A 72089-nucleotide genomic window follows, 5' to 3' on the forward strand; every position below is an offset into this window, starting at 1 on the left:
ATGAAACCGCTTTGGCCATGTAGTGTATCCCATTTGCCTTAATTCTGAGTCTGAAACTTGTTTGTAAACACTTAGTTTAAGCCGTGGCACTGTAATCCAGTTTTTTGCTGTGTTTGAGCTTCTCTCGCTGAGATAAGGCTGTTTTTGAAACATTGTGTTTCCTGTTAAATTGTCCACACAAAGTGACATGAAACCACTTTGGCCATGTAGGTTATCCCATTTGCCATAATTCTGAGTCTGAAACTTGTTTGTAAACACTTAGTTTAAGCCGTGGTGCTGTGATGCAGTTTTATATTAGGCTGAGAAAAGAGACTTGAAATGCTGTTTTCTGTGAAATTGCAGACACAAAGTGACATGAAACCGCTTTGGCCATGTAGGTTATCCCATTTGCAAAAGTACTGATGAAAAAACTTGTTTGTAAACACTTAGTTTAAGCCGTGGCACTGTAATCCAGTTTTTTAAATTGTCCACACAAAGTGACATGAAACCACTTTGAAACATTGTGTTTCCTGTTAAATGTGTTGGCCATGAAATGTAAACACTTAGGTTATCCCATTTGTTAATAATCCACACTGAGTGACATGAAACTTGTTTGTAAACACTTAGTTTAAGCCGTCGTGCTGTGATGCAGTTTTATATTAGGCTGAGAAAAGAGACTTGAAATGCTGTTTTCTGTGAAATTGCAGACACAAAGTGACATGAAACCGCTTTGGCCATGTAGTGTATCCCATTTGGCCTAATTCTGAGTCTGAAACTTGTTTGTAAACACTTAGTTTAAGCCGTGGCACTGTAATCCAGTTTTTTGCTGTGTTTGAGCTTCTCTCGCTGAGATAAGGCTGTTTTTGAAACATTGTGTTTCCTGTTAAATTGTCCACACAAAGTGACATGAAACCACTTTGGCCATGTAGGTTATCCCATTTGCCATAATTCTGAGTCTGAAACTTGTTTGTAAACACTTAGTTTAAGCCGTGGTGCTGTGATGCAGTTTTATATTAGGCTGAGAAAAGAGACTTGAAATGCTGTTTTCTGTGAAATTGCAGACACAAAGTGACAAAGTGACATGAAACTTGTTTGTAAACACTTAGTTTAAGCCGTGGCACTGTAATGCAGTTTGAAATGTGTTAAATTGTCCACACCATTTTGAAACTTGTTTGTAAACACTTAGTTTAAGTGCTGTGATGCACTGCTGAGAAAAGAGACTTGAAATGCTGTTTTCTGTTAAATTGTCCACACAAAGTGACATGAAACAAAGTGACACTTGTTTGTAAACACTTAGTTTTGGCTGTGATGCAGTTTTATATTGCTGAGAAAAGAACTTGAAATGCTGTCTGTGAAACACAAAGTGACATGAAACCACTTTGCCCTAATTCTGAGTCTGAAACTTGTTTGTAAACACTTAGTTTAAGCCGTGGCACTGTAATCCAGTTTTTTGCTGTGTTTGAGCTTCTCTCGCTGAGATAAGGCTGTTTTTGAAACATTGTGTTTCCTGTTAAATTGTCCACACAAAGTGACATGAAACCACTTTGGCCATGTAGGTTATCCCATTTGCCATAATTCTGAGTCTGAAACTTGTTTGTAAACACTTAGTTTAAGCCGTGGTGCTGTGATGCAGTTTTATATTAGGCTGAGAAAAGAGACTTGAAATGCTGTTTTCTGTGAAATTGCTTTTCTTCAACCTTTTTCCCTCTTTCCTATTCTCCACGATTCCTACCACCCATTTCATAGGATGGCAGTAATTATTGTAGGGAAACGGCTAGTGCTAGGTGTTAATATCGGCAATAATTGTTTTATTGTGAGCATCAAACCCTTTTATTATCAGTTACAATTTGCTTGTAACTTGCTTATTACTAATAACATGATGATTTGTTACATAAAAGTTATGACTGTGTGGCAATGAGCTAGCATGCTCAGTGCTAGAATGCGGAAACTGAAGCATCTAATGGGAATTCAGCCATCATCCATTTGATCATGTTTTTGCTGTTAAATGTTTCCACTGTAAAACGTCAGATTTGTAACCTCCCCACATTTCCCTCTGAGTTCTGTTGGAATTTTAGTGACTCTGTATTTACTTGATTTAAATCTGTTTAAATGTTGTTGTTTTTTTAATTTAAAAAAATTCACTTATGGCCACAGATGTCCAATAGGTGAGAGAAGAAAGATCGGCCCTGAGGTATGACGCACATAGCAAAGTTTAGATGGCAAAGGAATGAGAGCAGCTGTTGTTTGGTGAATTTTTTTGCTGCGCAGAATGACTTACTAATGAGACTTTGTTAAAAATGCAGGGGCCACCCTGAATGTGAGACGTGAAATAATATTTGGAATCCCACCTGATGCCAAAGAGATTCTACTGCGAGAAGTGAATGGGGATGATTTTGAAAGCGTCTGCTTTAGAGAGCCAGGCTTCTTGACCTGCCAGTTTAATTAATTTAATGGCATTATTGACAGAAGCGTAATGAAGGGAGAACGGCACTGATTGAATGAGGCAATTAACGCTGAGGAAGGATCCGGAGCGAGGGGCAGAAGGGTCAAAAAGGATCTTTACATTTTCTGCACATTTCCTAGGGGCAACACCTATGTCTAGTGTGAAATATGGAAAAAAGAGAGGACTGAAATGGGGGCAATGATGTAACCCTTATTTAGCTCCTTTTCTAAGAGCTGGGACACTATTTCTGGATCTTTGACAGTGGATTCAGGGGCAGACTGACTGAGGGTGAGCCTCTTTGCAGTAGCTGCAGACATGGAGAAGTGGCAGTTTGGGTAGGTACAAATGCTTTCATTGAAGTTATTGCATATTGGTATTTTGTAAAAGAACTGCACCTGGCGGCCTGAATTGGGGGGTGGCAGGGAGCGCAGGAGTGGGGGATGATGGCTGGAAGTGCACTGCAGGGCAGAGGAAGGCAACATGACCCGGGTTTCTGCAGGAGTTATAGCAGACCATTTGACAGCCACTGGCGACCATCACCAAAACACCAAAACAGACCAATTCAGGCGAATATTGGACTGGGATATGTAGAGGGCTGGTTAACTGGAAAAGCTTGTATGGATTTGACCAGAGACTTGTCTGGTCGTCAGAAGAACCGTCGGGGTAGAGACATTAAGACGTTAGCTCGTGAAGCTGAGAAAGAGGGAGGACTGGAGCAAGAGTGATGCTGCAATCTTGTAGAATAGATAGCAGGAAATCAGGTTTGTCGGCAGGGGAGCCGCAGATTGCAGCGAGGCCAGCGCTCCTTTGCTGACCGCCTGAAGAATTAGATGCCAGGTCCTGCCGAATGGCATTGCAGGGATCAAACTCCTCCGGGAGAGGATCGAGATCGGAGTCTGACATAATGTTGAAAGCCATACGCAAGCGAGATGACATCAGACTTGGAAGAAGAGAACATATTTAAAGTTTGACAGTTATGGTATGAATGGGATCATCTGATTGGTTTACCAGACACGCCCACGGTCAGCTGATAAATGATCACGGGGCAGCGTGCAGTGAGAAAAGAGAATGCGAGAAAGTCTTCCTGATTGAACTTGCGCTGTGCTCCATTATCAAGATATTTTACCTTTCATGTTACACATCCACCAGACAAAGCACACAATGAAGGCAGACCTATGCATGTTGTAATTTTATATACATATGGTAAAAAAAAGACCATAAAAATATATATCTTGCTTTAACATATATACATTTAAATGTGTCAGTATTTGCTGTTTAGAACAGGACCAATCTCAATCACAGATGTGGCAACTGTGTTATAGTGGCTAACCTTTGAGATCTTAGATCCAAGGCTGAAGACCTCTGAACACTGCAAAGGACAAACTTATCACAGACTCAATTATAAAGCTCCACAGAAGCTTAATTCATCAGCAGTGGACTGGTTTCATGCCTGCAATTCATCAATCCCTATTTGGAATGACCAGTTAGATAGTTCTTCCCAGTATTAAGGCCACTGTTAGAAAATAAAGTCGGAGATTTCAAGAAAACAATCATCAAAAGAGTAAAAGTCGTAATTTTACAAGCATAAAGTCCTTGTCTATATATTATTGTTTCTTCCCCCTGAACCAAGTCAGTGATTTTAGGTTGTATAAATAAAATGGCCTTTAATAGAAAAAAAATCCTAATAGTTAAGTTGAAATTTCTAGAAAAAAATATTACAACAATAAAAATGTATGCATTATGGAAATAGACTTTTGAGAAAGTCAAAATTAAAAGAATGTCTTAATATTCAAAGTATTATGTAATAGTTTCAAGACAAAAACTCATCGTATCATGCTATAAAGTCTTACAATTATGAGGTTCAGAATTGTCTGTAAAGATTCTCAGTCATCCTGGTCATGGCAACAAAAACCGCAAGCAAGTCAAGTTGCCTTTGAATAACAGAGATACCAAAAGTCATGAACTTCAAGTCAAGGTAATAATATTATAACATAAAATTAAATACCGATTCTGAGAATGAAATTCATAGAATGAAAAATACAGAGTAATTTGGGGAAAAAATATTTTTTTTCAAGATGCCTTATGAGAATATAATTCACACTACTCCAAGGATAAAAGTGTTAATATTACAAGATTAAAAAGTCTTAATATTATGAGACAGTGATAATATTACATGCTTAAAAGTCAGAAAATTATGAGAATAAAAGTGGTAGTATTATGCATTAGAAACACCGAAAGTAAGTAAGATAGAATTTGTGACTTTACTAGGATTTCAAGTTGTAATATGATAACAAAAGTTGTAATGTTACGATAATATATCATATTATAGGATAAAAGTTGTTTTATTACCAGATACAATATTAATCCCCTGAAAATAAAAATCCTTCATTTAACAATGAGATTATAATTTCTAGTTCAATGTAATTTAAGTGTTCAAAAATATATAGATAAACCTGAGACTTTGGATCCTTTGTGCACTGTAAATTTTTTGACAGGCAAAAGCTGCAAATAATTAAAATAAAGGTTTAATGCAAGCGTCTCCAATCATTATGAATTTATTCTTTAAAAATTTAAACCATTTTTCTTTTACATTTATACAACCACATTTCTAAACAATTTGGGATGCTATGTAAAATGTAAATAAAAACAGATTTGCAATTCATGAAAATCCATATTTAATTGAAAATAGACCAACAACAATTTATCAAATGTTGAATCTGAGAAATGTGATGTTTTGTTTTTTGGATAATATATGCTCACTTTGAATTTGATACCAGCAACACGTCTCAGAAAAGTTGGAAAAGGGACACGTTTTCCACTGTGTTCTGGAGCGTAGATTTGCGTATGGACAGTAAGGACAACCTACCAATATTTTAAGGGGATTGCATTTATTTATGTTAAAAGAAAGTAAACTATCCCCATATGTTTTTAATTTCACTGCAAGATTATCCTGCAAACATTAAGCCTGTCTTTACTTTGTTTTACTGACACAGACGGACATGAAAAGACTGCATCAGTCAAAGCTTAGCCTTAGGGTGAGGAGAGATACAGGACAGGATGAGGAGACTGTGAGAAAGGGAGAATGTGATGGAGATGAGAGAAAAAGAGCTAGTAATGTCCCACAGGATAGGATGGGCATTATGTGTCTGTGCTGTTAAACACAATCAAAAACTGACTGACCTGATCCTATTAAAACTATCCCAAAGGTGTCTTCTGAGTTTTTTGGTAATTACAGTGGAACTTATTGGTCCCATTTACCAACAATACAAACATAGCATCAGTATTAAGTCATAATATAGTATTATTGTATAAACTGTATGCAATATTGATTGTATAAAACACATTTTGCAGTAGTGTTTGAGACACATTTTTGTAATTCAAATTTAAAATGAGGTAAACTCAAACCCGAAGATTGCTGTTTGTGTGATACAACCTATGCCCTTGGCTGTGCTGCATCACGTCTTCTTTTAACAACGCACTGTAATCGTCTGGGAACTGAGGAGACCAGTTGCTGTAGTTTTAAAAGTGAAATATCTCATTCATGTCTGATATAGGATTTCAGCTGCTCAATAGTTTGGGTTCTCCTTTGTCGTATTGCTTTTAAATTTCATCAAATGTTTTCAATTGGTGACAGGTCTGGACTGCAGGCAGGCCAGTTTAGCACCAATAATGTTCTACTACCGAGCCATGCTGTTGTTAGACATGCAGAGTACAGTTTGGGATTGTTTTGCTGAAATAAGCAGGGCCTTCTCTGAAAAAGATGTTGCTTCAAAAACTGTATATATCATTCAGCATTAATGGTGCCTTCCCATATGTGCAAGTTACCTATACCATGTGCACTAATGCACCCTCATACTGTCACAGATACTGGTTTTTAAACTGAGTGCTAATAAAAAAAGATGGATTGTTACTCTCCTTTTTAACCTGGAGGATGCAGCTTCTATAATTTCCAGAAACAATACAAAAATGTAGATTCTTCAGACCACACAACAGTTTTTCACCTCCCATCATTCCATCTTAAATGAGCTCAGGCTCATGTCATACAATCATGTATATGTATTGTATCTTATTTGCATAGTTGAGTTATAACCTGGATTTGTGGATGAAGTGACAAAATGTGTTCACAGACAACGGTTTTCAAAAGTGTTTCTGAGCTCGGGCAATGATTTCCGCAACAGAATTGTGTCTGATTTTAATGCTGCCACCTGAGGGCCCGAAGATCACAGCCATCCAATATTGTTTTTTGGCCTTGTCCCTTGATTTCTCAGAATCTTTTAATGATTTTAGGTACCGTAGATGACACAATCCCAAATTCGTAGCAATTTTCACATTATTATTAGATTGTTGCACTATTTGCTCACGCAGTCTTTCACAGAGTGGTGAATCCTCCCCATCTTCTGCCTCTCTGATGCTCTTTTTATACACAATTACATTACTGATCTGTTATGAATTAGTGAGATGTTCCACCAGGTGTTTGTTTTTTTTGTTTTTTTAGCATTACACAAAACAACAAAACTTTTCCAGTTGTTCAAACTGTTTTGTAAAAGTGTTGCTGGTATCAAATTCAAAATGAGCATATATTTTTCATTAAACAATAACATTTCTGTCCCAACTTTTGATATGTTGTCTTTGGTCTATTTTCAATTAAATATGGGTGTACATGATTTGGAAATCATCACATTTTTTTTTTAATTTCATGTTGCATTATTTTTGTTTACTCCTATTATATCAACATTTTTCTTTGATAACATTATGACTTAAAAAATATTTTACCTTTTTCTAGAAATCTCAAAACAATATTTTTTGAACAGTGGCCATCTTATTCTGAGACAACCCAGATCAGTGAGGGGTGAGGTGCATTCAGTTAGCCATGAACAACTGGTAATTTACTCTGTAGATGGAGGAACCCCCCCCCCCCCACTTGCTCATGATGTCAGCACTGTGTGTGCGAGCAGGAGGAATAGAGGTAAAGTAGGATGAAGCAGTCGATCAGAAGGATGGTGTAGAAACATCTCTGTGTGTGCAGGCTTCGACCTCTCTGAAAGGGAGTCAGGAGCACAGCCAGCAGTAAGAAAAAGGTGGCAGTGTTTAGGAGGAGGAACAGTCTTATGTAAGAAGCTGTGCTGGGTGGACCCTCACTCCCTGCCGTGGCCACCATGTGAACCTCCTTGAATTTGCGGCCCTTGACAAAGCCCCCTCTTCTGTTCTTGCGGCCGTCTGTATAATCCATGAAGGCCCGTGAGTCTGTGTCCCCCTCCTCTGGACTGTCCTCATAGGTACGCTTTGAAGTCCTCTGTCTCTCTTTCTTTTCATTGACCTCAATTTGTGCAAAAATATCAGGAAGACTCTCAGAAAGCTTTTCCCCAAGGTTCACTTTCTTCCCGCCTTTACCCTTGCCATGTTTCTTGGACATAGCAAACATCTTCTCAATGACCTCCTCTGTCTTCTTCTTGTCTGAGAACTGGAGGAGGCGCTCTGCAGTCTTACGGAAGCTGGCAGTGTTGAGGACCTGTCCCAGGATGTGCCTCTCCATTTGCTGGAAGACAGGCTTGACATGCTGGAGGTTGTCCTCCATCACATTGACGTATTCCTCTACTTCCTCTGGTGATCTGTCTAGCACAGCTGCCGCCTTCTCAAATACAATCTTCTTGTGGTCCAGCAGCACCATGGCAAACAGTGGTTTGCTCGTGACCTCTCCGGTCAGCAGGTAGATCGTGTAGGTGTGGTCTTTGGTTGCCAGGTAAATATCCACTCTCTGTTCGTCGCCACGCAGGCTGAAGCTCTGTACATCCACGCCTGGTCCAAAGAATATGTATGCCACCCTGGTGTGAGGGTACCTCAATGGCATTGTGATGTTAACATAGTTAGAGCCATTATATGGGTACCCTCGAGGATAATTCCAGTAACCTACCACCCCTTTGTTACTGTAGCTTGTATCATCCATCCAAAACATCTTATATATATCCTCCCCATGTGATACAAATGCTCCATGAACACCATCTACTTTTGTACTCTGGAATGGCAGCTCTGTGTTGTGAAAAAAGGCACTCATGGCCCTGGCAGGGCTGTCTGAATTCAGATGGATGTGGTCCACAAGGAGCAGGAGCTGTGGGTGAAGAAGGAGTAGGTTTCTCTGGAAGTTCCTTATCTTCAATTCTGGATTATAAGCAGAATGTCCCTCGCCTCGGATAAAGACCATTTCCTCTCTCACCATAGCAGCTTCTACTCTACCCTGGGCATCAGCTGCAAGGCCCATCTTGTACTTCAACCACTTGGAGTCACAGGCTTCCGTAACCTGTCCAGCCCATGGTTTAAAGCAACTCCCTGAGAGGGCTGAGCTAAACAATACTGCATTGTTCAACAAAGTGTACTTGGGTCCGTACAGTGCCTCAGTGATAAACGGTACACCATTGGGTGCAAAGGTGAAAGTGTTCTGATCAGGGTGCTCATGGCCAGCGTTAAAGTTCCTCCACCCTTTGATCCACTCTTTGTACTTGTTCCTGTGAACGATGTCAAAGATTGCGCGTCCCCCTAGCTTTCCCGATTTGAAAGAGAGAAAGGAGCAGTTGGTGTCTGCAGGTAAAGCACTGCCGTACGTGACCACGCCCCAGTCCTCAAAGTAGTGTAGTTGGGACGTTCCAAAATCTGATGGGGGTTTGGAGATCAGGCCTGGGTCATACCTGCAGAACATGAGAACACAGATACATGGAGATGATGTAAAAAAAAAAAAAAGATAATAATCAAACAAAAAAATACAACTTCCAAACCCAGCTATCTAATTCCCATTTCCTTTTTAACCTTACAAGACCACAAGGTTTGGACTACAAATGATCTTTTTCAGGTTCCTTTTACAAGCCCAAAACTGAAAGGATGTTTATCATGATTAAGTTAAATGGAGGACTTTTTTTTCCAACTTGGTTTATCTACATGTACACACAGTAACAATAGTTCCTTACTTTTTAATAGGAATGGATAAAAGAAAAAAAAGATTTTCTTACCATTTTCATTATCTATAGTGGCACATGGTAAATCTCTATGTTCTACACACCATTTTCACCATCTAACTGAGTTTAACAAACAAAACACTTACAAGCTGTTCATAACTTAAAAAAGGGTGGATGTTCAAGGGATCCCCAATTCATTTTCCAAATATCTTTTGACAGAGCCCAGGTGTGGATAAAGTGAAAATGTAAGCATCTCCAAAAATAAATTGTTAATTAGACTATTGGTAGTAAAACAACAATTTCAATATAAAAATAAATGCCAAACATCTTAGACTTATTATTATTCTGTTTTGAGTTGTAAATTTGATATCTTTGAGTCCTTAACAGTTAGTCTCAGAAAATAAATTGAATGACATTTGATGATGGGCATGTTTAATCATTTTGGAGGCCGTATCGCCCAGCCCTACTTTCACACTTGTTTAGTTTAGTTTAAGCAAACTTTGGTGCAATTGCCCATTTAGTTTGGTTTGTTTGGGATAGAAGGGCAGCACAGTGGTGCAATGTTTCGCATTGTTGCCGAAAAGGTTCTGGGTTCAAATCTGAGCCTGGGCCTTTCTTTATTACATTACATTTCATTTAGCTGACGCTTTTATCCAAAGCGACTTACAATAAGTGCATTTCAACCATGAGGGTACAAAACCCAGAACAACAAGAATCAAGAAAATACAATTTCTTCAAGAAAGCCAAACTACAAAGTGCTAAAAGTAAGTGCCATTTTAAGCGCTACTAAAGTGCTACCTATTCAAGGTAAAGTTGGAAGAGGTGTGTTTTTAGTTTGCAGCGGAAGATGTACAGAGTTTCTGCTGTCCTGATGTCGTTGGGGAGCTCATTCCCCCTTGTATGAAGTTTGCATGTTCTCCCTGTGCCCGTATGGATTCTGTCCAGGTACTCTAGCTTCCTCCCACTGTCCAAAAACATGCACCTCAGGTTAATTGGTGATTCAAATTGCCCTTAGGTATGAATGAGAGCATGAATGGTCTTTGTTTCCGTTTGTCTATAAGAGTTGGCCCTGTGATGGACTGGCGAGCTGTCCAGGGTGTACCCTGCCTTTGCCCAAAGTGACCTGGGATAGGCTCCAGCCCCCCCATCACCCTGTCCAGGATAAAGCAGGTATGGATGTTTGGGCTGGTGTGAGAGCTATCAATCAAACCTGTCCATACTGTGTACACAATTGTAAAAATGTGATTATGACTAAAATTTAGAAGCTAAAGAACAGCTAACTCTGGTAATTATGGGAATTGTCAAGGAGGTTTTCTGTATTAGTCAGCTGTATAGTTACTGTATGCAAGTATGAAAATTTGTCACATCCATATTTTTCTTTCATGGGTCCTTGTATTTCGGCTCTTAGAAGCTAACAGACAGGGGAATGAGTTCCCTGTGAGGTCAGCCTGAACATTAAATGTACTAAAACTAAAAGGCAACCATATATAATTAATTCTTCAACATCCGTAAAAGCGACCAAATAATTAACTGAAAACATTGTCGAACCATCTCCCGTGCAAGACCAAATATTGAAGAGTAGTAGACACCAAACAACAATACAGAGGTGCATTGTACGTTGTAAATAAAACAAATTACATAAATAAAAAGCAGCGGCCGGATTATTTCTTTCAATGATACCTAAATCTGATGCTTACCAAATGAACTCGGTGTGTAGAGTACACCATCTCTGACCTTTTCCAGCTTGCCCTGGGCCTTCCATCACCCTGTTTTGATGAATCAGATCTGCCAGCCAGTTTCCACTCCCATTACGCAACACATAGCGATCCAAGAAGACTAGCTGGCTCTCCGGCCCATAGAACCAATTATAATTAGAATCTGCAATGGCGACAGTCCGCTGAAATCCTGGTGAGACAATGAAAACAGAGGTTCAGAGGTGGCTGTTATGCAGAAATAACTCTTATATCATAAATATTGGGTAAAATGTTGATGTACAGAGTGGGATTTAAGTTTGTAGGGCCAAAAATGAGCATAAATATCTCTTTAAACAATTCAGGACCAAAACTGAGCGACAAAAGTGAGGATTGGGACCATATTTGACATTTATGACAGCTACTAAATTGGTAACATAACCTTGGGTGTCCATCTAGAAATTGCGGCCCAAGCACCAACGGTAACTTGGAAGAATATTGTTTCAATTTGGATTTCAATTTTTATTCCACAGCCATATCCTCCTATAATTTTGTTGCGAAACCCACTTCTCTGAACTGGTCTGTTTTTTGTTTTTTTTAAGTCAGAATGACATATAGAATGTTAAGCAATTCTCTGTAACCGCCTTGTGAAAAGTTTTGAAGCGCACTTTAGATATTTCTTATTATATGGAAGTGAAATTATCTCACATATTGATAGCTGATTGATATATTTGCAAGAAAAACTCCAAATTGCATGAGATTGGCAACACTCATAACATTTTGTTATATATATAGTTCAGTCCACTGAGGTCCGCTCTGAGATTGATTCAGTTGCCCCTTGTCTGTGCCGTAGCTCTCACAACTGATTAGCCAGCTGGCCCATGCACCACATCCTGGAAGAGCTCTACACCCATAGCATTCTAGTTCCATCAGGCCCCAACCACAAGGAGCTCTTCGATTACCTCCTGTCCCACAAAAAATGGTGATGCCCAGGGGTTGAACCCAAGCGCTGGCAATTCAAACAGCACCTCTGCCCAATGTAAAGGCAAAGCTCCAGAAAAGCATTGCCTCTCAGTCAACTTCTCCCAGACCTGCAGACAACATTCCCTCAAAAAGAACCAGGAAGACAGATCCCTGCCCCTCTACTGAAGCTTTCAACTTGGGATCACTTTTGGAGATAAAATCTGCACTTAATGTCATGAATGCTAGAATTAGCTCTAGAAGACAACGCGACTCCCTCTGCCTGCAATGTGAACAATCTGGGCCCAACCTGAGCCACCTTTGAGACGGTTTAGACGACTCCACTTCTTGCAGACATCACACCCCACAGGACTCTGGTAACTGCATTTCCAGCTCCATTCATGGGTTTGAGGTTCCTACCTCCCGCTGCTGCTATTCTTTACCAATGCAACCCCTTCAGTTGGTTTTGGGGGATTTTACAATGATTGTGGTTTGTAGATCTCTGGCCAACTGAAATTAATTCCCTTAAAAGGAACTCTAAATCTACTGTGCTTTATGAGCTCTGCCCAATTGTTGCTGCTTGCTTGCTATGGGGTAGTAGTTGGACCAGTAAACACATTATGGTGTTTTACGACAATGCTGCAACAGTAGAAATAATAAATAAAAGCCGCTCAAAAATTGCAGTAATTAACAGTCTCGTGTCGTTTAACCTGGTCCTAACCTCATTCTAAATAACTTCATTCCGCAAGCAATCTTCATCCCATCGTGTAGCTGATGCTCTCTTGCTTTAAATTTCAGGAGTTCAAAACTATGCGTCCCCTAGCCAAACCCTCCATTCAATCAGATGATCCTCAATTAACAATGTCCAACCCCTTCAGGATCTTTTGCACTTTACCTCCAATTACATGACACTTGGTTTAGCCAAAAGCACAATTAAAGCCTATGATTCAGCCTGGTTTTTTCGACTCTTCCTTGTGTGCCTGTTTCCTTCTGAGAACTCTTCCAGTTGACATCTCTGTAGTGTTTGATTTTGTTGTATTTTGTTTTGAATCAATGCAAAGTATCGAGGCCATGCTAGCAGGGATTCAGTTTCTCATGCGATGCCAAGATCTAACATCCCTGAGCCTCCTCGGAAATCCTTCCATCCAACTCCAACTCAATAGGCCTCAAAAAGCTGCATCCTCCAAGCAATGATAAAAGACTGCCTTTCTCTTTATCACTGGTGCATGTGTTGGTGACAAGGTTAGGGCAAGGTTGGTTTTTACCATATGTTAGAAGCAGTCCTAGTCATGACCTAATGTGCCTGCAGTGGGTCCGCATTCACGAGTTAGAATATTCCCCTAGTGACTGAAGTGTTCATGGAGAATGGCCACGGCGGCTAATGCAAAGGCCCACACTAGTTTCACTCGATAGTATGTTCCCTCTTGGCCGCGGTGCTCATTGGGCGGCTGGTGCCAAGGCCCACACATAAAAGATTCTCACACCAACATGTCAGGCTCCAAATGCATGTAGTTATGGTGAGTTTAAGATATTTGCTCATCACTACCCAAATATCTCAGTGTAATCCCATCTATGGGGAGTGATGAATCCGGAGTCTAATGCCAAACTATAATCTATTTTTGAAATAAACATTTCAAACATAAGTTGTCTGACTGAACTAAAGTAATCAAGTCTTTAGCAGGGAGCCTTCTAGTGGGCACTAGGCTGAATGTGGCAGCCATTCATAACTAAGTAAACACTTCCCTGCCGATTGCTGACTGTATTTGGCTGCCTAAATATATTTATTTCAGTAAAAAGTCTATCATAAATTTCACAGCTTTAAAAAGAAAACATGCTGACACCAGGAGATGTAACAGTTACCGGGCAAAATGGTCCTGTACAGGAATGCAAAGTGTTTCAGGAGCCAGGGGTGGTCAAAGTGGCTGATGGCAAAGTGGCGCTGCACCAGGAACATGTACTGGAACAGAGAGCGGGTGGTGTAAGTTCCGTAAGCCACTCCTTCATACAAGGAACCATCGGTAACATCCTGCAAAAGGACCATGGACTTTTCCATGATGGACAGGACCTGCTTGGTCCACAGGTAGGCCTCCTGAAGGTAACCTGCAACACAGGAAGTTAAAATGGTGTCATAGGTAAAATACTCCCTCCATTTCTCAATTTACTGCTTTCACAAAAAACATCATTTGATATTTTATACTAGTGTGTATCAAAACTTCAGTGTGATATAAGAAACTTTCGGAGAGTTGAACCACTCCTGAGACATAATCCATCTTAGTAGACATCATGACTGCTTTCATTTGGTGTCAGTTTGCTTGGTTATAATTTTCTTTTTGTGCAGATCCCTATTTATTTCTATTGCAATTTCAGTATGACAATGCACACAATGTAGTCTCGTGAAAGTCTCATGGAGGACGTAACATGCTACCCCTGGCTTTTAGTTGAATGTAAACAATAATGGGGATGATGCGGGAGAACTCCCTCGGTACATAATAAGGTCCATACCTAAGGTCTGCTCTGTGATTGTCGGCCCACGAACAGCTCATGTCTTGTATCGCTATGCTGTCCTTTTCTCTCTCTGCTCTCCCCTCAGGTCGAGGCAGATGCTCCACCCACCTCTGAGACTGGTTCTGTCGGAGGTTTCTTCCTGTTAAAGGGAGTTTTTCCTTCCCTCTGTTGGAGGTTTTTCTCCCTTAAAGAGGAGTTTTTCCCTCCTGGCTTATGTGAGAATTGTTGAATTGTTGGGTTTCTCTGTATAATGCTATAAAGTTCTGCTGTAAGGAATTTAAATGTGTTAAATGCCATGAAATAGCCTGTGTTTGATTTGGTGCTATATAAATAAAATTGAATACTACCTGCCAATGTTCAACGTTCTGGCAGGACATCATCTTCCATACCTTATTATGACCAGGATTACACCATTTCATGTTCATTAACAAAATCAGTCCTCCTCCTTTTTCCACTCGCTGACATATCTGTCCACTCGTACTGTGCTGAAGCTGGATAAATCCACACAGGAGTCAGGGATGTGGTCGTGAAACACATAAGGCTGCCCACCCAGCAAGCCCAACGACTTTTCACAAGTGCCTCCAGCTCGTTGCACTTGTTATTCAGGGACTTGACATTACCCTTGTGTCATGTGTCATCCTTTTTCGATGGCTAGACTCTGGTCACTTAGTCTTGTGTTTGGTCCAAATATGTTCCTGCTTAGTATCTCTGATAAAGATACTCTGCGAAGTTGTATTCATGGTTTAGGGCCATATAGCAATGAAGTTTGTTTTGAGTTTTACTTTGATTCGTCAAATGTTCCACATAGGTGTCTTTTGTGTGATATATGATCAGTAACCAGATAAGGTAAAGCTGATGGAAGGGATTCTTTTCAGGATTGATCTCTTGTGTTTGAAGTGTCTGAAATCTCAAATCGTACAAGCTCAATTCTAGTTGTTACCAAAATTTAAGTGTTGTTTTATTAGATTATTAATCGATTAATTTAGATATTTCATTATCATATAAGTATTATTGTTTTATTAATCAACATCAGGAGGGAGCTCAGATTAGAGCTGCTACTCCTTTGCGTCGAAAAAAGTCAGCTGAGGGGGCTCGTGCAGGATTCCTCCTAGGTGTCTCTTACTGGAAGTTTTACGGGCATGCCCAACTGGTAGGAGACCTCGGGGCAGACCCAGAACACACTGGAGGGATTATATATCGCAGCAGAATCCCCCAGAATGAGCTGGAAAATGTCGCTGGGGAGAGGGAAGTCTCGACCTGGTGCCACTGCGACCCGACCCCGGTTACAGTGGAAGAAAATGGATGGATGGATGGCTGGATCAATAGGTAATGGCCTAATTCTGGCCTTCATGCGTTGATCAGTGGTTTACTTTGGATGTTTAATATACACCATGGGCGAAGTAGGAAATGACGACGATAAACACAAATGGACACTTAACAACTTTTACCTATGCTAGAAGCACAAAAATCAAGGAAACATAACCAAATCAGAAAGCAGGCAGACAAATCGCTGCGCTGTTGAGTGGAATATGCACACACTTCTGTTGAGGTTACAGCCTACAGCCACGTGAATGGAGAACAAAAAAAAAAAAAGAGACCTACATGAAACACAAAAGCTTGACCACAAGAGACAGTGCCTACAGATCCTATCAGGTTGCTTTTCACACTTAAGTGTGAAACTGACTTGGCTGAGATCCCCCGAGGGTGGTTCCATTTAGATATTTCAATCCGGACATATCCGACCTGGCCGTGATTGGATCACAAGTGGCCAGCAAAAGTACAGGTGGAAACACACTCAGGACGCGTTAGATCCAATCTGCTGAGGCCGCATTCAGAGGTGGCCTGGCACATTCCTTTAGCAGTTAAACGCAACGCGTCCTGAAGATGCACTGCAAGACCGCCTCCTCAGCTGACGTCCTCTGAATATCAATAAAAACAAATGTCACTCCCCGTTCCTGTGTTCCGATCTGACCCAGTGCTCCGATGTGTTACCGTCATGTCGTTCACGACTGAATGGAGATCTCTGCCTGCTCTTTTATTTGTATTTAATGTGCTGTGATTTTGCTGAGTTGTAGCTGTACTGTAGCTGACTGACAGCAGGAGAAACTTACTGCAAATTTATATTATGAAGCAGCTGACTCGTGAATTAAAACACACATGACGCTGATTTCACCAAGGCCTCCTGAGTTTATTTTCCTTTTTAGTTAATATCGTGTCATTTCCGACACACATCAGACCCACAGCCGTGAGCGATCTGCAACACAAACCATGGATGCCACATGCTTGTGTATATTTCTTGTATATAGTTGTGTTTGATTAGATGCATTTATTGATTTAGAGTAATGTTGATTCGTTATTTGTATTTTCACACTTGGTAAATAACTGACTGATTAATATTGAAGCTACACTGATTGCCATTATCCATGACTTTATCCATTAAGAATAATATGGATCATTAATTAATTGTCGCTGCTGTTAATACATTCTGTTAAACGTTTGTGCACATTTATTGAGACAACAGCTGGATTGCGAAATCAGTGCTCAGATTCACAACTTTACTGTTCACTTAAAGGTGAACACAGCTTAATGTGACTTCATTTACAGTTTGGTTATTGATCTCTGTTACCTGTTTTTATAATTTAATGAACATTTCTGATAATTATAATGTATTTGCTAATAACCAAATCTACTTGCACACAACACAACGCAATAGCTACTTTGGAGCCGTCACTTCCCAAAAACTTCCAACAACCAATCAAGGTTATGTCTGTTCCCCGACCACCTACATTTAATAAATCTAAATTCCACAAATGAGTTATCAACAAATATCTAATTAAAATTAACACAAAAAATGTTACAGATCAAACAAATATGACAATTAGATTTGGACTATGAAATATTAGATCTCTCGTCTAAATCTTTGTTCGTAAATGATCTTATAACAGATCGTCAAATCGATTTATTCTGTTTTACAGAAACCTGACTCCAGCAGGAAGAGTATGTCAGTATTAATTCATCAACTTCTCTCAGTCATATTGATGATCACATTCCTTGAGGCCAAGGGAGAGGAGTGGCAGCAATCTCCCATTCAAGCTCATCAATTAACCCGAAACTTAGTTATAACTCATTTGAAAGTCTGACACTTAGACTCTCACACCCAAACTGGAAAACACAAAAAAACAATTATATTTTCAGAGTTTCTAACTGAATTGTCAGACTCTTTATCTGATTTAGGCTTCGTACAGATAAATTGAATTTAGTGGGGGACTTTAACATTTTGTCATTAACAAAGCACCCAAGCAGTTGCTGAACACTACTGCTGCACTGGAGACAATAAGAAATTAAACCTTAAAGTTGCATGGAGGACCTCATCTGGAGAACAATTACAAAGGTACATGCAGCTCAAACAGATAATCTCAGACCCACAGTGGGAATTCCAATCAGAGTTTATCTCAAAGGTCAAGTAAAGTTGTTGAGCCTAACAGTGTAAATAAATAGTCTGTCATTAGAAAAAAAATTCAATAAAAATGTGTGCATCATAACACAAAATAAAATGTATCAAACAAATCACTCAAGTGACCAGAATGACAAGAAGATCTCAACAGTTAAACAGTTATACTGCAAAGTGAAGACATTTAAATTATCCCAGTCTGTAGTAACATTCTCAAATGACAGCCCACAACAGAAAGTCATCCCGTTTACCATCATGTATGACAAAGAAAAGCATCAAATCTTCACAATTAAGAAATATGGAGGAGAAAAATTATTAGCAACTTTTAACAGCTAACTATATTTCTGTATTTAGTCATAGTATAAAAGCCGTACAAAGTATTTACATTAGAAAACTTCAGAGTTTAATAAAGTAATTAATAAAAAATGAATCAATTAATCAATTATCATCTCCATCTTCTCCATTGTCAAGGACTCTAATTTTTCTGTTTTTTGTGATTCTTAAATACTGAATGTTTGGATTTTAGAGTGTTCAAAACAAAACCATTGAATCAATTTGATTTATTTTTAAATCAATGTGAAAATAATGGTCAGATATGTTGTGAGCTAGTTGGAGCAGATGTGGATATTGGAGTATTATTAATAAGTATCAAAGTTATTTATTACTAATGACTAACAATTATCAGAGATATAAATTATCCATTATAAATTATCAATTATAATTGTCCAGCAAGGGTAAGGATTGTGGCCTAAACCTAGAAAAATAAAAACTTAAACATTTGTTGCACCTTTACTTGCAGCAATGTGAGTTGCACAGAAAAAAGAGGGATAGATCTGTGCTTCGGAATTTAAGCGGCACCTTACATCATGGCTGTATCACGCCATTCACGCCGGGCTAAATGGGTACCCCTCCAGTAAGATGACAGCGTTTTACACTTGCGTGTGAAACACAAAACCTGATTTGATTTGTTGGCAGTCTCTCATTGTATTCAGGCCTCATGTAAGCTTTGGCTGTCTCCCCAACAGATACAGCCCTGCTAACCATAACGGAGTTAAACTAGAAGTAGCTTTTTTATTCAGGCTGTTACCCATTTAAATTGACCTGTAATTTCACTACCATTTTATGTAGGCTGTGGATAAAGAGAAGTGAGATATTGTGTTCAGTAAATTTCACAGCAAAGTGCCCCTTATTTTTGACATCTCATCTGTATTTATCTAGATTTGAGCAAATACACCTATTTGCATTGCATCCATGAATGTACACATACCTATTACTGGATTACTGTGATACTGAAGTAAACTTAAATATGTGATGATTCTCGTACACGCTCTAAAAGTTGTAAGGCGTGTCTTTTTTCTACGATTTCTAGGTGGACATTCTCTGCCAAATGAGTCGCAATAAATACATGCATGTATGCTTTTGGTATGTTGGCACTGAATTGAATTATGACCATAGGCTGTATATACATATGGACATAGTTTCCGCGTCTGAAAAGTAAATCCAAATAAGTGCCTGAAGGTGGAATACCACTGAGAATTACTACTAGGGGTTGGCTCCAACTAAACCCCATTCAAAAAGCCCCAACCTCTCTCCTGAAATACCAACTCAATTAAGTTTCACAAGTCATTTTAGTGTCATTAGCTAAATGAACTCCTTCTGATCTGTGGAGTAAATGTGGATATCTGCTGGTCCTGACAATAATTCCATAATTAATCAGATATTAGGCTTCACAATAGCAGTTCACAAACCAAAACGGTGGGTTGCAACTTGGTTATGACTAACAGAAGGAATACAAACTGCTTTGCAGCAACTAGAAAGACATGAATCATACACATACCTTGGGTCATGTAAACTAGACTTCCGGTGAGCAGAGCCACACAGTTGGTGGGCTGATGGTTATGCAGGTACTGGAACCCCCAGCCTCGAATGTATGATTTCTCGTACATCAGGCGAGACGCGTTGCCGATCACCTGCAGGAAACGCTCCTGCTGACCCCTGTTCAAGTACTCGTACAGAAAGTCGTAAGCGGTGGCAAACCCAACCAAAGAGTGTGCCAAAGGAACTTCATCCCAGGGGGCATCTTTGACCAGCCTGCAAACCAGACATGACAAAGCTGAAAGTCAAGCATCAGACACATATAGATCACATGGGGGGAAAAACATTTCAGTCAGTGTAAAATTTTCTGTCTTTTCAATGAACTTCTCCTGAATGGGTTGCCATGAACAAGACACCATTCCTGCGCAAAGGTTTTAATTAAATAGAAAATGAATCACTTTTTAGATGGATATTCTGTCAGTCTTGATGGTAAATGTGGTCAATTGAAGCAATAAATTCTTCAGTAGCTTTGTGTTTTCAGAAAGCAGAGACACCGACATGAGAACGTAGGATGTTTTTATTGCATGCTCAAGGGATTTCCAAAAATGATACAATCTTGTTTAATACGTTAAATCATAATAGTATCTCTTTCTGTATATCTGTCAAAACTAGAATTACCACCAAGCGGTTGTATGCCTCTGCTTACCACTCAAGTTGTAGTTTACAAGCATATCTGTCCAAACCCACATAGATGTTGCTGCAAAGAAGCAATAAATTCTAAAATGTGGACGGTTCACACACAACTTCAATTCTGACAGCAGAGAAGGTCTATAAAATCATTACAATTTCGATAGATACCTCAGTAAGATGTCATCAATTTAGTATCCGTCATAAATGTAAAATATGGTCACAATCCCCCCTTCTATCCCCTCAGTTATGGTGTTGAATAATAGTCAGAAAAGAATAACAATCCTATAATCCTTTCAGATATTTAAATTAGTGAGTTATGGTCACAAAATGTTTTGTGAGGTCACAGTTACCTTTGACCACAAAATTGTAATCAGTTCATCTTTGAGTCCAAGTAATTCTTAGTGCCAAATTTTATGAAATTCCCTCAAGGCTTTTTTGAGATATGGCATTCACAAAAAAAAATAACTGACGAATAGGATGGATTTAAGGTCATGTTAACCTTAACCTCTGACTTTTGTTTACAAAAATGTACTTACTTCATCCTTATACCCAAGTGAATGTTTATGCCAAATTACTGTAATGCGTTCCTAAAAATGGGAGTCACAGAGAGGATGACCTCTGACTTTTGACTACCAAAATCAAATCATTTCATTGTTGAGGCAAAGTGAACATTTGTGCCAAATGTGAAGACATTCCTCTGATATTGTGCTCAAGAGCATGGGTCAACGTCAGGCGACAGTAACCTTGACCTTTGATCCTAAAAATCTTTATCACTGAGTCCAAGTGAATGTTTTTGCAAAATTTGAAGAGATTCCCTGAATGTGTTCCTGAGATATTGCATTCACAATGTGAAATGGATGTAAACTCACAGTGACCTTGACCTTTGAAACCAAAATCTTATCAGTTCATATTTGAGTCAACGTGAATGTTTGTGCCAAAGTTGAAGGGAATCTATCTAGATGTTCCTTAGAGATTGCATTCATGGGAATGGAATGGACGGATAAGGATAGATGTGAGGTCATATTGACCTTGACCTTTGATTACCAAAATCTATTCACGTGTTCCTTGTGTCCAAGTGAACACTTGTGCCAAATATTGAAAAGGACCCTCGAGGCGTTCCTCAGATATTGACAGTGACCTTTGACCTCCAAAATCTAATCAGTTTATTGCTAAGCCAAAGTGAAAATTTCTGACAAATTTGAAGACATTCCAACTCGGTGTTCTTTAAATATAGCATTCATGAATAAGGGTCAATGTGAGGTGACAGTGACCTAGATTTTGACAAGTTGACCAAAGTCTTAACAGTTTTATGGTTGGTACCAAGTTAATGTGTTTATCAAGCTTGAAGAAATTCCCTCGAGGTGTTCTTGAGATATCACGTTCACAAGAATGGGACGGGCGGACAGACGGACGGAAGGACAATCCGAAAACATAATACTTCAGGCTATGGCTGAAACATTAAAGCATTAAAGCTAAAACAGACCACAGACAATAAGTTTTGATTTTGGATGGAGACAAATGACTATATGATGAATTTGACTTGATCAACAAGGCTGTTTTTTCTTTGACATTCCTTGAACACATGCCATTTAAGTTGTCATTTCGTGCTGTTTGTTTAATCCAAAAGGCCCAAGTTCATAATACATAGCTGTGATAAATTAAGTTGTAGCAGGGATTTAGTTGAGAATCATCACTTCTTTATGTGGTAGTTTGCCCTTACGGCGCAAAGGAAAACTGTAAAACAAAATGAAGTCACTCTTGGACTGTATATTGAGTTATGCCAAAGCACACAAAACCTAAGTTCTGTATGTTTGCTAAGACTGTGTAAAAAGAAAAAAAAAGAAAGAAGCTGACACCAATCTGTCACAAAGTGGAGGCTTTCCATCTAAACATGGTTCCCGCAGTTGTCGCAAACATAATTGAAGGTCTTGAATACCACAGCTGTCTGATTCTTGGAGTCACTCTGCAGAAACCCTAAGTGGTTCATTGACCATAGTAAAAGTGCAGCCAAGGAGAGAACTCACAGTATGCTCTTAAGATGTGAAAACACATGCTCAGTGGCTTTTTGTTTCTGCACTGTAGCACACAACTGATATTGTGAAAAGTGCCCTGCAGATTGCACTAATGTCACACCAGAAGTGAGCATCTGGAAAATCCCATGTTTCCTGTTCAATTGCTGTCGGCAGCAAGGCAGCAATGCAGCAAAATGAGTAGGCACAGGGTGCTCTCCCGGGAGACAGACAAAAGGCATAGTTCCTTTGGTACCTGAGATTCAGTTAAACACTAATCCACCCTTCTGTACTTGTTTTAAGGCCTCAAAAAGGCTTTAAAAAAAAGATGCCTCCCCGTCTGTTATAGCAATGGCCATCCGTTTATCAGTCTGTCGATATCTCAGTGTGAATTTTTTCAGACTTAGCAAAAAGACTCGCTCTGTACAAAGGATTAACTGAATAAATTTAGGAAGTCAAAAGTCAAGGTCACCATGACCCCAATTCAAACCCATTCTATTGAACAAGATATCTCAGGAATGCCAGGAAGAATTTTTTTCAGATGTGGCATAATCGTTCACCTGCCCTCCAGAATGAACTGATTTGAATTTGGTGGTCAAAGGTCAAGGTTCAATGTCACTGTAACCTCAAGTTGATCAATTCTTGTTCACAAACATTTACTTGCGCCCAATCCCAATGTCCACCCTCAAAGACTCATGAACTTTGAGGCGCGTTCCCGTCCGGTTTAGGACCGTCTCTGTCAAATCATCAAGTCTCTGGCAGATATTTTGAGCCCTTTAAGCACCCTTTTCATAAATCCACATTTCTGCAGACTTGCCAAAGGGAATTACCCACAGTTCATAGCAACAATTTGTGATGTATTAAATGTGGTTGTCTTCTCTCCAATAAGGTTCGGCTACAGCTGGATCCATCTTATTGTCCTGCCTATAGTCTGTTGGGGTGCTGGGGTTATTTATTGCAGGTTTGTGAAGTTTTTTGTTTTTTAACTTAAACATCTGCATTGGATTTACTTACATTAATGCCATTTCTGGATATATACACTACCAGTCAAAAGTTTGGACACACCTTCTCATTCAATGGTTTTTCTTTATTTAAATTTGTTTCTACATTGCAGATTAATATTGATAACATCAAAACTATGAAGGAACACGTATGGAATTATATGGTAAACAAAAGAAGTGTTAAACAAACCAAAACATGTTTTATGTTTTAGATTCTTCAAAGTAGCCACCCTTTGCTTTGATGACAGCTTTGCAACACTCTTGGCATTCTTTCAATCAGCTTCACCTGGAATGATTTTCAATTAACAGGTGTGCCTTGTCAAGAGTTAATTTGTGGAATTTATTGCCTTCTTAATGTGTTTGAGACCATCAGTTGTGTTGTGCAGAGGCAGGGTTGGTGCACAGTTCTGTACAGTGAATAGGCATATTGAACTACAGTTCTAATCCATATTATGGCAAGAACCACTCAACTAAGTAAAGAGAAATGACAGTCCATCATTACTTTAAGACAGGAAGGTCAGTCAATCCGGAAAATTTCAAGAACTTTGAATGTATCCTCAAGTGCAGTTGCGAAAACCATCAAATGCTCCAATGAAACTGTCTCTCATGAGGACCGCCCCAGGACAGGAACACCAAGAGTTACCTCTGCTGCCGCGGATCAGTTCATTAGAGTTACCAGCCTCAGAAACTGCAAATTAACAGAACCTCAGATTAGAGCCCACAGAAATGCTTCGCAGAGTTCAAGTAGCAGACACATGTCAACATCAACTGTTTAGAGGAGACTGCATGAATCAGGCCTTCATGGTCGAATTGCTGCAAAGAAGCCACTACTGAGGAAGAAGAACAAGAAGAAGAGACTCGCTTGGGCCAAGAAACACAAGGAATGGACATTAAACCAGTGGAAATCTGGACTTTGGTCTGACGAGTCAAAATTTGAAATATTTTTGGTTCCACCCACAGTGTCTTTGTAAGACACAGAAAAGGTGAGCGGATGGTTTCTACATGTGTGGTTCCCACCGTAAAGCATGGAGGAGGAGGAGGAGGTGCTTTGCTGGTGACACTGCTGGTGATTTATTCAAAATTCAAGGCATACTTAACCAGCATTCTGTAGCGACATGCCATCCCATCTGGTTTGCGCTTAGTGGGATCAGCATTTGTATTTCAACAGGACAATGACCCCAAACACACCTCGAGGCTATGTAAGGGCTATTTGACCAAGAAGGAGAGTGATGGAGTGCTGCGTCAGATGACCTGGCCTCCACAATCCCCTGACCTAAACCCAATTGAGATGGTCTGGGATGAGTTGGACTGCAGAGTGAAGGCAAAGCAGCCAACAAGTGCTCAGCACCTCTGGGAACTCCTTCAAGACTGTTGGAAAACCATTCCAGGTGACCACCTCATGACGCTTATTGAAAGAATGCCAAACATATTCTGGTTTGTTGAGCATTTTTTTGTTTACCACATAATTCCATATGTGTTCCTTCATAGTTTGGATGTCTTCAATATTAATCTGCAATGTAGAAAAAAATAAAAATAAAGAAAAAGCATTGAAATGAGAAGGTATGTCCAAACTTTTGACTGGTACTGTGTGCGTGTGTTTGTATGTATGTATGAATGATCGTGGCAGCCTGTTGCAGCAGTTCCCCCTCGGGATGCTGCTGTAGTGAAAGAATTTCCCCTCGGGGATTAATAGAGTACAATAAAATTAAAAAAAAAAAAAAAAAAATATATATATATATATATATATATATATATATATATATATGCACAGTGGGTACGGAAAGTATTCAGACCCCTTTAAATTTTTCACTCTGTTTCATTGCAGCCATTTGCTAAAATTAAAAAAGTTAATTTCATTTCTCATTAATGTACACTCAGCACCCCATCTTGACAGAAAAAAACAGAAATGTAGAAATTTGTGCAAATTTATTAAAAAAGAAAAACTGAAATATCACATGGTCATAAGTATTCAGACCCTTTGCTGTGACACTCATTTAACTCACATGCTGTCCATTTCTTCTGATCCTCCTTGAGATGGTTCTACTCCTTCATTGGAATCCAGCTGTGTTTAATTAAACTGATTGGACTTGATTAGGAAAGGCACACACCTGTCTATATAAGACCTTACAGCTCACAGTGCATGTCAGAGCAAATGAGAATCATGAGGTCGAAGGAACTGTCCAAGGAGCTCAGAGACAGAATTGTGGCAAGGCACAGATCTGGCCAAGGTTACAAAATAATTTCTGCAGCACTCAAGGTTCCTAAGAGCACAGTGGCCTCCATAATCCTTAAATGGAAGAAGTTTGGGATGACCAGAACTCTTCCTAGACCTGGCCGTCCAGCCAAACTGAGCAATCGTGGGAGAAGAGCCTTGGTGAGAGAGGTGAAGAAGAACCCAAAGATCACTGTGGCTGAGCTCCAGAGATGCAGTAGGGAGATGGGAGAAAGTTCCACAAAGTCAACTATCACTGCAGCCCTCCACCAGTCGGGGCTTTATGGCAGAGTGGCCCGACGGAAGCCTCTCCTCAGTGCAAGACATATGAAAGCCCGCATAGAGTTTGCCAAAAAACACATGAAGGTCTCCCAGACTATGAGAAATAAGATTCTCTGGTCTGATGAGACCAAGATTGAACTTTTTGGCGTTAATTCTAAGCGGTATGTGTGGAGAAAACCAGGCACTGCTCATCACCTGCCCAATACAATCCCAACAGTGAAACGTGGTGGCAGCATCATGCTATGGGGGTGTTTTTCAGCTGCAGGGACAGGACGACTGGTTGCAATTGAAGGAAAGATGAATGCGGCCAAGTACAGAGATATCCTGGAAGAAAACCTCTTCCAGAGTGCTCTGGACCTCAGACTGGGCCGAAGGTTCACCTTCCAACAAGACAATGACCCTAAGCACACAGCTAAAATAACAAAGGAGTGGCTTCGGAACAACTCTGTGACCATTCTTGACTGGCCCAGCCAGAGCCCTGACCTAAACCCAATTGAGCATCTCTGGAGAGACCTGAAAATGGCTGTCCACCAACGTTCACCATCCAACCTGACGGAACTGGAGAGGATCTGCAAGGAAGAATGGCAGAGGATCCCCAAATACAGGTGTGAAAAGCTTGTTGCATCATTCCCAAGAAGACTCATGGCTGTACTAGCTCAAAAGGGTGCTTCTACTCAATACTGAGCAAAGGGTCTGAATACTTATGACCATGTGATATTTCAATTTTTCTTTTTTAACAAATTTGCACAAATTTCTACATTTCTGTTTTTTTCTGTCAAGATGGGGTGCTGAGTGTACATTAATGAGAAATAAAATGAACTTTTTTTATTTCAGCAAATGGCTGCAATGAAACAAAGTGAAAAATTTAAAGGGGTCTGAATACTTTCCGTACCCACTGTATATATAAAAACCGGCAGGTTGGTGAACAGCTTGGCACTGGACATCAAAAAAAAAAAAAAAGAGCTAATCATTGACTTTGGGAGACATCATGAGAACCTCTCTCCTCTCAGCATCTCAGGAGCAGAAGTGGAGAGGGTTTCCAGTTTCATGTTTCTGGGAACCCACATCACAGAGGACAACAAAGTCCACAACCCTGGTAAAAAAAAAAAGGCTCCACAGCAGCTTTACTTCTTGAGAACTCTGAAGAAAACCAACCTGTCTACAAAGCTGCTTGTGCACTATAAAGAGTACTTCTACTGCATCAAAGTATGGTGTGCGAACTGTACAGCAGCCAACAGGATAGCTGCTGTCTCCCTTCAAGAATCACTGGCTGTGGAAGATGCATCCCACCCCCATCATCATCTCTTCTCTCTGCTGCCATCTGGTAGGCACTACAGAGCCCAGCAGACCAGCACCTCTTGGCTCAAAAACTGTTTTTGTTTTATAGAACTATTATTGAACTGAACTACACAGTGAAATAACTGCTGTGGAAGACTGTCCTAATGTGCAATAATGTCTATACCTCCTACTTAAAAACAGTTATGACTTGAAACTTTCAATTTGACTTTACCCTGAAATAGTTTCAGATTAAGCATACCTGCTAAGGTTTTAGGGTTTAGGTTTAGGTTTTAGGGCGGACATTGGGTTATGGTCTTGGACTCGATAAAATTATTCATTTTCATATAACTAAAAAAAACAACACATTTTTGATGTCTCCTCCTCAACCATGGGTCCCATTGCCAACACATTTTTTGAAGATCATCATTGGACAGGTCTGATTAAAAGTATACAAGGACTGTTGATATCATATTTGGTGTTCATCATATTGAGCGATAACCTGTATAAGGGGAGGGGCCTAACAGGAAATTGGCTATAATGCATTAGTGATTCTTCCAATCTTCATAAATCTTTGGACTGTGTAAAGACTGTGTTTGGAATAGGCCAACCAAAGCATTCTAAGCTTGACCTGTAGGGGGTGCAACAGATGTAAAAAGATTATATTTAGTTAATGGCCGCATGGAGTCGCACAAAAAAACTGTACAAAATCCACACGATCTAAGGTAAGGACTCAGTCAATACATAAAATTTGGTAATGATAGATTAGAGTTGCCGTGGCTTATCACAGGAAATCTACATTTTTGAATGCCACCGTCTTTCGGTAAGAAAATGTTTATTAATTTGTTGTAAATGACCTTCAAATGAAAAAAAAGAAAGGAATACATTTTAGTCTTTTAAGCTCTTACTGTGTTCAAGAGAGTTGATAAGAACACTCACTGTGCTAGTGTCCTTCTCAAATGATGCTGCAAGATGGTGGTTTTAAAAACAGCAAAGCCTTTGTAATTTAGTCATCTTCATCATCTGTTCTTTAAACATCTGATTTAGACAATCAGATTAGAGACAATATGCAGCCAATTCAAAATCAATCACTTTGTTCCAAACAGAAAACTGACTCATGGTATCAGCTTTTTATATTCTGTAGCTGTGTTCAACCACTGTAACACTACGCCTGACATGTGCTTTATGTCAAAACCACTCTGATTAACTCAGCCTTGTGTAAATTGAAGTAAGCACATATTGGAAACACATTATCCATGATTAAATACAGATCACCCTCAAACAAAGCACAATGCCAAAGCTTGCCAACTGGGAAAAGTGGGCAACTGCCGTGGTCTTTTTGGGGACAACAATTGGGAAATGGATGTAGCTTTTTGGGAATATGGCAATATCCACTTCATAATACTTACCGTTTAAGACTCCTTTAGGCACAAAAAAAGGTTTACTTTTCTCAAAATCTTTTCACAAATTTGTTAAAAAACACATTAGTGAGCACTTCACCTTTTCCAAGATAATGAACCCACCTGACCGGCATGGCACAGCAAGATGCTGATTAACCAGCATAATTATTGCTGAGGTGTCTCTTGGACTGGCCACAATAAAAGGCCATTCTAAAATGTGAAACCGTTATCATGCAACACCGTGCAACAGATGCCACAAGTTTTGAGACAGCATGCGATTGGTATTCTGACTGCTGAAATATTTACCAAAGATGTTGCCCATAAATTTCATTTCATTTCACTATAAGCCGTCTCCAACATCGTTCCTAATAATTTGGCAATGCATCCAATTGGCCTCTCAACCACATCCAGCTTTAAACGTGACAGCCCAGGACTACTACATCTGGCAGCTTCATCAGCAACATCGTTTGAGACCAGCCACCTAGACAGCTGCTGCAACAGGTCTGGGACTTTAGAGAAATGTTGTCCGCCTATTGGTATGATTTAAAAAAAAAAAAAATTATTACTTTATTGGCTGAAATCATTTAAATTGCTTCCCGAGTTTCCTGTATGTACAGTAAGTGAGGAACAGGGATGGATAATGTTAAAATTGTAATAGTGCTGCTTTTGTACTGCTTATTGATCCAGTAGTCTTTTTGATTTGTTTAAGAGAAAGAAAAACACCACATTGCGTACTGTATATGAATTAACATTCCTGGGTATCAAACTGCAACAGCATTATTTCAAACAGGACTTCAGTCAGTTTAGCTGTAGCTTCCATCACTAGATCCGGCCCTGCTCTGAGTGATACCACACTGAAACTGAGTTTCTGAACGACAGTTCAGATGACGCTATAACCATTTCAGATTGAATTCATGAACGCACCCACAACTATTAACTGGATAACGGTTACTTTTAATTGGTAACCAATGTTGGTTTAATTTAGTCGACTCTGTGTGTGGACTGCGGGCTGCTTTCATACTGGAACACCAACACATGAACTTCGAACTTGTAGGTAACTTTGCATCTCTCCACCTGTATGCGATTAACTTTCTGGATGTCTTCGACAGATTGCTTGTATTTCAACCCTTACGTGTGAAAGACTTGGGGCTATGTCAGCATCGGCTGTACCACACTGTTGAGTGTTTATTCTTGCCTTCGCTGTGTGTTACGGCAGGTGGGTCTCTGTGTGTGTGTGTGTGTGTGTGTGTGTGTGTGTGTGTGTGTGTGTGTGTGTGTGTGTGTGTGTGTGTGTGTGCGTGCGTGCGTGCGTTGTGGTGAGGAAAGACAGCTCAATACAAGAACTTCCAACACACAGATCTTGCGTTGAGACATCGTCCCCCTCTAAAATGCCTCAATTTCAATGTCATGAAATTAGTAACAAAAAAACTAACCAGCCCCACGTTACAAGGATCTGTAAATAATCCCAGTTCTTTGCCTGGCCTGCATACTCAGTAGACATGTCACCTATTGACCATGTTTGGGATGCTCATGATTGGCATGTGTTCCAGTTCCTGCCTTTATATGTGAAAATTGTCTGTCATCCGGGTTATGACCCACAGTCTCACGGGTATCCATAGGTAATTGGACATTTTGTTTCAAATAAAAAAAAATATATAAATGAAAAAAAAAGTCCAGTTGCCTTTAGATAACAGATTATCCTGCCAATATCCACTGACTTCTCATAGCCATTGAAGAAGGGTGGACCAGCATTCCAGAGGTCACAATCAACAACACGATCAACTCTGTATAGCAGCTTACGTGGGAGGTGTGAAATGACTATATCGCGAATCGCGAACGTCAAGTATAAATGAAGCTAGCCGGCAGGATTTTTCACCCAGGCTTTACGCTTCTCTCGCTACTACGTGAGATCTGTGTACTCACACACCGCCTGAGTGACAACGGCGGAGAGAAAAGTGCGGTTACTCCTCACGACACTCGATGCTGACGGTCGTTTGCATGCGAGGGGTGAAAACACGAGCAAACTGTCAAAACCTCCAGAAAGTCCGTCGTATTCAGGCGGAGAGATGCAAAATTACAGACGAGCTCAAAATTCATATGTCGGTGTTCCAGTATGAAAGCGTACACGGGGTTAAATAAATACAAAAACGGATTAATAATCAACAGTAACCAGCTTATAGTTATGGGTCAGAGTGTCATCTGACCTGTCCGTCAGAAACTCACAGTTTCAACTCAGAGCAAGGCAGATCAATCCTTCAGTGATGAGGGGGCTCAAAGTAAACTACTGCACAGTAAAAGTACTGTCAAAGAAAACGTCCTGCTTCAAATAATGCTGCTGCAGTTTTCTACTAAAGAATGAAAGAAGGAAATTTTATATACAGTATATGTTGCAGTGTTTTTGTCTCTTAAAAAACCCTAAAGAGCTAATTAGAGTGTCATTAGAGTGTTGGATCAATAAGTAGTATCATAAAAATCTTAATGGCGCTGTTCTTCACTTACTGTACATACAGGAAAATCAAGAAGCAATTTAAATTATTTCAGCTCAAAGAAGCAATAATTTAAAAAAAGAATCGTTGAATCTTGTCTAATCTTTATGTTCTATCTTTTTTTTTCTTCCAATAATAATTGTATCATTAAGTGTCGGTACAGATAAGCAGTATTGGCATAGATATTCCTGCCACCCACCCAAATTTACATTAAAAACATTTGTGTGCTTCAAGGCACAACTGTGCAATAATCATTGATGTGCTAATTATCATGGATTTAAAACAAATTGGGAACAAAAGTTGAGAGAAGTAAACCTTTTGTGTGCCTAGACAAAGTCTTGGATTTATTTTTACTTCAACTTGTGAAAATGCAAAAACAAGTGTTAAGTTTATATTTTTGTTGAGTGTATAATTAAAGCCGTGCTTGGTTACCTAGACCCTGAGCTTCTGCCTTAAACCCAGCCTGAACTTTTGCACTCACATCTGAATAGTTCATTTTCTTTCACGAGGGGGTTGGGTGGGAGGGGGCATGTTCAGCAAACAGCTGCATAACACATTTCCTGGACTACAGACTTATACTACAATACATCTTTACTAGAGGTTCCACCCACAGAGAAAGATGAGAACACTCTGGAGATGGAATTGGCTAGAGAGCTTTAGTATTAATGATCCACTTCATGTGGATGGAAATGGAATCTCAGGTGCCTTTGTAGGGCTTTACGTTAACCTTTTTCCCGAGGAGCACATTGCTCCTAAATGAAACAAAAAAATTAGGAACACACAAACAAATTTTGGAGGGCAGTCAAAACTGTTTAGGTGGCAAGTTTCTTTGCAAATTTTTTTATTATTAAACATGCTTATACCGGCATGTGTGTTTGTGTTACTTTTCCTTCTGTGCAATTGTGAGAAAGCCAGTGGGGGTCTATGGATGTGGAAGATTTTAGTATCTGCAGAGCATGGGTCTTAAAATACTGACAAAGATTTTTAGAAACAATGAAATAGATTTTCAGTTACACTTTTAGCATAGGTCTTTTTTTTTTCACTGTGTCTGTGTATGTGTGGGCATGTGCATTTACTAAAGTGCACACATCTGTGCAATAGAACATGCTACCAAAATCACATATTGGTCCATGTCCACCAGATGTAAAGATTGCATATTACAAGACTTGGTCAAAACTCAAAACCTAGTATGTGGCTAGACCTTGACCATGTTTCTTTTACTACAACTTTTAATTTAGGTACATATGTTTTCATCATTTTGTGGAATTCTTATTGTTTAAAAAAACAAAAGGGATCATTGCTGTGTGAAGTGACTTTGGTAACACTACACTATTTAAAAAAAAAAATTTCAGCGTTGCACTTTTTAGACGGTCCCTGCACTCGTCTGAGCCAGCTGTGCACAGAGACCCGTTTTATCTGTTCATCTGATTCCAATTCGGTGAGGAAAATGTGATCACCTTTGATTCTGCAGTTGACTTCTACTCTGTGTGTTTAGTTACAGTCGTTCCGCTGTCACGATCAGGGCTAAGATTCAGCGCAGTAAGTGCAAAGTTGTTCAGCTGATATTCTACATTATTTTTTTTTTATTTGATTTTATACACTTTATTAATCCCCGAGGGGAAATTTCTTCACTACAGCAGGGTGGCTCTCAGGGGGGAGATGCTGCAGCAGGCTGCCACGACCGCGGCGCCAGGTAACCTGACCTGAGGTGCATGTTTTTGGATGATGGGAGGAAGCTGGAGAACCCGGAGAGAACCCACGCAAGCACAGGGAGAACATGCAAACTCCGCACAGAAAGGCCCAGGACCGGATTCGAACCCAGAACCTTTTTGCTGTGAGGCGACAGTGCTAACCACTGCACCACCGTGCCGCCCTATTTATGTTTGCAACAACAGATTATTAGAGGTTGTCATCTTTACTCACACACTGTGCTCCTTAATTATTTCTCAAACTAGCACAAATCTATTTTTCATCACATATACGAGCGAATGACTTGTACTCTAGAGCCCTGCCATGCGTAAACTCTCTGTAAACTGACTAAAAGGAATGATACAAGTAGTTATTAAAGAAAAAAACGCATTGAGTAAAATTTAGGAGATGAAATAATAAAAAAAAAGACAGAAAATCTACCAACTAGGCTGAGCCGCCATCCTCTCCATGTAGTCCTTGGCCAGGTCAAGGGCCCCGGGCCTGTGAGGATACAGCAGGCAGAACATGGATAGCACACCCAGGTTGTTTCCATAAACCTCATTCCAGCGGGCACTGAACTCAGCAGGGCTCCAGGGGGGCAGGTACTCCTCTGGGTGCTCCAGCATCGTTTCCCCAGCCTCGCGGATCCTCTTCGCCATATCCCGGTGAGTCCCTGCGGCTGCATACTGCAGCTCCTCCACATCCCCGCGACTGAAGTACAGCATTGGATGACCATCGTAGTTGCCTCCCATGAAGGGGATTCCTCTGCCTGGGTCCACTTCTGCTGCGGCCGCTGTAGCAAGCAGGGGCCATAGGAAGCTTAAGAAGAAGACTGTGGGGGCCCCGCGGGTATGCGTTCTCATCGTCTCATCAGAGATGAGACTGTGGCATCGCCGAAGGAGCTCAGCTGAGAGGGAGAAGGGTGAAGGGGGGAGAAGGATTTAAGAAAGCCAGCCCATATTCTGCACAGCTTTTTCTTACAAAAGCCCTGCATTCCTTGAATAATTAGATACAGCTGCAGGCCTGATGATGCAGGCTTTCCATACTGATGCTGGCCATTATAGAGTAGTGCAGTTAGGAACTGACCAGTGCAGCCTGATACATAGGAAGTCCACGTTTCTTCTAAATTCTTCATATTAATTGACACTACAATACCCCCCCCCCCCAAAAAAAAAAGGTCATTTTCAAATCTGAATGTTTTACACCTATATTCACTCCTAAAGAGTCACTTCTTACTGTGTCTGATCAGACAAGTCTAGTCATGCACACCCAGAAGGCAAGACAAGCAGGCCTGCAGGTCATAAATGGCCCATTCGCGCAGTAGCATTAGTCTGGTCGACTGAAACAAGCTCTAAACCACACTGCTGCACTTTACAGAGACATGAGATGGCCCAACGTCTATGCTCTAAACATGAGATTACATTCCATGACCTTAGTGGATCTTTGGCAAAAGGCCTAACAGAAAAGCATTTGATAGTCCATTCTAACTGGCTGTCCATGCAGTTTGAGTTGTGTTTGATAAACATAATAAACTCAAACTGGGATATAAAACTGGTTTTCCTCTTTAAGGCAATTTTGACTTCTGACCCTATGAGTCATCACATTCCTTTGTGGGGAACAACAGGGTAAAATACTTAAAGACCAAACAATCGAGACAACTCTCGACTGAATAGATTCACTGGATAATATTTTGATAGGTGTGTTTTAGGTTTGTATTATTTAGCCATGATGTCATACATTAGAACATACAGCATCACTGTAATGATGTGTATGTAATCTGTGTGTCCTAATAGAGACTCTGGACTTTAGGCAGAGCTTTATAAACTTTCATATGCTTTAATAAAAAATTAAAAAAATTACCAATTAGCTATTCATTTATATTTTTTACAATTATTAGCAAACTATTTTAATAATTGATAAATAAACAAATCAATTATCAAGCAAAAAAAAAATTACAGTATCAAACCAAAAGAAAGTATCACATGCCATCTGTTCTCAGCAAAGATTATCCATAGGGCTTTGAGAACTTATTTCCGGGTCAACTTTTATCACTTCAAGCTATTTTTTTTAGAAAAGAAAAAAAAAAAAGGAGGTTGCATAAGGTATTGTTATGAACACTATCATGAATATTAATACAGTGCCCTTGTTAACTATCAATCTATTTCATGTGCATCTAAAAGTGTTCATATTAAGAGGATCTTAACAAGAAAATACTGAACATGTAGGCTATGTGTTTCTATATTAAGTTTATAAATACATCCTTCCAGTCCCTATTATGACGCCTGTCATAATAGGCCAAAACTATAATCAAGATCGCAGGCTACTTTACCATGACCCTCTCTCGCTAAGTCAAAGAACCTGGCATAAAAGAATGAAGTGTTATTCAAATACATTGTTTACTCATAAGTGCCATTCAACATTGTTCAACAGTCTATGTTAAAAGCAGCCGTTTCATTCCAAAACCACCACAAACACTTCTGGTTGTAAAGGCGTTTCTCCCTCCGCAGATAAACACTACCTCTCTTTGCTTCGTGCCTATAAGTTGCCAGCTTCACTTTTTTCCAAATATCCAGCAAAGTTTTTTGCTCACTAGTTTTGGCCTGTTTCCGTTTCATTAATGTAGTCATGCTCCAGCTCCAGTTTAGGGAGACCCTCACCACAGAAAACACCGATACTGAATTTGGCAAACGTATCAAGAATCGATGATATTAATAATCCTCATCTCCAAACAAAAGTAGCCTTGTTCGCGTCGACCACAAAGACTCCGGGAGCAGTAAAAAGGGAAAGAAAAAAAAGTCGTTTACGTTACCTCTCAGACGTGGTGCTCACAAATCCGTACCGACCCCGTCCGAATAGCGGTCATCTCTCCCGGTCGCAGCAGGCAATTTAGTTCGATAATCAATGTTGTTGAGAAATGTGGTTTTTAGCTCGTTATTGTTTTTTTAAGGGACGCAACAAAGTTAGAGAGCGGAGTTGAGTATGTGAGTGTGGAGTGAGCGTCATGCTGGCGAATAAGGAGGGGCAGCAAGGAAAAGAGGCTTAAAGGGGACCTAATGAATTAAGTGTCTGCCCTCCTCCCACTCAATTCAGCCAGGTAGTGAAGAAAGACCTGCAAATTAATGCGGTAATATAATCTACTTCTTCAGATAAATGTTGCATTACTTACAGTTGTCAGGCTTTTGAACTAAAAAAAAGTCCCCTAAGTATCAATATTTAACATCTGGCAAGGTATGGCTCTTTGCAAACAATATTTGTACATAGAGTCTATGGCATCCGGTGTTGGGAGTTGTTTATATGCTTTTCTTTAAACAAACAAAAATGCATATGAAACAGAAAAACCAAGCAAAACAGCTGACAATATTGAGGCAACTTTAAACTTGGTAAAATTTCTCAAGGAGCAGTATAGGTTTTTAGTGGCATCTAGGATTGAAACTAATCTCTACCCCACCCTTCCAAACGTGTAGGAGTGGGTTCTCCAACCCAAACCAGAGAGCTACTTTAACAAAGTGAAAGGACTTGAGACCAACTCATGTTTGGGGTCCTGGTGTTGTGCATTTTGGCTGATAGGAATTGCTTCCTGGGACACCCAATCGAAATGAGCCATCGTTAAATAAATATGTTTCACCTGTATTTTTCCATCTATTTATGACAGGGGAAGAATTTGCTAAATTTAATCAAAGTGATGAAACTTCTATTCTCATTCTAATTCTAAATGCAACAAGGGGTTAAGAATCAATTTTAAAGTGGAGCAGAAAATATTTTTTCAGCAAATTACACTAAAACAGAATGATTTTGTTTGACAGGTTATAAAACCTGATTCATTTGTTTTCAAAAAGTGAATAGGTTTTGCTGTTGTCTCACACTGGCTGGTAATTAGTAATGGGGGAGGGGAAAGAGAAGTGATACAGAGCTCTGATTCTATCAAGGTAATTTTGTGTTTGTTTTTTATGCAAGCATAAAAAAAAAAAAAAAAAAAAAAATTTAGAGCAAATTTCTTGCACAGCTATGGTTGCCAATCAATCCTCTTTGGGTGCTCTTTTGTCACAACTAAATGTTTTTGACCCACGACCGAGGAGGTCTGATTTGTGACTAAAACTTTGTGACATTAGCCAAATTCACAAGTCTGTCACCAAAACCAATAAAACTGTGAAGGATAATTTGTTTGTTATCCAAATAATGTTATTCTGAGTCCATATATTTTTACTTAAAAATTAAATTTTCAAACGCAGTGTGCAAAATTTGCTCTCGAAATAGTTTTTATGCTTGCATGAAAAAGACACAAAAGTGCCTTTATATGATTTTGTCTCTCTATTCTCGTTAAAAGAATTAGAGCAGTTAAATGGTCTGTGCTGCTGAACTGCTTTGAATACCACCGAAGTACACAATTCAGCTGTTGTCTTAAATGGAGTGACTTGGCTCATGTCTCAGTCTCGGCCTCGGCCTCAGATGTCCTTCTTTAACCCTGTTCAACTCGACCACATTGTCAGTGTACAGTACTGAAGTTTGCAAAAGAAAACTCAAAAAAGAAAATCCCTCATGTAGAAAAATTGTGTCACAATTTATTTCATTGACAGTATTTCAACATTTGAACACAGAATTAAACTTTCCCTTCCTTTGTCAAGAACTATAGACCACAAATGAATCCAACATAAGGCAAATGTGCATGGCAAATTTCCCAGGTCAGATGAGAAATGAGTACAATCACTACAGCTGTATGGATTAAAATATGTGCACACAGCACAAGTAATAATTTACTCTGGATGACCAATCTTACTTACAAATTGACAGTTTATTGTCAAAATATTCTCTCCTCACTTGTGAGATGATGGTCATCTTAAAATAACACTTTTTTGTAAATTGATTTTGACTTAGTTGACTTAGACTGAGTCAGTCAAATGCCGGTTGCAGTCTTCAAGAAATTTGTGTCTGACTGGTCATTGTGTGCCTATTATAGAGATATAAATTCTTGCAATGATTGGGCTGAGGCCCATGACAGACTGCACATCAGTAAACCACCAGTCATAGGTTTGCTGTCTTTCAAGACCTTAATGACAAGAGAGAAAGTAAAAAAAAAAAAAAAAATCTGATAAAGTTTTTTTTTGTTGGAAGGTTGTGAGGCATTTAAAATCTAGTATTGGTAGTACACAATAGGATACAACACAACATAAAATTATCAATTTGTCTGTCTGTCTGTAATATTGTTTATAGTCTGAACTGGGCTTAAATTATATGGAAAATAGTTTTGACCTGGCACGACTGGGTTCTAGTGTGTCTGTTACTACAAACCAAGTAGACCAATAAAGACTGTTAGTTTGGAGTACTGACTCTGGTGTCAAATAAGCCCAAGTGATTTTTCAAAATGATTCTTGCGCTTGCACTAAGCTTTCATGGAGTCACTGCAAGTTGTAATCTTCCACTTTGGACAGAGACTAACATTTTTCTCCGGTAGTTCAGTGTTACTTCTAAATTATGCTCAGCAATGAATGAATCAATCAATGAATCAATGAATCAATCAGACTTTATTTTATATAGCACTTTTCATACAAATGGCATGTAACAACATGTAATGGCATGTTCTTCCCGAATGCACAAAGATAACCCTGATACCAATCCTCTGACAGCAACAAGCAAACTTCTTTACATTTCCCCCAAGTATTCCTTAAATACAATGGCACGACTTGTATATGCACACCGACAAAATAACAATTCAGAAGTCGGTTAAAGCATGTTTCAATCTGCATATGAATGAAGCACAGAGTCCACATTTTTACACAATCACTCAAAGAGCACAGTTGCACCAAAAGTAATACAGAGAACATCTAGCATAGTCTTCATCTTCCATTATTATTATTATTAAGTGTTTCTAATCGTTGTGTTCTTTTTTTGAAACAGCCAACACAAAGGACAGTATTGTGCTAGTTCTTTAGTAACAATGACCTGATGATCAACACCTTCAACGAAACTGACACAATAGACCTTAAACCTCATGTCAAAGTTACTAAAATGTATACAATTAAATCATTAAAAAAAGAGGACTTTACAATAAATGTTTTGTATAGAAATACTGACACAATTACTCCAAAGGATCTTAAGGGACAAGTACTCGCTGTTCTTGCTTACAGTAGCTCACACTTTTGAGGTAATCACTTCAAGGAAAAAGATGTAAAATGTTCACTTTATTTTCGGAGAAGTTCAAAGACTTCAGATTTTTAAACAATCTACGATGGAAATTAATGGGGGGGTGGTTACACATGTAAAACAGTAACACCACTATATTATTACTGTATGCAGAAACACACGGGCATACTTTTATTTTGTGGTATTTCCACATGTACAGTACACAAAACCACGACACAACGTTCAAATGTATGCATCAATACAGAGAGATGCTGTGGTTTACATTCACATGGTTTCTGTGAATGGGTGAGGAGTGTATGCATCCTGTGCTCCGTGTAGATGTGGGTGGAGTCAGGTGGAAAACTACAGGCAAAAATGGAGGCACATTCCTCTCCTGAGGCAAAGGGGTAAGGGAGGAGTTTTCTTCCCCCCCTACCCCTCTTTTTTCTTTTTTTCCTTTTTTTACAACAGACTCTCACACATCTTCAGCAAGGAATCTGGGGGTTTGGGGTAGTAACCAGTGGTGCAGGGCTTGTCAGGGGAAAACCTGGGGAACTTGTAATCCAGAGGGAGATCTAGAAAGAGTAAAACAAATCCAACAGAAAAGTCAGCTTCAAGTGATTGTGAGAGTAATTCATGATTGAATATTAAGTGGAAAAGCACATTTTGTTCTCCATGGCAGGTAGTAATAATTTCAGTCTAGAGAAAGTTGGACTCATGTTTGATCTTTCACCTCCAAAGAGAAAACTCGATCATAAATTACAGCCCTGCAATCTTAACGGGGATGAAAACAGACAGAAAAACAGACATACGGCCAGAATTTTAAGATGTGGGCATCTTGTGGGCAAAAATCTTCTATCATAAGGCAGCAAAACGTGATCGTTGGTTAGGTGGTGATAACAACACACATTTTCAGACAATATTTCTTCAACGGCAATAACGGTATTGCACTAGTATGTAGATACAAAAGTTACAAGAAGTACCTGTTGTTTTTTTATTTTCACACATCAAGATGAAGTGAGTAATTCTGCCCCCCAAAAAAGGATATTGTACCACCTGAATCATGACCTAAGTACCTTTGAAGTACTTGTTGTTTTGGAGAAGTTGTTTGCTTCTTAAAGCTCCTTTTGGATGTCAAAATTGGTGCCTGCACTTTTGGCCATTCGCAATACATATACACAGAACATTTGCTTTAGTGCTTGTTTGACATCATAGTGTACAAATGCTAGCTAGATTTATGCTCTGTTTGAACTGCATGTCCGATGGTTAGATAGCCTTGGAACATCTACCATCATTGAAGATAGAGGGTGTTGGTAGTGACGTTTTTCAGTAACTTGCAGAAACTGGTTCTGAAATTTATACCCACTTCACTTAGCAAGTAGCTGTGTGGAGGTGAGAAAGAGGCCAGATATCAAGACAATATATTACATTTATTTAAATGTATTTTAAATGTATGTCCGAATAAATTCTATTGTATTATGAAAAATATATGCTAATATTTTTAAAGTTGGGGCATGTTTACCCCTCTGTTGCATCACTTCTTCTTTTAACAACACCCTGTAAACATCTGGGAACTAAGGAGACCAGTTGCTGGAGTTTTGTGTCCCAATCTTGCCTGATATAGAATTTCAGCTGCTGAACTGTTTCATGATGCACCAAATCTTTTCATTGGGTGAGTGCTCTAGATTACTGGCCGGCCAGTTAAGCACCTGGACCTGCAGAATGTGGTTTGGCATTGTCCTTCTGAAATAAGCTTAGCCTTCCCTAAAAAATATATCTGACTGGCAGTATATGCTGCTCCAAAACCTAATTATATCATTGAGCATTAAGGGTGCTTTCCCAAATGTGCAAGCTACATGCCATGTGCAGTAACACATTCCTCTACTGTCATAAATGCTGGCTTTTGAACTGTGCGCCAATAACAAGCTGGGTGGTCCCTCTACTCTTTGGCTTGAAGAATGTGGTGTTTATTATTTCCATAAAAAAAAAATAATAATAAAAAAAAAATCGGACCCCAGGACAGTTTTCCACTTTATTTCAGTCTATCTTAAATTAACTTGTGCCCAAATACGGCAGCAGCGTTTCTGGATCATGTTTATATATGCTTCCGTCTTTGTATGGTAGAGATTTAAACAGCATTTGAGGATGCAGCGATGAGCTATATGCAGTGATTTTCACCACAGAATCATGGCTATTTTTAATGCATTGACGGCCCGAAGATTGCAGCCATCTAATATTGGTTTTCAGCCTTTTCTCTTGACTATAGAGATTTCTTCAGATTCTCTAAATCCTTTAATGATATTATGTACCCTAAAGGATGAAATCCCAAATTCGCTGCAATTTTATGTTCAGGAACAATATTCTTAATATTTGCACTATTTGCCCTTGCAGTCTTTTACAGAGTTGTCAACCCTCACTTCTGTGAGATGTGTTTGAAATGTGTTGCTGCCATCAAATTCAAAATGAGTATTTATTTTTCATAAAACAAGAACATTTCTCAGCTTCAACATTTGATGTGTTGTCTTTGTCTCATTTTCAATTCAATATGGGTTTACATGATTTGCAAATCATATTCTGTTTTTATTTACATTGTCCACAGTGTCCCAACCTTTTTTGGAAACGGGGTTGCAGTTAAGCTAAAACACCATAACCCAACCCTGACATGAGTTCCAATTAAAAAGTGGTTTGTATGAAATCACATGACAATCTGTACCAAGTAGATCATATAAGAAGACCGCTCACATTTCAAGATAACACAAATAGCGATGTTTTTGTAAAACCTGAGACATCAAAACTGAGATTTCCGGGCAACCATTGCAAATGCCTACACTTTGTTGAGAGAAGCACTTGGCAAACGTATCATAGCAACAGTACACAAAAGTAAAAGCAGACCAACAGGGTTAGGGGGACCTGAGGGAATTTGACCAAGTTCAAGCACCAATGTCGCCAGTGTCAAAACCTCTCAAAGTTTAATATTATATGGGTGAGTGGCACAAATTTCCCAAGATTTGTTGCACAGCACAGTGGTGGTTCGTTGAAGCTAATTATGATTCTAAGTTTCTACATCTGTGTCTGGTTCAGGCCCTGTTCGGAATCATGTGAATGTTTCTGTGTGGAAACAAAAGGAAGGAGCCGTCTGATGTGGTGATTTTGGGAGGGTTTTTTTTATCCATGGAATGTCATCAGACTTTTTTTCTCCTCCTATTCTAACACCACAGGGTAGATTCTCATGCATTTTCTGTGTAACATATGGGCATATTTACAAGAACACACTGCCACCCATTTTTTCTGTGCCTGGTTAAAAGGTTACGACTTGGGTTTGGGAATAAAATCAATTGTGACCTGATATTTTTACCACAACCCTAATAAGCAAAAGATTGTAACTATAACATAAAGTCTTTCTTTTGAAAACTGGATCTGTTTCTGATGTTTTTCTGTTTTATAGATTTTTTTTCTGTAGAAAAACATACTAGTTTTCTTAGTGCTGTTTGCTGTTGATACAAAAAAAAAAAATCTCAACAAAATCCTTTAAAAACTAGTGCCCACAAACACAGTTTTGAATGAGACAACTGTATTACACTTTATTTGCTCTTATGAAAATGGACAAGACCAAGTGAATGTATGAATGAACAATACCACCAGTTTTACCATAAATGGGCCTTCTCTACACCTGCAAAAAAAATGTGTTCAGTATTTCCTTAAATGGTCATCTCTCGTTATTGGCCAAAATCATGTCTGGAGGTCAAATATGTGGTCAGTCTACTTTGCCCATGAATAAAAGAGAGAGAGCGAGCTCTCCCTGGCAGTATCCTTTGCTGCCATGGCATCATCTGTCATTTTCATGCAGTCAACAGTTTTCTAAAAGCTCACTGAAGTTTAAGTACTGTGTTTACTAAAGAACTGTTTCTATTAAAATCTGACTGGAAATGAATACTAACTCTAAGATTTAAAAAAAAAGTGTATTGGTCATCAGCCTATGACCCACTGTCATCTAAACCTGTTGCTACGAAGAGCCAGTTCAGTCATATTTTATCAGCATAGAACAATTGTTGGCATTAAAAATGTGCACAAACTACCATCTTGCCATCGTGTCTTGTTTACTGCACTACTTTACTAGCTTAGCTATAATTTACTTTGAAAAAGAAACAGAATGGCTTTACACTCTTTACACTTTCTGTCTTTTTATTTAGATGTTAGATTTTAAATCTTTATATCTTGACCAATGTGCATCATATTGCCAAACTCTTTGGTCTGAGGCCTAATATCTTATTAATGGTATTACTTTCAGAACAGCCACCAGAACACTGATCAGAAGGAGTGAATTTAGCTACTGACACCATAATGACTTGAGGGAAAAATGGATTGACAATTTGACATTTTTTCAATGGGAGTTTATTGGAAGTTTTGTAGAGCGTTCCCGTAGCGTTTCTTAGTGGTATTGCACTTTAAGGCAATTCCACATTGGCTTCAGTTTTTAGAGCCAGGGTCTATCTGCATATTTATGTATGAACTATAAAAGCTACTGTTTGTTTGAAAAAAATAAAAATAAAATCTGATCGGTTGAAGTTAGCTCGTGATAGACAGTAATAGACAGGTGCTTTAGGAAATCACCAAGTATTTTTGAAAGTGCCTTCTCTTTTCCGAACCGTCTGGCATGTAACGTTAAATTTAAGTTAACCTTTTGTGGTAACACGTTTAAATAAAGTTTAAGCTTATTATTATATTTTAGATCTTCTTTTCTTTCTAATCTTGTCCGACCATCATTTGTCTCCTTCCACATACCTGCTATGTGCTCAACACTGGGGATAGCCATGGTGCTGTATTTATGAATGCTTTGGCAGCACCAGGTCAGTTTCTGGCTCTCCTCGTCCCCTCCCCCACTTCTATGTAGGTCGACGAAGTAGGAGCCCCACTGATTGGACACAGCAGACGGTGACTTCATGCCCTGCTCCTGTTAAGACAGTTGAAACACAAACCAAACTATGTAACTCTGTGTTAAGATTAATTTTCAGACAAGTGCAGACCTGATTAAAGGAGGTGGGAATTACTATCCCGAGCACGGTTAATATATGGAGACTTCAAACTGGCTTTAACCCAAGCATCTTTGAGGGTTATTTTGAGAACTGCATTGAATCATTGTTTTCGAGAAATCCCCCCATTCTGTTACTCAATTACTGCTCATTATTTCTATTTTATAGGCAAATACAGTTGATAAGCAGAGATCAGACAGTAGGAGGTGGTGTTTAAAAATGTCCCAAATATTAATTGTATTAATGGCAAAGAACAACAACAACAACAACAACAACAACAACAACAAAAAAAGAAGTAGGATTGCCAGGGGTATTGAAGATGGAAAAATAACAAATCCAACATGCTGATGACAACACAAGATCATGCCCAAACTTCGTCCTGAATAAGTTCATTAATTCCTTCTGCAACATACTGAAAAGCCTTTATGCTACATATATTGCTTATTCTATCATTTACATATCTTTGTTTGCAGTATTGAGTAATTAGATTGATCTGATTCAATATTTGAAATAATGCTGATAAATGAGAAGAGTTTCATCCACAGACTGATGCAGACTCATCACCGATGAGATTCCTTCTGTCAGTATTGTTTTTTTAATCAGGTTTAATTACACAAACATCCAACACTTTATCAAATTTTGATAACGTATTCTATCCCACTATAGCAAAGCTGCCTGAGCTATCATATTACAATTAGACCGGAGGTTGTTTTTTTTTTTAGAGTGGAAACTGTACCTGGCATACAGCATCGTGATAGATTGAACATGCAGTATGGCCACTGATATCCCAATGCGTAATTGCAGTTTGGGCTGTGCCCGTTGAGCATCACTCTTGTCATGTCACACAGGTTAGAACTACTCAAAGGCACCACCTCTTGAACACATTCACAAATGTTAATACTGCATGAAAGTATGAGAATATGATTACTGCAGCCTTGAAAACGTATTGCACCACTACATTTGGAATACAAAGTAAGTAAGTGAAGTATATTTACAAAGTAAAAAAGAAGATATCAAAGAGAGATCAAAAGATATGGTAAACCACATTTAAGACATAAAGACACAATGCAAGATAACAACACAATACACAAAGAGGTAGACAAAGTTCAAAGATGCTGAGCCAGTGTTTATATGTTACACAAATGCCTGTGTAAAAGGTAATGTCTTTAGCTGTCTTTTGAGAGAGTCAAGAGAATCAGCAGACTGTAGGGGTGCAAACAGAGCATTTCATAATGGAATGGAATTTTCCTTCTGGAGCTACAACCCAAAAACTTGAAGGCGAGTGCATGGGACTGAGAGCAAACTTTAAATTATTCGATCTCAATAGGCGAGCAGAGAAATTGGGTTTGAGTACATCAGCCACATATGCAGGACTGTGCAATGCTCTGGAAGCAGAGTCAGAATTTTAAAATGAATTCTGTTCAGCAGCAGCATTCTAGATAACCTGTAGACGATAAGGACTAGACGTATTGAGTAAAGACAAAAGTGATTTAGTTAGTTTAGCCGATCTCAACAACAGATCTCAGTTTGTCAGTATTTCTCAAATAGAAAAAGCACGTTTTGGTCAGCTGGGAATCAAACGACATGGCCTAATCAAATATTACCTCCAAGTTTCTGAAGTTTGTGGGTGCAGCAGAGGAAAGTGGTCCCAATAGTTCGTATGAAAATGGAAACAACCTTTTTCTGGATCTACAATCAGAACATTTTGCATTGAGCTGTAGAACATTTTCAGCTGCCTCGTCCCTTATAGCATTCAGACACTCTAAGAGCTAAGATAACCTGCAAGTCTCACCACGTTTGAAAGAGAGGTGGAGGTGGATATTGTCTGCAAATAGGTAATATGGAATTAGAAAATAATGCATGATCTATCCCAGGGGCAGCAGATATAAGGACAATAGTTGAGGTAACAGAACAGAGCCATGTGGGATACCACAAGTCAGACACGAGTAAGACACAAAGTCCACAAAAGAGATAATTTTGTTGGAGAGCTAAGATGATAACCTGTCTAGTGCTAATGCCTAATATGCCCACCCAGTCCCAAAGCCTCTTCATCACCATAACAACGGCAGTAAAATGCAACAAACACATTAATGGAAAAGTAATATTGATATATTACTTCTCCACAGTCAGTGCTAGAAATTTGAATTTCTCTTGGGAAAGACAGACAGACTGGAGTTTTTTCTTTCACCATGGATGTCATAGTCAGTAAATGTACAAAAAAAAAAGTCAGTGTCAGGCTCACGCCTGTTAAAGCTAACTCTGACTGTGTATTTGAAGCTATTGGAGGACATTTTCTGTATTTCTTCAATGCTGGATTTATGTACTGTAAATCTCTTTCCTGCATACAACAAAAAAGTCAAAAAGGCAGTCCTGGATGCCATTTATTCAGCATCTATAGACAGTTCAAAACTTTTCCTACATGGGATACCATGGTTCCAGGCCTCATCTTTGCCCGGGATCATTAACTTCTCCACGGTAGTGTGAATTACCTGCACTGACTAAGTGAAAGACTGTGGTTACTGTTGAGGACACATCAAAAGTGTAGTATAATACCACAGCCTAATGCATTTTGGAAAAACAGGAAGTCTAGTCCTGGTCTTTCTTGCCAAACAGTGTGCTGACTCCTCACTTTTTAACTGTCAGAATCGCAACAATGGTTGAATACCCAAAACAGAAACTCCAATTTTGTCTCTTTTACTATTTATTCAATATTGTGTTCTGTGACTATAGTAATTTATTTTTTTCTTGCAGTTTTTGTATTAGGTAAGAGTAACTGTATTTTAAGAGTTCCTCTGAAAGTTTTTGCTGACTGATCAATGAACTTTTGCCTCTTTCAAAAACACGCTTGTTTAAAAGTAGCACGTAAGCATTCATCTACTAACAAAAAGGTACATGGTTAGCAGCAGAGTGGGTGGTGGGGGTGGCGGAGGGGATGGAGGTTAGATCAGGGTGGGGAATGCCTGTTAAATGGAAACAGCTGCTTCGGTAAACCTACCTCGAACTTTCCTTTTTTCTCCAGCGGCTCCACTTGGGCCTCATTGGACATCGCTGCGTCGCTCTTCGGGACACCCTCCCCTTCCATTTCCTCCGCTATCATCACCGTCTCCCACTTCCCAAAGCTGCTGGCGGGGAACATGTCTGACCTCATGCTATCTCCGAAATACACAACCTGCGGGGTGAGAAAAAAAAAAGAGACTGAGAAAACAGCTCGCCTACATTCAACTGCCTACTTTCAACCTGCACTGAACTCTTCCCTCAGCAGCAGATAGTCTGAAACGCAGACGCTAAAAGCTTCGAATCCTTTTTCCACAGCAATTTCTTTCTGTTCATCTCAAAGTGGGAGAGGAAATGGAGTGAGGAGTGGAGATGCTGGACATCAAAGTGACAAGACACATATGTCTGGCTAAAATAATTAAAATACCAGTACACAGGAATACTACACGCATACATTATACTTAATGTGTCACAACATGTCCTTTCTGTTTAGTTATTTTCTGTATGTTTTCCATTTTTTTGCCATATTCATTTCCTGTTTTATTTTGTACTCACTTTCAGGTCTCTTCACTTCCTGCCCTCGTGTTTTCCTGCCGTTGGGATAGTTGTCCCCGCCCTGATTGTTTTCACCTGTGTCCAATTATTTCCCTGCCCTCATGTGTACATAGTGAGCGTTTCCCTTACCTCCCGTGCCAGATCATTGTAATCAATGTGCTAATCATTCCCGTATTTATTCCTAGTGTCTTGTGAGTTTTGGCCTTGCCCTTTTTGGTACTGTTGCCTTTGTGATTGCCTCATTTCCTGGATTTTTGGACTGTCTCTATTAATATTTTTGGATTATCCTCTGGTGCTTTTGCTTGTTTTTACCATCTGCCAAGGAAAGAATTTCAAATCTTACTAATTTTTTTTGAGTCCTACGCCCTGATTTATCACAGTATGTAATACTGAGAAATGAACCCACCAGTGAGCACCCTTAAAGGTTTGATGTGTTGGATTTAGAAGGATCTAGTAGCAAAAAAAAATAATTATATTTATAAGTATGTTTTCATTAAAACTAAGGCTAGTTATCTTTCCCTACTTTAGAATGAGTCTTTAATATCTATTTAGGAAGCGGGTCCCCTTCTATGGAGCCCACCATGTTGAACTGGCATTTTTCTACAGCAGCTAAAAAGTTACAAACCAAAAAGTGGCTTTAAAGGAGGCTTTTCATGTTTTCACTTTGCAAGTTCTGCAGCCACCGTAGATTCTCCTACATGTTTGGAAGGGGAGGATGAGTGGAGGGGTGATCTTTTGGTTGCTTCACCACCAGATGTCAATACAGCCTACACACTATTCCACTGACTCTATTTTGGAATAATAATTTTGTGCTACTTTGTTATATTTTGATTAACAAGATGTTGGAATACAACCTCATTTCCCAAAAAAGTTGGGACCACTGTGTAAAATGTAAATAAAAACAGATGTGATGATTTGCAAATCGCTTGGGCCCAGAGAAGGCCTTGGCTTTTCTAGATCATGGTTTCTTTTTTGCACTTACATGTTAAAACTTTATTTTAACATATATTTGTGGATGTGGCGACAAACTGTGTTCACAGACAAGGGTTTTTGGAATGTTTTCCTAAGCCCATACAGTGATTTCCACTGCAGATTAATTTCCATTCTTAATGCACTACCGCCTGAGGGCACAAAGATCATGGCAATCCAAAACTGGTTTTCCACATTGTCCATTGTGCACAGAGATTTGCATGGATTTTCTGAATCTTTCAATGATGTTAAGTCCTGTAGATGATGAAATCCCCAAAGTCTTTGCAATTTTACATTGAAAAAAAAATAATCTTAAATTGCTACACTATTTGCCCATGCACTCCTTCATAGAGTGGTAAACCCCTCCCTATCTTCACAGAAATGTTCCACCAGGTGTTTTTGTCTTTAGCACAGCACAACTTTTCGAGTCTTCATTTGCCCCATCCCAACATTTCTTAAATGTGTTGCTGGCATCAAATTCAAGATGAGCATATACAGTGGGTACGGAAAGTATTCAGACCCCTTTAAATTTTTCACTCTTTGTTTCATTGCAGCCATTTGCTAAAATCAAAAAAGTTAATTTTATTTCTCATTAATGTACACTCAGCACCCCATCTTGACAGAAAAAAACAGAAATGTAGAAATTTGTGCAAATTTATTAAAAAAGAAAAACTGAAATATCACATGGTCATAAGTATTCAGACCCTTTGCTGTGACACTCATATTTAACTCACATGCTGTCCATTTCTTCTGATCCTCCTTGAGATGGTTCTACTCCTTCATTGGAGTCCAGCTGTGTTTAATTAAACTGATTGGACTTGATTAGGAAAGGCACACACCTGTCTATATAAGACCTTACAGCTCACAGTGCATGTCAGAGCAAATGAGAATCATGAGGTTGAAGGAACTGTCCAAGGAGCTCAGAGACAGAATTGTGGCAAGGCACAGATCTGGCCAAGGTTACAAAATAATTTCTGCAGCACTCAAGGTTCCTAAGAGCACAGTGGCCTCCATAATCCTTAAATGGAAGAAGTTTGGGACGACCAGAACTCTTCCTAGACCTGGCCGTCCAGCCAAACTGAGCAATCGTGGGAGAAGAGCCTTGGTGAGAGAGGTAAAGAAGAACCCAAAGATCACTGTGGCTGAGCTCCAGAGATGCAGTAGGGAGATGGGAGAAAGTTCCACAAAGTCAACTATCACTGCAGCCCTCCACCAGTCGGGGCTTTATGGCAGAGTGGCCTGACGGAAGCCTCTCCTCAGTGCAAGACATATGAAAGCCCGCATAGAGTTTGCCAAAACACACATGAAGGTCTCCCAGACTATGAGAAATAAGATTCTCTGGTCTGATGAGACCAAGATTGAACTTTTTGGCATTAATTCTAAGCGGTATGTGTGGAGAAAACCAGGCACTGCTCATCACCTGACCAATACAATCCCAACAGTGAAACATGGTGGTGGCAGCATCATGCTATGGGGGTGTTTTTCAGCTGCAGGGACAGGACGACTGGTTGCAATTGAAGGAAAGATGAATGCGGCCAAGTACAGAGATATCCTGGAAGAAAACCTCTTCCAGAGTGCTCTGGACCTCAGACTGGGCCGAAGGTTCACCTTCCAACAAGACAATGACCCTAAGCACACAGCTAAAATAACAAAGGAGTGGCTTCGGAACAACTCTGACCATTCTTGACTGGCCCAGCCAGAGCCCTGACCTAAACCCAATTGAGCATCTCTGGAGAGACCTGAAAATGGCTGTCCACCAACGTTCACCATCCAACCTGACGGAACTTGAGAGGATCTGCAAGGAAGAATGGTAGAGGATCCCCAAATCCAGGTATGAAAAGCTTGTTGCATCATTCCCAAGAAGACTCATGGCTGTACTAGCTCAAAAGGGTGCTTCTACTCAATACTGAGCAAAGGGTCTGAATACTTATGACCATGTGATATTTCAGTTTTTCTTTTTTAATAAATTTGCACAAATTTCTACATTTCTGTTTTTTTCTGTCAAGATGGGGTGCTGAGTGTACATTAATGAGAAATAAAATTAACTTTTTTGATTTTAGCAAACGGCTGCAATGAAACGAAGAGTGAAAAATTTAAAAGGGTCTGAATACTTTCCGTACCCACTGTATGTTTCAAAAGAGTAAAATTTCTCAGTTTCAACATTTGATGTTGTCTTTGTTCTATTTTCAATTTAAATATGGGTTTATATGATTGGCAAATCATTGCATTCTGTTTTTATTTACATTTTACACAGTGACCAACCTTTTTTGGAAATGGGGTTGTAAGTACCATGCAAACATAATAAAAACTTCAAATAATAAGGCTTTTAAAATTAAGGTTTTTAAGATGAGGACCAAATGACGCATTTACCAAATGTGACCCTATCTCAGGTAACAGCTGGACTGTATAAATCCAATAAACAGCAGGACAGAGCTGCTTACCATCCATGACCTTCTGCCATTGCAGGGACATCGTACATAGTGGATGTGTTAGAGAATGGGCCTTGGAAGTGGAAGGTTAGGTGAGTAGTGGTGAGCTGGTTGCAATGTGCAACCTCACCACCATATGTCACTAAATTCTGTACACTGATCTTTTAAATGCAAGAGTCTTTTTTGAAATACTATATATACCTTGGGGGTCTTAGCAACTAAGATTTTCCAACTGAATCAGCTGCGTCCCATTCTGGCTCAGTCAATGCCCTTGGAGCGTATGGCTGCCATTTTAGAAAATGCTTCTTACTTCACCAAAAGAGTTGTGGCAAATGTCAGCAGCAGACTTTTTTGAGGGACTTTCCCTTGGTTTATAGCAAATTTGGTGGTGTACACACACACACACACACACACACACACACACACACACACACACACACACACACACACACACACACACACACACACACACACACACACACACCTATAACTTGTGTTGTGGTAAGCATGAACTTACAGTTAATTAACAGTTAACTACTGGTTAAATTACTATCTATTAAGTGTGTTCATGTGAACTAATGTTTATGCCTTACTTATGAGTTAATAAAGATGCTGTAGGTATTAGTAAATTAACTAGCTGCTGGTAAAATAATTCAATATTGTGTCTCGAATCATTGTTCATGTTAATATTCATTTATACAGAATTCAATAGTTTACAAAGATTCTTCGAGCATTAGTGAATATAATAATTAGGCTTAACTGCCAGTTAATTTATACACTTAACTATTGAGTCTAAAATAATGTATTAAGGGTGTTCATGTAACTTCATGCATTACATATTTGAATAGCTTATATTAGCATTAGTGATAAAAAAAAAAATTGTGTTTTATATTAAACTGGAGGAGTGCAGGAGGCTTGGAAGGACAGGTCCAGGCTAGTCTCGCACTGAGTGAACCGGTGCCCAGCTTGAGAGAGCTCCTGTGTGTCGCTGAATGTGTGCATTTCTGACTGAAAGATAACATCTTCTGCCTCTATTTATCCATTCGCTACAATATGTTGGATTCATGTTAATGTGTATTTAAAGACATTTAAATTTGTGAAAAAAAAATTTTGTCTAATCAACCAAAAATTTCACGGACCCCCTGCAGTACCTCCGAGGACTCCCTAGGGGGACCCCCTGTTGAAGACCTCTGATTTAGAGAAAACTTCTTTTTTTTTTTTAAATAATGGTTTATCTTCCAACTTGTGATTTATGTCTTCATATTGAGGTTTGCTTGTTCTTTTATCTTCATGTAGACGTTTCTTCCTTAACTACCTATAGCCAAACATAAATAATTGAGCATGTTATAAAATCATTAACTTACCATAATTGGGCATATTTAACCATTTGTTAATGCACTTTGTGGCCCTTATTCTTAAGTGGAAATGTTTCTTGCTGTCTAAACTTTCAAAAATCCATTTGGATACAATCTGGATATGAAAAAAAAAAAGGTCTAAGTTAGCTTAATCATTCTTGTGGTTCTGCTTTTAAATTATCTAATTCACGAGTGCCACAAAAATGGATCCCACCTTATCATCAAGCTCGGGTACATCTTCATCCTGTAACCCATGAGCTGCATAATTATGTTGCTGTGACAATAAGCCATTCAAAACAGGCTTCTTAAACAGTGAGACAACAATGTCAGCATGAAGTCCAAGAGGAAAAAAGATAGCCTACACCTATAATTTGTTCAATAAAAAAATATATATTTTGGGTGACAGCTGCTAGGTCTCTTCATTTATGAAGAGTACAAATTTTGGTGACTCATTAAGCTTTCTCGACTTGTGTTACCCATCAAAGCAAACATTAAGAATGCATGTATTACTTTATTGTTAATAAAAGCTTGCACCAATTACATCAGAACTCAAACTTGATCTTTCCTGTCCTTGGTTACACACCACACCAGAAACTTTCAACAGATTATTGATGATCTTATGCAGGTTCATCACTACACACTGTTATTTACAATAACACTGTTGACTGTGTTTCTTGGTTGCTTGTATATTGTATGTATATTATATATATAGATATATACTGTACTGTATGTGTATATATATATATATATATATACTGTATATATACTGTACTGTATGTATATATGTGTTGACTGTGTTTATTGGTTTGTTGTATATAATATATATAGATATTTAATGTACCGTATATATACTGTATGTACTGTGCATTTTATATTTTATATTTATATTTTTTATTTTATTGCTTTTCTATTATATTATTCTATTCTATTATTATTTTATTCTATTGTTTCTATTATTGCTCCTGTATGTATGCTGCTGTGGCAAAAAAAAATTCCCCTCGGGGATTAATAAAGTATATACCTACCTACCTACCTACCTACCTAAATGATTCCTGTCACAAATAGCCATTCGATGTTACTGCTACTGAAACTTTAAGTGCAACTTAAAGCTGATTATAGACTGGCAACATTTGATCAAAATGTTTTACCTTACTGCATTGTATACTGTATAATTTCTGTTTCCAACCAAAGCCAATACCAAATCGTTTAAATTCTAGCTGTAATAAATAGGGATGACGCACATGTGTTGTATAAATAGTTGTGTGTGAGATGTCTCTGTATCAAACCTTCTTACAGGAGGCCATAAAGTGAATGGAAGGCATTCGAGTAGCTTGGTCTTGTCCCTCCCCTCCACAGGGCTGTTCTACATGTAAACAAACAGGCGGGCTAATCGGGCCACTGTGGGCCTGGGCCGAGGCAAGGGCTACAGGAATCATATTTCTACCATACTTTCCCAGAACTGGCCACAGCTGGTCTGTGTATGCCCCAAAAATCCGACCTGTCTCATTGGTAAGGAGCGCTGTGGCCAAAGTCATGGGTTAACTCTGATAAATATTTACAGAGGCCAAGGATTCCAGCACAGAGGCAACATATCACAGAAGAGTCTCATTGTTGATGGATACAGTCACATTAGCCTGTACAATACTAAGCTATGCATGAAGGAAAGAAGCACGAAGAGAATTGGGCTATAGCCTTCAGATAAATCAGCTAAGCAGAAACTTCTCTGTCCCCGAACAGACAGATCACGGTGCATTTGTTATAAATGCAGCCTTTAGTTGTTGTCTTTAGGACTTAATCCTGAACAAGACTTGCTGTGCTAGTCTACAGCTCGTGTTGGCATCTGCTAAGAAAGGTTTCCAGACCTGAACCCTGCCAAATATTATGACTGGTTGACACAAAGATGATGTACTTTTGGCACAAAAGCATGGCCATTTACCAAATATTTTCTAATTTGTTTACATGTAATATGCAACATTATGTGTTACTACATTGCTGAGCCAAAACATTATGCTATCGAAAATGAGTGCTTGCAAATGGGAAAATTGTTGGGTTTCTCTCTTCAAATTGAACTGAATCGAAAGTCACATGTATTGCAAAACTTTTAATATCATCTTAAAAGGTCAACATAACACCTGCAAAACAAAATCCAAAGGAGGTAATTATAATTGTTTGAACCTCTGCTGAGTCTCTCAAAAAACTGGTGTAATGACATGACAATTAAAACATAATAGTAAGTGGATGCTAAAGAAAGTCAAATATCTCACTAGGCAAACTAGGATATTTTGTTGGATTATAAGGTGAACAGGTGACAGACAAGGACTTTCACATTTGGCATGAAGTGATTATTGTACATTTAAGCTCATTTGTTGTGTATGTTTTCCATCATCTTGCTAGGAGAAGCAGCTACTACAATTTTAAGATGACATGCAGAGTGGTCCTATGGACCCCCATCTTTTGTCAGCTCATCACTCAGGGGTGCAGTTAAAGATAAAGTCAAGCCTAGCTAAACAGAGGTATGTAGCAGGTATAAAAAGGAGCCTTAATGTGCTGCGCTATGTGTGGGGCCTGTAGCACAGGGAGGGGAGGGGGCCAACAAGGCACAAGGACATTGCGCCATTTTGTCATATTCCATCTTAAAAAGTTATATTTGCTAGTAGATGTGGGATGGATGCGCATCATCTGTTGCTGTTCGTCTCAAGCTTCTTGAGACGAACAGCAACAATGTGGTACCACCTTGGAGAGGAAAAAACTCCACAAAAGGCAGAGCCAGCTTGTGGGGTTCCACCCTGAGAGGATAGTCACAGGGTGGAGAGCCAGACCCTCTGGCCGGGCTTGTAGGAAGGAGGGGGCTGTTGGTGGCGGTCCGTCAGAAGCTTGCTACAAGCCTCAGACTTAAGGAGATGGCGCCAGGTGAGATGGATGAGAGCTTGTGCTGAAATGACGTTGACCTCCTTCTCTGGAGCCAAGAAGAGTGGAGGTTGATTTGACTGGGCATGATAACCTGAAGACAGGCAGACCGAGGCACCCAAAGAGGAACAGATGGCCCTCCAGAATTGTGACACAAATTAGGAACCACGGTCACACACCATATCCCTAAGAAAACCATGTATGTGGAAGACATCCTGTACATTACTTTGGCTGTTTCTTTGGTTGAGGGTACCAACTTGGAAAATCTGTCAACTATTGTAAGGACCTTGGATGGAGGAAGTCCAGTGACAAAGTCTAATGATTTGTCTGACCAAGGACATGATAGAACAGAGAGGGGCTGGAGCAGACCAACAGCAGGCTGACGAGAGGTCTTGCACTGAGCAAAAGTGGGACAGGCAGAAACATATTCCTTAACGTCTTGGGTCTTATATGGCCATAAAAGACCACCTGAAATGTTGGTCTAGGAAGAAGAGCATCCGAGCGGTTCCGGGGTAACAGGCCACTCAATTGATGTGCGCCTACTGAATAATCTGGGACCACAGAGGAGGAGGGACAAACAACCGGTTTCCAGGAAATACATCCAGTATTTAAAATTACTTTCTTTACCATGGTCCTAGGTGACTGCACCCACAATAAAGGAGGCAGTCAGGATGGTGAAAGATTGCTTGGGGGAGACTCACCCTGCACCCTGTGTTTTGCACCTGTTCAGGGCTTATCATCTGTGATAATCCAAATGAGGTAATTATGATTGTTTGAACCTCTACTCTAACAACTGGTGAAATTACATTACAATTATAACATAAAGTGGAGAGTCCAATATTTTACAAGGCAAACTAGGATAATTTGTTAGGTGGACAGGTGACAGACAAGGACTTGCCAATTTTCCGATGCCGGACAGGCGAGACAGGGTGTCCGGCTTGGTGCCATAGACGGTAAAAGAGACAGAAGTTAAAGTGGTTAAAAAATAATGCCTAAAGGGCCTGGCGGGATTTCAATCATCTGGCAGTCCTGGGGTGTTCTTGATTTTTGTGGTGCACACGAGGAAGAGAGTCTCCACCCCCTCTAACCATGAGGCCACTCCTCGAGCACAATTTTGAAAGTCAGCAGTTCAAAATCTCCAACATCACAGTTCGCTCTACTTGAGAGACCTTATGGGACATGAAGGCACAGGGGTGAAGTTTCTTGTCCTCAGGATAGCGCTGAGAAAGGACCGCTGCAACGCCTTAATCTGAAAAGCGTCAAACCTCAATGATGAACTGGTGATGGACATTAGGAATTACAAGGATGGGAGCTGAGGTAAAGCTTTCTTTGAGGCATGAGAAAACAACTTCAGCTTGCAGAGACCAGAAATACTTAGAGGTGGGAGAGGTGAGCTCATGCAGTGGTGAGGCAATGGTGCTGTAGTTCCTAATAAAGCTTCAGAAAAAGTTGGAAAAATCCAAGAAGTTCTGTACCTCCTGGAGTGGGCCAGTTAAAGACTGCACTCATCTTCTCAGGTGAATGTTACTTTGGGAGACAATGAAACCGAGAAATGAGACTGTAGTCACATAGACTTTACATTTCTCTGCCCTTACATAGAGATGGATCAACCTATCGTCCAAATATACAAAAACAAACTGATTACGCATGTCATGTAGCACATCGTTAACTTAGGCTTGGAACACTGCAAGGGCATTGGTCAGGCCAAATAGCATTACAAGATATTCAATATGACCAATGGGAGTATTAAACGCCGTTTTCCACTCATCCCCCTCCCTAAACCTGATGAGGTGGTAGGCATTAAACAGATCAAGTTATGTAAAAAATTATATCGCCTTCGGAAAGTTTGAAAGCAGGTAAGATTAATGGAAGGGGGTACTTGTTTTTGATCGTTATGTCATTCAGGCCTAGGTAGTTGATGCAAGGGCAGAGTGACTTGTTCCTCTTGTTCACAAAAAAGGAATCCAGCCCTAACAGGTGACAACATGGTGTGGATAATTACAGAAGCACTAGCTTCAAAAGCATTAGCTTCCATTGTTATAGTGAGGGGATGAATCTTAAATGTTGGCGTTTATAAAGCATTTATCAGTCCCAGACAGCTCACCAGTGTCCTCCTCTTCACTGGCAAGCCCGGCCTTTTACTGGGCAGGCCCCAACAAAACATCGCAATTAGCCACTGTAGATACACCTTCCCTCATGAAAGCTATGCTGCTGTACCTTGGGAGACAGACAGCCGCGCCTAACTGCACGATTCCTCCAGTCCGCCAGGGGGAGTGAAGGTTCAGAGGAAGATGAGGAGGAAGATGGTGGAGGCGATGAAGGATTGCGTGAATGTGGAAACTGCCTTCTGGTGATTAAGGACAAGATGGATACCTGGACGTTTCGCTCTCCCTCAGCTGATTGTTAAGTTTGATGGTCAATGCGATGAGGAAGTCGAGGTCAATGGGGAGGTCCAGGGGATCTCCTATCCCTGAGTTGGTCCGACAAAAGATGGAGATCGGCAGAGTGGAGAGAAGTAGCATTCCATCTACTGTCAGCGAAGAGTGTGCGGAACTCTGTAGCGTAGTCTGCCAGCCGACGTTGCCTTTGGCGCAGATGAAGGAGAGCACGGGCTGCTTCGGGCCCCGGAGGAGTCTGGTCCAACATTTTTTGCAGTGAGTCTTGTAAGAAACACGAACAGGGGAGTTGCTTGTCCATTCCGCGGTGGCCCAGGCCTCAGCCGGACCAAACAGGTGGGAGATGACATAAGTGGTCGTTGATCTCTTGGTGGGATAAGCTGTTCACTAAAGCTAAAAGTGGAGACTGTATTGGGTGAGAAAGGCTCTGGAGTCACCAGGATTGCTCAGGTTGGGCGAGGTGCAGGGCAGCCAAAGGAGGAGCAGGGGAAACCGACGCCGGAACGGAAGCAGAAGCAGGAGATAGCTGGATAGCTGGAGCTGCAGGCTGAGTCAGATGAGTGGTTAGCTGCTGAATCTGCACAGACTAACGAGAGATCTGGTCGATGACGTGGGTCTGAAACCCATTGTTGTGGTTGAGTAGCTCTTGAATACACTGCATAGTTTAAATATATTTTTTAGCGTCTTTTAGTTTTAAAAGTTAACAAAGTAATCAACAAGTAATGAAATGTAATACAGTACATTATTTAAATGGATTGAATAAAATAGTTACATTACTTATTGCATTTTTAACCAGGAACCAGTAAGGTAACCAGTCATCTGTAACCTAGTACATTTAGAAAGCAATCTTCCAAACACTACTCTTAAGGTGTGAAACATCCTGCCAAATGAATGGCATCATTAAACATGTTATCAGTAATTTCAGCTGAGACCTAACCCTAACCCTGACAAGTAAACCTCAGAAGGAACCAGCCAGACTCAGAATCTGTATGATCATGTCCTATCAGCCCAGGCCCCATCCACTTCAGTACTGTGCTGAGAGCAAATTGTAATATTTCCTGAATACCTCCATTCAGCCCACCTTCCCTAAGTCCTGTCAGGTGAAATTGAAGAGAACTGAAAACACAGAGCAACTCAGGTCATCCCCGAGGAGTGTTTAAGGTTGTTATAGGGGCAGGTTGACACTGAATTCCAAGAGAGCTTTCTCCACATGGCTGGGGAACAGAAGGAACATTGAGTAGAAGGGTGGGAGGAAAGGGGAGAAGAAATGGGGATGTGGACGATGACAAGTACTGCTGGCTGCCCCACACTGTTCTGCCTGCGACTGACCTGTGCATATACCCTTTTATTCCTTTGACTTGCGAGGTACTAAACTGCACACAGGTTAACCGATTTGTTTTCTATGTTATTAGAAATGTTACCTGAAGTAAAGCTTTGAAAACCACCTTAGAACAGATTCTTTCTCATCAGTATGTTAAATGGCTGTATTGTTGTGACAGTTAATTTGTCCGTTTTTTTCGCTGCCTTTAACTAGGACTATTTATGGAGATTTTCGAATTAGTTATGTTCGTGTATATTAATCAAAACAGATGGAATTTCCGATAATGACTGAAAAGCAGCAGCAAAAGAAGGCCAGCAATGGCTATCTTGAAATGTACAATGTCCGAAACATGGGAATCTTTTCTGTGATGACCTTCCCTCCCACAAGACATGAGCAAAACATAAACATCACAACATATGTAAACATAGACAAAAGAGGCAAGTCCATGAGTGGCTTATGCGTTAGCTGAAACAAGAATGTAATAACAGCTGAAAAAACAGGACTGAACACAGTAAAAGTTTTAGAAGGGGAGATATTAAAACCTAAACAAAGGGAAAATGACTTTTGAAGAGCGCTTTGGTGAGTTTTATGGGTATGAAGTCACAATACCAAAAATAACAGTATTTGAACATTTTACTGCAATCTGTAGTGTTTTTGTGCACACAAAGAAACCAGTTAAACCCTTGGATATTTTGTAAAAGTCCCACCTGAAAAAACATCCACTCGAGAGAATTTTGAAATACAACTAATGTATTTGTCCACATTACCAGGCTACGAGAAGGGACATTTTTACTTCTACAATATATAAACCATACATTCAAGGGAAAAAGCTTTCCCCCCCTGCCCCCCCCCCCACTCCCAGAAAGTCAGATGCAAGAAATGCTAAATAAGAGAAATGCTATACCTCTCAGGTACAGAGGCGAATGGAACAGCTGATATTCCGAACATGATGTCTTATTGGTGTCTGTGTGTGTGTGTGTGTTATTGGTGTTATTGCCAACATCTGAACTCAATGCCCAGGCACCACAAAAAGTAATATGTTTTGTGTAAAGTAGGTGATGGAAGAAGCTTGGTGACAAAGTCAGTAATTGCAGCGCAAGCTACCCGATAACTCACAAGTTACAATTAGCCTGCCACAATAACCCACAAAGTTATCTGGTGTGCTAGCTGACGAACAGACTTAAACTATCCCTGTGTTCCAATATCCATACTATCATACTATTTAGTATGCCAGAAAAATATTTAGTAACTCCCAATGCATAGTATGTTAAATATAGTATGTCAAAAGTATCATGATGTGCTACTACATTCGATCATATTTTACAGTATGCAGGCCAGCAGGCTACTCTGGCTGTTCTGACCCACAATCCTCAGTGTTGCAGAAGATACGTCACATTGACTGAGCCATAAGAGAGTTAGTGGTGCTAAAGCTCAGCCCACAAAACGAAGGATAAAAAGAAGAGAAGAGGCATTGAAAGGAAGCCTAATCATTCCAAATCGAATCCTTTTTTTCCTTACTTCAAATGTTGGGCTAGGGATCGCGACGGATATAACAAAGAGGGTCAAAGTTCAAGGCGCAATTTTATGATGAAGTAGTAGGTCACAATTGTATACGTACTACATGCAACAGTACTTACTTTGTAAGGGTAGCTGCAGAACATACTAAATGTAAAAAAAAAATTGTGTGTGATTCGGAACACAGAGTAAGCTTTTTTGGGGAGCGGTTTAGCAGATACAGTGGGTACAGTGGGGACCCCTTTAAATTTTTCACTCTTTGTTTCATTGCAGCCATTTGCTAAAATCAAAAAAGTTCATTTTATTTCTCATTAATGTACACTCAGCACCCCATCTTGACAGAAAAAAACAGAAATGTAGAAATTTGTGCAAATTTATTAAAAAAGAAAAACTGAAATATCACATGGTCATAAGTATTCAGACCCTTTGCTGTGACACTCATATTTAACTCACATGCTGTCCATTTCTTCTGATCCTCCTTGAGATGGTTCTACTCCTTCATTGGAGTCCAGCTGTGTTTAATTAAACTGATTGGACTTGATTAGGAAAGGCACACACCTGTCTATATAAGACCTTACAGCTCACAGAGCAAATGAGAATCATGAGGTCGAAGGAACTGTCCAAGGAGCTCAGAGACAGAATTGTGGCAAGGCACAGATCTGGCCAAGGTTACAAAATAATTTCTGCAGCACTCAAGGTTCCTAAGAGCACAGTGGCCTCCATAATCCTTAAATGGAAGAAGTTTGGGACGACCAGAACTCTTCCTAGACCTGGCCGTCCAGCCAAACTGAGCAATCGTGGGAGAAGAGCCTTGGTGAGAGAGGTGAAGAAGAACCCAAAGATCACTGTGGATGAGCTCCAGAGATGCAGTAGGGAGATGGGAGAAAGTTCCACAAAGTCAACTATCACTGCAGCCCTCCACCAGTCGGGGCTTTATGGCAGAGTGGCCCGACGGAAGCCTCTCCTCAGTGCAAGACATATGAAAGCCCGCATAGAGTTTGCCAAAAAACACATGAAGGTCTCCCAGACTATGAGAAATAAGATTCTCTGGTTTGATGAGACCAAGATTGAACTTTTTGGCGTTAATTCTAAGCGGTATGTGTGGAGAAAACCAGGCACTGCTCATCACCTGCCCAATACAACCCCAACAGTGAAACATGGTGGTGGCAGCATCATGCTATGGGGGTGTTTTTCAGCTGCAGGGACAGGACAACTGGTTGCAATTGAAGGAAAGATGAATGCGGCCAAGTACAGAGATATCCTGGAAGAAAACCTCTTCCAGAGTGCTCTGGACCTCAGACTGGGCCGAAGGTTCACCTTCCAACAAGACAATGACCCTAAGCACACAGCTAAAATAACAAAGGAGTGGCTTCGGAACAACTCTGTGACCATTCTTGACTGGCCCAGCCAGAGCCCTGACCTAAACCCAATTGAGCATCTCTGGAGAGACCTGAAAATGGCTGTCCACCAACGTTCACCATCCAACCTGACGGAACTGGAGAGGATCTGCAAGGAAGAATGGCAGAGGATCCCCAAATCCAGGTGTGAAAAGCTTGTTGCATCATTCCCAAGAAGACTCATGGCTGTACTAGCTCAAAAGGGTGTTTCTACTCAATACTGAGCAAAGGGTCTGAATACTTATGACCATGTGATATTTCAGTTTTTCTTTTTTAATAAATTTGCACAAATTTCTACATTTCTGTTTTTTTCTGTCAAGATGGGGTGCTGAGTGTACATTAATGAGAAATAAAATGAACTTTTTTGATTTTAGCAAATGGCTGCAATGAAACAAAGAGTGAAAAATGTAAAGGGGTCTGAATACTTTCCGTACCCACTGTATATTCCAGCACAGCATATTATCTAAAGTTAATCTTTATTTTGGTTCTCCTATTTTCTCTCAGGTCAGTGCCCAGAGTAGAGGCCAGGACGCAGAGTTGCAGTCCTCTGCAGCTTCTTTAGAGCTGCCACTCCCACAAAATTTCCAAAACCCCATCGAGGTTGTGTCTGTTCCCCAATAACCTACATTTAAAAAGTACGGAAAATTCCACAAAAGATCTATCAATAAAAATGTTATGGAAATGTATCCTACCAATTTAATGTATCAAAAAAAAATATGACAATTAAATGTGCACTATTGAATATCAGTTCTCTCTCATTTAAATCTGTGTTAGTAAATGATTTGATAACTGATCATCAAAATTATTTATGCTGTCTCAGAGACCTGCCTGCAGCAGGAAGAATATATTAATGAAGCAACTCTTTCCAATCATATTAATTATCATATTCCTTGAGATTTTGGTTGAGGAGGAGGAGTGGCACCAATCTTCCACTTAAGCTTATCGATTAACCCGAGAGATCAAAGTCTGACTCTTAGTCTCTCACACCCAAATTGGAAAACACAAAAAACAATTATATTTGTTGTTGTTTATCACCCACCTGGTCCTTATTCAGAGTTTCTAACTGAACTCTGACTTTTTATGTGATTTAGTGCTGAGTTCAGATAAAGTGATGATAGTGGGTGACTTTAACATTAATGTTGATGTAGACAATAACAGCCTCAGTTCTACTTTCAGCTCATTATTAGACTCTATTGGCTTTTCTCAATGTAAATAAACCCGCTCACTGTGGTAACCACACCCTCCATCTGGTTCTGACATACAGCATGAAAACTGAAAATGTTGTCATATTTCCCCAAAACCCTCTTTTAACGGACCTTTTTTTTTTTTTTTTTTTTTAAATAACATTTGAATTTACAATAATGGACCACACAGCATGTGGGAATAAATTCCATTACAGTTGTTTATCGCCCACCTGGTCCTTATTCAGAGTTTCTAACTGAATTTTCTGACTTTTTATCAGATTTAGTGCTGAGTTCAGATAAAGTGATGATAGTGGGAGACGTTAACATTCATGTTGACATGGACAACGATAGCCTCAGTTCTACTTTTAGCTTATTATTAGAGTCTATAGGCTTTTCTCAATGTAAATAAACCCACTCACCGTGGTAACCACACCCTCGATCTGGTTATGTCGTATGGCATGGAAACTGAAAATTTAATTGTATTTCCTCAAAACCCTGTTTTGTCAGACCACTTCTTATTAACATTTGAAGTTACAATAATGAACTACACAGCAATAAATCCCACTACAGTAGATGTCTGTCAGATAATGCCGTGGCCAAGTTTAAGGAAGCAGTTACATGCCTATCCTCTTCGATGCCGTGTGTTAAAGCAGTGGAAGGCATCTATGTTGATCTTAGTCCCACACAAGTGGATCATCTGGTAGAAAACACTGCAGTATCTCTGTGCACAACTCTAGATAATGTTACCCCTCTGAAGAAGAGAGTAATGAATCAGAGGAAGTTGTCTCCATGGGACAACTCAGAATTACGCTCTGCTAGGCAGGCGACTAGAAAGCTGGAAAGGAAATGGCGTTCCACTAATTTAGAAGAATTTCACCTGGCCTGGAAGGATAGTCTAATATTATATAAGAAAGCTCTTTGTAAGGCCAGGACTTTATATTATTCATCATTAATAGAGGACAACAAGAACAAGCCCAGGTTTATTTTCAGCACTGTAGCCAGGCTGACAAAGAGTCACAGTTCTGTTGAGCCCTCTATTCCTTCAGCTCTCAGCAGTAATGACTTCATTAACTTCTTTACTAATAAAATTCTTACTATTAGGGAGAGAATTGGGCAGACCCTTCCTGCCACTGTCACTGATGTGATGTTAAGCACAGCAGCCCTGGAAGCAACTGTAGGACCATATGTAAACTTGGAAAATTTCTCTCCTGTTGAGCTCTCTGAGTTAACTAGAATTATTTCTTCATCTGGATCCTCTAGCTGTCTGTTAGATCCCATCCCAACTAAACTTTTTAAAGAAGTCTTCCCTTTAATTAATACTTCCATATTAGATCAGATCAACCTATCTATTGTAACCAGCTATGTACCGCAGGCTTTTAAAGTGGCTGTAATTAAACCTTTACTTAAAAAGCTGACTCTTGATCCAGCTGTTTTCGGAAACTACAGACCAATTTCCAACCTGACGTTTATTTCTAAAATCCTTGAAAAAGTTGTTGCAAATCAACTTTGTGATCATTTACAAAGCAATGATCTGTTTGAGGATTTTCAGTCAGGCTTTAGAGTTCATCATAGCACAGAAACAGCTCTGGTGAAAGTTACTAACGACCTTTTATTAGCCTCAGATAATGGACTCGTCTCTGTACTTGTTCTTCTGGACCTCAGCGCTGCTTTTGATACAACTGATCATAACGATCTTATTACAGAGATTAGAAGATGTTACGAGGATTAAAGGAACTGCATTAGATTGGTTCAAATCCTACTTATCAGATAGATTCCAGTTTGTACATGTCAACAATGAGTCTTCCAGACAAACAAGAGTTAGTTATGGAGTTCCACAAGGCTCAGTGTTGGGCCCGATACTTTTTACTTTGTACATGCTTCCATTAGGAGATGTCATCAGGAAGCACTGCATAAACTTCCATTGTTATGCAGATGACACTCAGCTATATCTTTCTATAAAACCAGATGAAACTAATTAGTTAGTAAAACTTGAAGCCTGTCTAAAAGACATAAAGGCCTGGATGACCAAAAACTTCCTGCTTCTAAATTCAGACAAAACGGAAGTTATTGTACTTGGTCCTAAACACCTCAGAAACTCTTTCTCTAATCACTTAGTTACTCTAGATGACTTTGTCTTGGCCTCCAGCACCACTGTGAGGAACCTTGGAGTCACATTTGATGAGGACTTGTCCTTTAGCCACCATATAAAGCTAATCTCCAGAACTGCCTTCATTTATCTACGTAATATTAATAAAATCAGGAAAATCCTTCCTCAGCGTGACGCCGAAAAACTCATTCATGCGTTTGTTACTTCTAGACTAGATTATTGTAATTCCTTGCTGTTAGGATGTCCAAATTACTCATTAAAAACCTTGCAGCTGATCCAAAATGCTGCAGCAAGAGTACTGACGGGATTTAGCAAGAGAGATCATATTTCTCCAGTTTTAGCTTCTCTTCACTGGCTTCCTGTGAAATCAAGAATAGAATTTAAAATTATCTTGATGACTTATAAAGCCCTACATGACCAGGCTCCATCATATTTTAGAGATCTTATAGAACCATATAATCCTAGCAGAGCACTTCGCTCTCAGTACGCTGGTCTGCTTGTGGTTCCTAGAGTTTACAGTAGAATGGGAGGCAGAGCCTTCAGTTTTCAGGCTCCTCTCCTGTGGAACCAGCTCCCAGTTTGTGTTCGAGGGGCAGAAACCCTTTCTAGCTTTAAGATTAGACTCAAAACGTTCCTTTTTGATGACGCCTATAGTTAGGGCTGGCTCAGGTAGACCTGAACCAACCCTTAGTTATGCTGTTATAGGCCGAGGCTGCTGGGAGACCTTGTTACATGCTGAGCTTCTTTTCTTTCCTCCTACTCTTTAACTGACTCATACCTCACCATCCTTTTCTCTCCCATATTTTTTGCTTTTTGTCTGTTGTCTCCATTCAGTTCCCTCGCTTGCATAGTTTCTCTTCTTTCTTTTGCAGATGTCCCGCCATGGAGCTGCATGTCTCTGCCCTGCGCTTGTCGTCTCCACCAACAGTTCTTCTCTTCTATCTCTATGCTGTCCTTTTCTCTCTATGCTCTCCTCTCACCCCAACCAGTCGAGGCAGATGGCCGCCCACCCCTGAGCCAGGTTCTGTAGGAGGTTTCTTCCTGTGAAGAGGGAGTTTTTCCTTCCCTCTGTTGGAGGTTTTTCTCCCTTAAAGAGGAGTTTTTTTCCCCCCTCCTAGCTTATGTGGGAATTGTTGAATTGTTGGGTTTCTCTGTATAATATTGTAACGTCTTGCTGTAAGGACTTTAATGTGTTAAGTACCATGAAATAACCTATGTTGTGATTTGGCGCTATATAAATAAAATTGAATTGAATTGAATAGATGTCTGTCTGATCATGCTGTGTCCAAGCGATCACATGTTTATCTTCTTCAATGCCATGTGCCAAAGCAGTGGAAGGAAGCTACTGTGGAATATAGATCTGTTTAGTGCATATGAGGGCTCATATGTTGTACGCTAATACAATATAATTTGGGTTGTCTTCCACCTAAAAGTCATGTGTATTGATGTATTCTTTGTTGGTTGGTGGAGGTGGGGGTTGTCTTCCTTCACCCCCTGGAGTCCTCCAGACAGCCATCTGATAATGCCTCAAAGAACAACTGTATGTGACCCCACAGGTTGCAGACCACCTACTGTGACCTTTTGGTTTGGCCAAGCAGTATCACTCACATTTACATACACAGCCTTTTGTCTACACCTTGGGATTGGTAGTGATGGTACGACCTATATGTAAGTAATATGATATGATATATATATATGTGTTGTATTGTTGTAAACATAACCTAGCACAGAAGCTCAAAATATATACTGACTGTAAGCATTGTAGAACACATTGCTTATGCAGGAACTTATCACGTTGGGGTCACAGTAGGGTGCAACTCACTATCAGATCAAAAGGGAGATGTGGTTCAAACGGAGGACAGTGGAAAAGTACTGAGACAAACATACTATGCAAATGTTCCCGCCACAGTAACGCCTCTTCCTATAGTATAAGTGTATGTGCCGGAAAGGGGGAAGTCAGACTCCAACAAAGAGACCTCAGCTTGATGTTGGGCTCTCCAAGATGTCTTGTATGCTATGCAGGATATCTTGTAAACTACGCTTAATAAAAATCAACTAAGACCGGTAAATGCCTAAAGACTGCTTCTATCAACGGACTCGGGGAAAACAATTGGGGACAACAATTTGAGATACAACACTACTCCCACACAAGTGGAACATCTTGTAGACAACACTGCAGCCTCTCTTGATGATGTCGCCCCTCTGAAGAAGAGAGTCATGAACCAGAGGAGGCGTCTCCTTGGTACAACTCACAAGTCCGCTCTGTTAAGCTGGCAACGCAAAAACTGGAAAGGAAGTGGCATTCCACTAATTTAGAAGAATTTCACCTGGCCTGGAAGGTTAGTCTAATACTACAGTGGTGTGAAAAAGTGTTGGCCCCCTTCCTGATTTCCAATTTTTTTGCATGTCGGTCACACTTAAATGTTTCAGATCATCAAACAAATTTAAATATTAGTCAAAGATAACACAAGTAAACACAAAATGCAGTTTTTAAATGAAGGTTTTTTATTATTAAGGGAGAAAAACAATCCAAACCCACATGGCCCTGTGTGAAAAAGTGTTTGCCCCCTCCTGTTAAAACATAACTTAACTGTGGTTTATCACACCTGAGTTCAATTTCTCTAGCCACACCCAGGCCTGATTACTGCCACACCTGTTCTCAATCAAGAAATCACTTAAAGAGGACCTGCCTGACAAAGTGAAGTAGACCAAAAGATCCTCAAAAGCTGGACATCATGCAGAGATCCAAAGAAATTCAGGAACAAATGAGAAAGAAAGTAATTGAGATCTATCAGTCTGGAAAAGGTTATAAAGCCATTTCTAAAGCTTTGGGACTCCAGCAAACCACAGTGAGAGCCATTATACACAAATGGAGAAAACATGGAACAGTGGTGAACCTTCCCAGGAGTGGCCGGCCAACCAAAATTACCCCAAGAGCGCAGCGACGGTTCATCCAAGAGGTCACAAAAGACCCCACAACAACATCCAAAGAACTGCAGGCCTCACTTGCCTTAGTTAAGGTCAGTGTTCATGACTCCACCATAAGAAAGAGACTGGGCAAAAATGGCCTGCATGGCAGAGTTCCAAGACGAAAACCACCGCTGAGCAAAAAGAACATTAAGGCTCGTCTCATTTTTGCCAGAACACATCTTGATGATCCCCAAGACTTTTGGGAAAATACTCTGTGGACTGACGAGACAAAAGTTGAACTTTTTGGAAGGTGTGTGTCCCATTGCACCTGGCGTAAAAGTAACACCGCATTTCAGTAAAAGAACATTATACCAACAGTAAAATATGGTGGTGGTAGTGTGATGGTCTGGGGTTGTTTTGCTGCTTCAGGACCTGGAAGACTTGCTGTGATAAATGGAACCATGAATTCTACTGTACCAAAAAATCCTGAAGGAGAATGTCCGGCCATCTGTTCATGACCTCAAGCTGAAGCCAACTTGGGTTCTGCAGCAGGACAATGATCCAAAACACACCAGCAAGTCCACCTCTGAATGGCTGAAGAAAAACAAAATTAAGACTTTGGAGTGACCTAGTCAAAGTCCTGACCTGAATCCTATTGAGATGCTGCGGCATGACCTTAAAAAGCCGGTTCGTGCTGGAAAACCCTCCAATGTGGCTGAATTACAACAACTCTGCAAAGATGAGTGGGCCAAAATTCCGCCACAGCGCTGTAAAAGACTCATTGGAAGTTATCGCAAACGCTTGATTGCAGTTGTTGCTGCTAAGGGTGGCCCAACCAGTTTAGGGGGCAAACACTTTTTCACACAGGGCCATGTGGGTTTGGATTGTTTTTCTCCCTTAATAATAAAAACCTTCATTTAAAAACTGCATTTTGTGTTTACTTGCGTTATCTTTGACTAATATTTAAATTTGTTTGATGATCTGAAACATTTAAGTGTGACAAACATGCAAAAAAATAAGAAATCAGGAAGGGGGCAAACACTTTTTCACACCATTGTATATTTGGTGTATATATATATATTTTTTTTGATTTTATACACTTTATTAATCCCCGAGGGGAAATTTCTTCACTACAGCAGGGGGGCTCTCAGGGGGGAGATGCTGCAGCAGGCTGCCACGACCGCGGCGCCAGGTAACCTGACCTGAAGTGCATGTTTTTGGATGATGGGAGGAAGCCGGAGAACCCGGAGAGAACCCACGCAAGCACAGGGAGAACATGCAAACTCCGCACAGAAAGGCCCAGGACCGGATTCGAACCCAGAACCTTTTTGCTGTGAGGCGACAGTGCTAACCACTGTACCACCGTGCCAAATATTCAGGTCCTTTGATGTCTGCAGTGAAATGCTACATATATATATATATATATATATATATATATATATGTAGCATATATATATGTGTAGCATTTCACTAATTCATTAATAGAGGAATACAAGAACAACCCCAGGTTTCTTTTCAGCACTGTAGCCAGGCTGACAAAGAGCCACAGCTCTGTTGAGCTGTCTATTCCTTCAGCTCTCAGCAGTAACGACTACATCAACTTCTTCACTAATAAAATTGTTTCCATTAGGGAAAGAACTGGGCAGACTCTTCCTGCCACTGTCACTGATGTGATGCTAAGTACAGCAGCCGTGGAAGCGACCGTGGGACCAGATTTGTACCTTAAACATTTATCTCCTGTTGAGCTCTCTGAGCTAACTGCAATTGTTTCTTCATCTGGATCATCTACCTATCTCTTGGATCCCATCCCAACAAAACTCCTCAAGAAAGTCCTCCCTTTAATTCATACTTCCATATTAGATCATATCAACCTATCTCTTTTAACCGGCTATGTAACCCAGGCTTTTAAAGGAGCTGTAATTAAACCTTTACTTAAAAAGCCGACTCTTGATCCAGCTGTTTTCGGAAACTACAGACCAATTTCCAGCCTGCCGTTTATTTCTAAAAAATTTTAAGAAGTTGTTACAAGTTAACTTTGTGATCATTTACAGAGGAATGGTCTGTTTGAAGATTTTCAGTCAGGCTTTAGAGTTCATCATAGCACAGAAACAGCACTGGTAAAAGTTAATAACATCCTTTTAATAGCCTAAGATAATGGACTTGTCTCTGTACTTGTTCTTCTGGACCTCAGTGCTGCTTTTGATACAATTGAGCACACGATTTTATTACAGAGATTGGAAGATGTTACGAGGATCAAAGGAACTGCATTAGACTGGTTTAAATCTTACTTTTCAGATACATTTCAGTTTGTTCATGTCAACAATGACTCTTCCAGACAAACAAGAGTCAGTTATGGAGTTCCACAAGGCTCAGTGTTCAGCCCTATACTTTTTACTTTGTACATGCTTCCATTACGTGATATCATCAGGAAGCACTGCATAAACTTCCATTGTTATGCATATGACATGCAGCTATAGTCATATCTGGATTATTGTAATTCCTTGTTGTTAGGATGTCCAAATTATTCATTAAAACCCTGCCCCACCAACATTTCATGTTTTGGATCTCAATGCTTTCCTTTTCAGTCTCTGCGCTCCTCTCACCCCAACCGGTCGAGGCAGATGTTCTCCACCTCTGAGCGTGGTTCTGTTGGAGGTTTTTCTCCTTTAAATAGGAGTTTTTTTTCCCTCCTAGCTTTTGTGGGAATTGTTGAATTGTTGGGTTTCTTTCTGTATAATGCTGTAAAGTTCTGCTGGAAGGACTTTAATGTGTTAAGTGCCATAAAATAACCTGTGTTGTAATTTGGCGCTGTATAAATAAAAATGAATTAAAAATTGATTTGAATGAATTCGTTAATTTGTCGGATGTGAAGAAAGAGGAGTCCATCCCAGTGTAAAGCACCACTTTTTGAGAATTTACTGACTCACTCTCTGAAGAGACAGCCGGGGAAAAGAAAAAAAGGTGTCATGACTTCAAAAAAGCCGATGGATGCTTGTGGTGGCGGGGCGTGGTTTGGCTCAGCTGCAGGAGGGACTGATTGGGGGAGTGGTTCAGGGAAAGGTGCCTGGAAGGGGCTTAATTAGCCCCAACTGAAATCAATGACTGATTGTCATTGTAGTCAGTAGAGAGAGGAGGGAGAGAGGGAGGAAGGAAGGAAGGAAGGAAGGAAGGAAGGAAGGAAGGAAGGAAGGAAGGAAAGAAAGAAAGAAAGAAAGAAAGAAAGAAAGAAAGAAAGAAAGAGGGCGGGCGGGCTGGCTGGCTGGCTGCGGACAGGTTGTGTGGCCTGTGCTCGAATGCATGGTAGGAGAGCACCAGAGTTAAAAGTGATCGTTTGTCTGGAATAAACAAATTGGAACATCGTACTTTGGTGAAGTGTTGTGCGTTTAGCCGACAGAACCCAGAGTGACGGCAAAGATGTATGTCACAATGCTCTAAAAGACTTTAGTTTGTGCAGAAACAAAACCATGTAGATGGAGGAACTTTTGTAAAGTGCTCACTTGATGCTGACTGATCTGAGTTTGGTTGGTCTTACTGTATAAGGAATTAAAGCAGCCTATAGGTATAATAATAAATCCGGTACATAAAATAAAAATCATTACTGAGAAAGCCATTTTATACGAACACATTTTTCTGACATTGGTGAATGACCCGCTTTATCCTGAACAGGGTCACGGGGGGGCTGGAGCCTATCCCAACTCACTTTGGGCGAAGGCAGGGTACACCCTGGACAGGTCGCCAGTCTATCACAGGGCCAACACGTAGAGACAGAAGGAAACCATTCACACCTAAGGGCAATTTGTAGAACCACCAATTAACATGAGGTGCATGTTTTTGGATGGTGGGAGGAAGCCGGAGTACCCGGGGAGAGCCCACGCAGGCACAGGGAGAACATGCAAACTCCGCACAGAAAGGCCCAGGCCTGGATTCAAACACAGAACCTTTTTGCTGTGAGATGACAATGCTTGGTGCAGTGGTTACTGCACTACTGTGCCGCCCTTTCATCAATATGCCTTAGCATAATTTTTATGAACCTCTCTTGTTTTTCAGCCTTTGCCAAAAACTGAAGTTGAG

At 39.9% G+C, this 72089-nt stretch overlaps 2 protein-coding genes across 2 annotated transcripts in view; both read right to left on the reverse strand.

Annotated features, from left to right (window-relative positions):
* Window positions 1-6718: 6718 nt before the first annotated feature.
* Window positions 6719-35806, reverse strand: dse (dermatan sulfate epimerase). The gene is made up of 6 exons (XM_069725598.1): window positions 35642-35806; window positions 33274-33739; window positions 19811-20064; window positions 13878-14117; window positions 11064-11271; window positions 6719-9102 (listed from the first exon to the last, which is right to left on the reverse strand). The coding sequence occupies exons 2-6, from the start codon at window positions 33693-33695 to the stop codon at window positions 7356-7358; spliced, it is 2871 nt and encodes a 956-aa protein (XP_069581699.1). The 5' UTR covers window positions 33696-33739; window positions 35642-35806; the 3' UTR covers window positions 6719-7355.
* Window positions 35807-39411: 3605 nt separating this feature from the next.
* nt5dc1 (5'-nucleotidase domain containing 1) overlaps window positions 39412-72089 on the reverse strand; it is a 96410-nt gene continuing 63732 nt past the window's right edge. Inside the window, exons 9-11 of the mRNA XM_069725600.1 lie at window positions 46975-47148; window positions 43732-43900; window positions 39412-39524 (exon numbers count right to left, since the gene is read on the reverse strand). Coding sequence (XP_069581701.1) covers window positions 39412-39524; window positions 43732-43900; window positions 46975-47148 — 456 coding nt within the window. The remainder of the gene's footprint in view (window positions 39525-43731; window positions 43901-46974; window positions 47149-72089) is intronic.

This window comes from Brachyistius frenatus, unplaced genomic scaffold, assembly GCF_029030835.1.
Source record: "Brachyistius frenatus isolate BFR_SWC_R1_liver_20210118 unplaced genomic scaffold, ASM2903083v1 Contig_432, whole genome shotgun sequence".
Taxonomy (NCBI): domain Eukaryota; kingdom Metazoa; phylum Chordata; class Actinopteri; family Embiotocidae; genus Brachyistius; species Brachyistius frenatus.

Coding starts and splice junctions, on each gene's coding strand:
- dse (XM_069725598.1), bottom strand. CDS start 33,695: ATGAGAACGCATACCCGCGGGGCCCCCACAGTCTTCTTCTTAAGCTTC. Junction 14,118..19,810: donor TCTAGTTTACATGACCCAAG/GTATGTGTATGA, acceptor CCTGTGTTGCAG/GTTACCTTCAGGAGGCCTAC. Junction 9,103..11,063: donor CTACACACCGAGTTCATTTG/GTAAGCATCAGA, acceptor CATGTTCTGCAG/GTATGACCCAGGCCTGATCT.